General features: G+C 47.3%; 1 protein-coding gene across 7 annotated transcripts; it reads left to right on the top strand.

Moving 5' to 3' along the window:
• The first annotated feature begins 2,531 nt into the window (after nucleotides 1-2,531).
• LOC140454601 (homeobox protein otx5-like) lies at nucleotides 2,532-47,887 on the top strand. Of its 7 annotated transcripts, XM_072549472.1 has the most exons (6): nucleotides 2,532-3,130; nucleotides 8,481-8,604; nucleotides 8,953-9,041; nucleotides 16,591-16,773; nucleotides 33,661-33,812; nucleotides 42,279-47,887. In XM_072549472.1, the coding sequence occupies exons 4-6, from the start codon at nucleotides 16,677-16,679 to the stop codon at nucleotides 42,903-42,905; spliced, it is 876 nt and encodes a 291-aa protein (XP_072405573.1). In that variant the 5' UTR covers nucleotides 2,532-3,130; nucleotides 8,481-8,604; nucleotides 8,953-9,041; nucleotides 16,591-16,676; the 3' UTR covers nucleotides 42,906-47,887. The 7 variants fall into 7 exon arrangements, with proteins under 7 accessions (XP_072405573.1, XP_072405569.1, XP_072405574.1 ...); XM_072549468.1 differs by lacking the exon at nucleotides 8,481-8,604; XM_072549473.1 differs by lacking the exons at nucleotides 2,532-3,130; nucleotides 8,481-8,604 and adding an exon at nucleotides 4,260-4,324.
• Nucleotides 47,888-69,910: the final 22,023 nt, after the last annotated feature.

Below are 69,910 nucleotides of genomic sequence, written 5' to 3' on the forward strand. Positions count from 1 at the left end.
TTTGTGACAAAACCCCGGTTCTCAACAGTTTTGAGAGGCCCAGGATCTTAGCAGTTTCAAGAGGCCCCTGTTCTCAGAAGTTGGGCAAGGCCCTGGTCCTTGGCAGTTGGGCAGGGCCCGAGCCTCAGAAGTTGGGGAAGGCCTTGGTCCTTGGCAGTTGGGCAGGGCCTAGTCCTCAGTGTTGGGCAGACCCCAATCCTTGGCAGTGGATGAAACCAAGAGGCCATGGAATGAACAAAAGATGTTATCTGTTTTAACTTTGTTTCTTTTTTAATCTGTAATTTATGTAATTAAATGGCAATGGTAACATATATACATTTTACTGTATTTTCACAAATGCAAGTAACAATAAATTTCTATCTGTCCACCTAATGCCCTTTAGGGAAGGAAATCTGCCGTCTTTATCCGGTCTCACCTACTTGTGACTCAAGAACCACAGCAATATGGTTGACTCTTATCTGCCCTCTGAAATGGCCCAGCAATCCACTCATTTCAAGGGGGCAGTTAGGGATAGGCAATAAGTATTGGCCTTGCCCAGTGATGCCCACATCCCTTAAAGAATACAGAATGGAAAAAAAGAACTGTGTTGCACAAATGGAAGGCTGTGCTTTTGACATGGAAGCGCACTCCTGACGTGTGCCTTGTAGATAGTGAGCAGGCTTTGGGAAATCAGGAGGTGAGTTACTTGCTGTAGGATTTCCTGACTCAGACTTGGCCTTGTAGTCACAGAATTTGTACGGCTAATCCAGTTCAGTCATCCACAGGTGGGCTACTCAGCAATGATAATTCCAGCGAATGTCAAAGAGTAATAATGGTCATTGCCTGACATTTGTTTGGCGTGAATGTTACTCGTCACTTGTCAGCCCAAGCCTGGATATTGCCTAGGTGTTGCTGCATTTATACAAACACTGCTTCAGTATCTGAAGAGTCGCGAATGGTGCTGAACACTTTGCAATCAGCAGCAAACATCCCCATTTCTGACCTTATGATGGAGAAAAGGTCATTGATGAAGCAGCTGAAGATGGTTGGGTCAAGGGCACTACCCTGAGAAACTCCTGTCGACATGTGTTGGAGCTGAGCTGACTCACCTACAACAACCACAACCATCTTCCTTTGTGTCAGTGGCTCTAACGAGAGAAAGTTTTCCCTCTGCCACCCTCAATCGTCTCAATTCCACACTGAATAAAATGCAGCCTTGATGTTGAGGATTGTTAATCTGAACTCACCTATATGTGTATCCAACCAACTGTCTGCTTCACTCATCAAATCTCATTTCATTAATTTGGCCTTCATTTGTTGTTGGGATATCACTGAAGAATTCTGACTAATCAGGAAAAGGTTCTGTACTCAGAAGTGCTTTGGTACTTGTCACTATAAGAATGATTGGAAATGGCTATAGTCACTTTTCAATGTATTTGCACGTTCCAAAGATTATTCAACTTTAAAATGGAATAATCACAGTAATCTACTTTGCAACGTATGAAGACATACAGTGACTCAGTGGTTAGCATTGCTGCAAAGTGCCAGGGATCCAAGCTCAGTTCCACCCTTGGATGACTGTCTGTGTGGAGTTTGCGCATTCATACTGGACCTGTGTGGGTTTCCTCCGGGTGCACCAGTTTCCTCCCACAGTCCAAAGATGTGCAGGTCGGGTGGGAAATGCAGAACTATAGGGTAGGAAGTTGGGTCTGAATGGGCTACTGTTTGGAGGGTCACTGTAGACTTGATGGGCTGAATGACCTGCTTCCACACTGGAGATTCTAAATAACTTCCAGAAATGACCCAAGTATTTCTTAGGTTTTCACAGTTCCATCAAAGAAAATCTAATGTGAAGGATTTACAGCAGGATTATACACTATCAAAGTGTTGGTCAAGGCTAACTTTGGCAGCTCAAACATTCTTACTAGGGAGCAAAACCTGAGACTCCTGGAAATCAGCCTTTCAGCTTTGCAGTGGGAGAGTGGCCTGTGTAGTTTGGACACAGGCTGATCAATTCCTAAATCTACAGGCATCACATTCAAAGGATGCTGAAACGCTGTGCTGATCGATTTCAACCTCATTCTATTACTTCCAGCTTTTACAATAGCCACACTTGGCCCAAAGTCCTATTATTAACCTCACAATGTCCGTAATTAGCAAGTCCTCTAAAGCTATGATTGTTAATTACACAATATTGGTAATTTGAGAGTGTATATTCACCCAGGAAATTAGGGTTTCAGGGCAGTGGAGAGTTTACATTCTCTTTGGGATATTTGAGGGGGGCTAGAAGGGGATTTATACTCTCCCAGGGGTAAGGATGAGGATGGGCAGGGGAAGTATCGATTTGCTCTCCCTCTGTCTAGCTGCCTTGCCCTTGCTGCTGTGGCAGTGCTAACATTCCTGGCCTCTAATTCCCTGCTAATTGCCCACCGACAGTGAGGCTACCCCTGGGCTCTGCTCCCCGCCTCGTGTCTCTCTCTGCCTTTAATCCCGGCTTTCTCAATGTGGTTGGCTGCCAGCAGGAGCTCTGGCGGGATAAATCCCCTGGACATCTGCTGGGCCTGGACAATCCGTGGCTCTGTGTGTGTGTGTATGTGTGTCTGTGTCTTGTCTCCGCCTCTCTCTGGGACCCTGTCCTTGTGTGTGTGTGTCTGCCCCTTTCTCTGGGACCCTGTTCCTGTGTCTGTGTGTCTGCCCATCTCTCAGGGAGCCTGTTGTGTGTGTGTGTGTGTGTGTGTGTGTGTGTCTGCATGTCTGTCCCTCTCTCTGGAACCCTGTCCCTGTGAGTGTGTGTGTGCCTCTGTCTGTCTCTCCAGGACCCTGTCTCTGTGTGTGAAAGAGAGAGTCTGTATGTGTGTGTATGTGTGTGCGTGCGTGCACGCATGTGTGTGTGTCTGCCTGTCCCTCTCTCTGAGATCCTGTCCCTGTGAGTGTGTGTGTGTGTCCGTGTGAGTGTGTGTGTGTGTGTGTCTACCCCTCTATCTGGGAGCCTGTGAGTGTGTTTGACTCACTCAGGCTGGATTAAAGGAGTTTCGAATCCATATCAATAAGAATATCCCCTCTCTCGCTCATTTGTCCACAACCTCTTCCTCTGGTCCTTGTCCAGTGCCCAACTAAAACAGGATCAATCTCTGCAGATTTATACCTCAAGGTAAGATGCATTAGCTTCAGATAAACTATAATTAACTTTTAAAATTCCAGCTACAGGTTATTTATCAGTGATCCTAATGTAAGGGGTTTAGTGTCCCTGATCAAATGATTTGTAAAGACTTAAAGTCCCTAGATTTTAACACCACCTTGTGCTGCTTTGGTCTCCCTGTGGTTTTTGTTTTGGTTATTTTATTAAGAGGGAGAGAGAGAGGAGTTGTGGCGATTAAGACAGGGATTTTCATATTTTGAGCCCAGTAGCTTTGCTGGAGAGTGTTACATGCAATCCTCAGTAGCATCTCTACCAAGATGCTTTGAATTTATTTTTTCCACAGCTCCTTGCAGGCTGAAGTGCCAACAGCAAACAGTAGCCATGTATAGTCATAGAGACGTATAGCATTGAATCAGGCCGATCGGCCCATGATGTATATGCTGACCAAGTACACTAATTCCATTACAGTACTCTGCCCTGGCATTTTAAGGTGCTTTTTCGATGTTGTGAGGGTAGTGTCCCTATCTCAGGACTAAGGGATCCAGGCTCCAGAATGTCATAACATCTCTGCATGGTGATTGAAAAACAAAAGTCTACTTCTTTTTTGTCTTTTCTTTCACTTCTACGGACACTTTTGAGATTTTGGATTAATCATGAAACACAGAAAGAGGTTGGAGCATTGTACTCACACCCCTCACCGTGTTGTCCCTTATTTTAGCGACCCTCAGAAATTAGCATTAATCGACCCCGTCACTGTCCCGCAAGAGATTGAAGTGTCCATGTGCCAGTTTCTGTGAGGGTATCCCTGGCGGCTTAACTATTTAGCTTTCTAGCTCCTACATTCTGGTTTTGCGCCTGTTTTGTTTTTAACATAATTCATAAGCAGAAATGTTCAAAGGGTATGGAAGGTGGGCTGGTTTTATTTGCCAATCGGCCTGTAATTTTCCCTCCTGGGTCTTGCTCCCTGCCGTCCCCGAGGCGAATGCACGACTCCCGGATACCCGGAGACAAGTGTCCAGGGTGAACTGGGGGGGGGGGGTTACCGCAGGCTCCCTGAGCTCCGGGCCGGCTGGAGCGGGATAAGTGTTGGAGGACAGACCGGCCCGGAGCCAATCGGTAGGAGGGTGGCACTGCGACCTGCATTGTGCGGGATGCTGGAATTCCTGGTGTTCAGTCCAGTTCAGCATTGTCTAGCCCTTTAATCAGGTAACCTCACTTTAACGGTTGTTATGGGTTAGGATCATTCGTTTCATTTGTATCATTTCCGCAGAATTCGCAAACGCCATGGCGAATATATTTGATTAAAATAGTTATCTGTTTGTCTGTCTGTTTGTCTATCAGCCTGTCTCTCTATCTTTCTGCCTCTCTCTCAATCTGTCTGTCTGTCTGCCTGTCATTCTGTTTGTCCGTTTGTCTGTCTGTCTGTCTATTTGTCATGATTTGGAGATGCCGGTGTTGGACGGGGGTGGACCAAGTAAAAAATCACACAGCACCAGGTTATAGTCCAACAGGTTTAATTGGAAGCACTAGCTTTCGGAGCGCTTTGTCTATTTGTCTGTTGTCCATCTAACCATCTATCTATCTACCTATCTATCTGTTTATCTATGTCTGCCTCTTTATCTGTCTATCTCTTTATCTATCTATGTATCTATCTATCTGTCCATCTATGTATGTCTCCAACTTTTTCTTTCTTTTAATCGTTCTATCCATCTATATATCTGTCTGTCTCTCTGTGTGTGGAGTGGGACAGTACCATCTGAACTGTCACAGTGACATTGAGAGGAGACAGCTCTAAGTTGGAGATGTGAACATTTCTCAGACTGAAGCTTGGGCGGGGTGTGTGGGGGAGACCGAGTGGGTGTCCCCCTCGAATCAGTTGCGACCATTCCCAGGCAGATTGTCACCCCCCAGCCCGTTCTGTTTCCCTGTGAGCCATCACTGTCAACCAGGGAGAGATACATCCACCGTTTCCAATGCACATTTCGCTCTCCTCAAATCTCTGAAAGGAGGAGGTGAGAGGGGGGTCCTGTCGAAGGCTCTGTTGAGAAAAGTTCACGCTCAGGTTTAGTATCGAATATAACGGAATGTGATGGAACGGAAAGCGTTGAGAGAATTTGTATGAGAAAATCGTTTCTCCAACATTTTAACTGAATATTTTGTCCAGAGCAAAGTCTGCTGCTCCTTTTAAAGGTAATGATTCCTGGGTCCCTGTGGTACTTTTTTGGCAGCGGGATGATGAGCAGCTCCTTTAAATGTTTTTTTGTCGGGTTAAATACAAATCCGTCGTTAGTGGAATAACTAAGTCATCTAAGAATGAAATTAAACTGAAAAGTAAGCGCTACTTTAGCTTCCACGGCACTGTTTTGCTCAAAGGTGTGCGTTGGGAGGGATCTAACAGAAAGCAAAGGCAGATTTTCTTTGTAAGTTTAGAGTAAAATAATTTAGAATTGTTTTAAATCGGGGATGAGGGAACCGACAAGTGAATATAACGGGAACAAAAAGTGCTGGAGAAACTCAGCAGGTCTGGCAACGGAGGGGAACAGTCAATGTTCTAGGCCCAGTACGAGTCCTCTCAGAACCCAGTAACTGGACGTATTTTCTCGAGAAACGTTAGAGTAAAAATGTTGTGAAGTGCGATGGGGTTTTTTTTGTGTTAAATTTGATAAAACACAAGTTAGATCTGACACTCTCAAAATGCCTGCGCTAAGGTTCTCCCCTTCCCTAAAGAACAGATTTCCACATGCAGATGATTTACTACGGCCCAGCGCTCCAAAAAAAATCCCTGAGAGGTAACACCCCCCACTTCTCTCCCAATCTGGTCCAGGCTCACTGTGGGACTTCAGAAATGCTCCACACATTCAGTCCACATCTACCACACCGTCTCTTGCCCCGGTCCTCCTGAAAATCAACGGGACAGGCTAGTATAGCCAAGAGAAATGGGGGAGAGAAGGAGGAGGGGGCTTTGAACCCAGCGAGACATCCCCGGGGAAGGTTCTGGTGCTAAACCGAGCTGGGGGGGACTGGGGACGGATCTCCCCTTCTGGGACACCGGTCATCTCACATCGAAGGTGAGGCACAAGGGGCGGATCATGCCCCCCACCCCCGCCCAGAATCTCTCCCCCTCCCCTTCCAAACACACACACAAACACTCCCTCCGCCCCTGTCTCTGAGACAGGGGATCCGGGTTCAAGTCCAACTCCTGGCGTTGGCTGACTGGGGTGTGTTGGTCAGGGCCTCAGTAGATCAACCCACAAATACATACTCAGTCAAAACACGTCTGTGTTTTTCCTTAATACGTGGGACGTGCGTGTCACTGGCCCAGAGGGCAGTTATAAGTCAACCACATTGCTGTGGGTCTGGAGTCACAAGAAGGTCAGACCAGGTAAGGGTGGCCGATTTCCTTCTCTGAGTAGCATCAGATGGATTTTTAACAGCAATTGGTTTCAAGGTTATCGAGAATTGTTATCGAGTTCAAGTTCCACCATCTCTAGAGGCAGGATTCGACCCCGGATCCCCACTGGATTCATAAATCTGGTAATGCCATTCTGCTATCACCTCCCTTGCTAGATCCAGACAGACTGTTCCAGTCAAGTCGATGGGGCTGACATTTCTGTCCTCCTCAGGGGGTTTCCCAATTCCCTCTGGAAAACTCCGATTGAATCTGGCTCCAGCACATTCCGGGCCCTAACCACGTCTTGTCTGTTTGTCATCACAGTCCACTGCCTCCATTTGCCCCAGCCCTCCACCAATGGGCGGTTTCTGCCTTTCCAATGTCCCCAGACCCCGCCTGATATCGAAAACGGCTCAAATCTCCCCGTAATCATCCCTTCCACCACAGAGAACAACATCTCCCATTTATCCTGGAAACGTCTTTCTTTCAAATATGATCAGTTTGTTCATCTCTCCAACTCACTGTGTCTCATGGCCAGAATACTGTGTGTGTGTGTGTGTGGAAGAATTGATCCGCACAAGCTTCAGTTGAGAACACGGGACCCGTTAGCAATTGGGTTTAAAGCAAATGTTCTGCAGATAGATTAGATTCCCTACGGTGTGGAAACAGGCTCTTCGGCCCAACCAGTCCGCACTGACCCGCCGAGGAGTAAGCCACCCAGACCCATTTCCCTCTGACTAATGCACCTAACGCTATGGGGCAATTTAGCGTGGTTAATTCACCCTAACCTGCATTGTGGGAGGAAACCTACACAGACACGGGAGGAATGTGCAAATTCCACACAGTCACCCGAGGCTGGAATCGAGTCTGGGTCCCCGCCGCTGTGAGGCGGCAGTGCTAGCCACCCCCCTGAAATAAAAACAGAAAATGCAGCGGGACCTTAGCAGATCTGCCAGCATCTATGGAGAGAGAAGCAGAGTTAATATTCCATGTTAGAAACACAGAAAACTCCGGAGAATTGCTGTAGGTCTGGCAGGACTCGTGACAAGAGGAACAGAGTTCACATAGAACATAGAACAATACAGCGCAGTACAGGCCCTTTAGCCCTCGATGTTGCGCCGATCCAAGCCCACCTAACCTACACTAGCCCACTATCCTCCATATGCCTATCCAATGCCCATTTAAATGCCCATAAAGAGAGAGAGTCCACCACTGCTACTGGCAGGGCATTCCATGAACTCACGACTCGCTGAGTAAAGAATCTACCCCTAACATCTGTCCTATACCTACCACCCCTTAATTTAAAGCTATGCCCCCTCGTAATAGATGACTCCATACGTGGAAAAATGGCAAGTTGCAAATACAGAAAGTGCTGGAGGAACTCAGCAGGTCCGGCTGCTGTGGAGAGAGAAACAGAGTTAACAGTACAGGTTATGAACACAGAAAGTGCTTGAGGAATTCTGCAAATCTGGCTGCTGTGGAGAGAGAAACAGAGTTAACAGTACAGGGTATGAGCACAGAAAATGCTTGAGGAATCCTGCAGATCTGGCAGTGTTTGTAGAGACAGAGAGAAAACAAAACGGAGTTAATGTTTCCAATCCAACGACTCTACTTCAGAGGGAAAGTGAGGACTGCAGATGCTGGAGATCAGAGCTGAAAAAATGTGTTGCTGGAAAAGCACAGCAGGTCAGGCAGCATCCAAGGAGCAGGAGAATCGACGTTTCGGGCATGAGCCCTTCTTCAGGAATCCTAAAGAAGGGTTTATGCCCGAAACGTCGACTCTCCTGCTCCTTGGATGCTGCCTGACCTGCTGCGCTTTTCCAGCCACACATTTTTCGACGCTTCTTCCGAACCTGAGACTGAAGGTGAAAACATTTCTGAAGAAGAGTCATATTGGAATCGAAGCATTAACTCTCTCTCTCTCCACAGACCTGCTGAATTTCTACAGCAATTTTGTTTTCCTAATTTCAGATTTCCAGAATTAATCCCAGTTATTAACGGTCCCTGACACCTGTGGCGATCAGTTCTCTGGTTTGAATTGCACATGACCACCTCTCGGAGCCTCTTTGCAGTGGAAGCAAATGGATAGATTGAGGTGAGGGACGCCAGATACCTTCACACTGGGGTACGTAGTCTCGGGGTTAGAGGGGTCCACTGGATTAAATCTCTGCTGATCCTGGTGCTTGAGCAGGTAATGATTGGGTATGATGACTGCGTCAGAGCACATAGCAGTCAGATCCCACGCACTCTCCCCTCACTTCCCTTAAGCTTGTCTTTAACAAGGTTAAACCGTATTTCAGCTGCGATTAAACAGCCCTGTATTATCCCTTCACAATATCACGCTCGGTAATTCTAAGCAAACCAGTTACAAGAAAAACAAGTCTTGCCAAACGGGGTGTTTGCGGTGCCTAAAATCTCCTGTGTTATGTTTCTGTCCTTTCAGACCCGATCGCTAGAGACCGAGAGAGTCACTCTCAACGTTTACCTCCCCTCCCGAACGGACCAACTCCGCTTCCAACTCTCCAAAACCAGGTAAGTTTCAAATATCCCTCGCCTCCTGAGTCAAGTCGCTCGAAAGGTTTACTGGACCATGTTGAGAAAGGACTGAACGCGGGAAGGTGGGGAAGGAGGATGAAAGCGATTCTAAGCTTGCCCGAGATTCGATTTCAAAGCATTTTCACTGGCGAATTGCTCAGCATTGTGAGCAGTCTTGAGTTTGTGAAAGTTATGTTCACTGGCGCGACGCTCGTTCAGCCCCCTTCTGCTGGGAGTTGGTAAAGAGACGTGTAGGTTTTTTTTAAGAAAATAGACAGCTGAGTTTCTCCAGCAATTTCTGCTTTTGCTTGTGTGTGTGTGTATTTGACCAGGAAGATTGTGCTCCAGTAATTGATCCGAAATCAGTGACAAATCAATGATATGAACCGAATGGGTAAGTGGAATTGGCCGAATTTCCCTAAGTTTTTGCTTTCACAAACTTAATCGAATAACTTCCCAATTTGCATAAATTTAGACACTCTTATTGACTCTCTGTTACTGTCAGTACCCCCCACGTCCTTGTTTCTTTCCAAACAAAAACTCGCCAACATTTTGTTGCGATGCGTTGTTCCCAACGCCATTCTTAACTGTGCAAGTATTTTTAAATTTCAGTTCAACTCCACTTTCAAAAATAAATCAGACCCATTTCTGAATTTAAAATGGTTCAGGTTTATTTACAATGAACACTGTTGCACATTAGATCGCCACCCTTTACCTCAACCCTTCAAAAAGGCTGCTCTTGGTAGAGAAAAAATAAATCCATGGATCTGAAACCAGTCTATTTTCTGGGCTGCTTATTTAATTTGCCCCGTTCCTGAACGACGCAACTTTACAAACATTCCAGAATGGCTGTGAATTTGATATAAAACCCCCCAAAAGGCAAATTTATTGAAAAAAAAACAACCGACTAGTGACGGAGAATAATAACTGGAAACTGAAAATGCTCAGAATTCTAAAATGACAATTATTCGAAAACCTCATCGTGTTAAAATCCTGACAAATGTAACCAGTTAAAGTCTTAAAGCGACTGCGAAAAAAACATTCCAAGTGCGTTCGCTTCATTTATTTCGAGAGTAAATATAATTGGAATTTGTTAGAAGAAAAATTTTCTCAAGTCAAATTGAATTGACATTAGATACATAAATAAAACACAATTAAAATGAGGTTGGAAGTGTTCTGTGATGTATATATTGTATAGTCGCTCCGACTGTAAGCTTATTAGAATGTCATTAACTAAAAATAATGATCTGCCATTCACTAAAATACCTCGGACACAAATATATTTATTAAAATAAATTTGGATTAGTAATACATTTAATTTTTAAAGTTGGATTAAAAACAATTATATTTCAATAACGTTGAATTAATAATTAAATTAGTAAAATATTTGGATTGATAAATTCATTCAAATAAATTCGAGTTAATGACAAATGTATTCAAATAAAGTTGAATTAATTACAAATTTATTCAAATACATTTAGATTGATAACAAATAAATAACAATATTCTTCAAATATATTTGGATCATGCGTTGAAAAATACATACCTACATGTATCTGTAAAAATCAAATTGCCGTTGCATCTAATCTAATCGGAATTGTTTTATGTTTGGTGTGGGGATTGGTGTTTGTCGTTATATTTGTAACATGCTCCTCCTGACTCCAATGTCAGTCCCTATAGTGACAGGATGAAGTTGGGGCCCAGAGAAATGTTGTGAAGTTTTAACGCTGTAATCTCAGCGGCTCGGGGATATTATCTCAAAGGAGCACAGCGCACTGAAAACATGGTCCCTCGTCTCTTGTGTTTGACCAGACCCCTCTGACTGTGAACTCTTGATTTATTTACAAAACGCATTTTCCCCGATTTCCCAAATATTATCTCACCATAAGACCATAAGACACAGGAGCAGAAATTAGGCCATTCGGCCCATTGAGTCTGCTCCTCCATTCAATCATGGCTGATAAGTTTCTCGACCCCATTTTCCCACTTTCTCCCCGTACTCCTTGACGATGAGATCTATCTATCTACCCCCTGAGATCTATCTATCTCCGTCTTAAATATAGTCAATGACCCAGCCTCCACAGCCTCCTGTAACAGTGAATTCCAGAGATTCCCCACTCTCTGGCTGAAGAAGTTTCTCCCTTTACTCTAAGGCTGTGCCCTCGGGTCCGAGTCTCTCCGTCCAATGGGAATATCTTCCCAATGTCCAGGCCGTTCAGTATTCTGGAAGTTTCAATCAGAACAATCCCCTCCCCCCACCATCCTTGTAAACTCTGCCGTGTCCTCAAACACCCCTCAGGTGTTAACAGCAGCACTATCCGGGTTGAGTGTGAGGTGCTTTCTCTCTCTCTCTTTCACTCCCCCCAAGCCCCCCGTACATCCATACAAAGAGCTAATGTTAAAGATTGCCTTTACAAAGACTAAGGCAGCATTTATTTGATGGTGGTATATATGTGGTCGGCTGCAACTTCTTCCCTTGCATGTTGCTGCAGCTGCTTTACTCTGGAGCCCCCGGCTCCTGGGCTTTACTTTGAAAGGACAGAGTAATTGGAGAGGCGGGGATGTTTAAATCGACACCACCAACACCCCACCCCACCCCTGTCCAGCCCAGCAAACTGAAGAATCTCAAGTGCTGACAACTTCAGCGCTATATGGACGCATCGACTAGATACAATTGCCCAGGTGTGAAAGCCAATGTTTATTTTAGTTTGTTTATTAATTACACATTCTGCAGTGTCTCGTCCCTGAAAGTTAAAGCTGGGGGAGGGGGAGTTAATTTTTGCAGTTCCGACTGAGATGTGGTAATATTTTTCTGGGTTTAGCACTGCCAACTTTCAGGAGAATCACGCCAGTTGGAGATGGGGGGTGAGGGAGAGAAATAGAGATGGGGTGGGGGCAGAGAGAGATTGGGAGAGACGGGGAGTGAGGAGTGGGTAGATGTGGGAGGGAGAGGGGAAGAAAGAGGGTGAAGAGCGAGAGAAGGGGGGAGAGAGAGAACTAAGTGTGACGATCAAGTGAGAGGACAGAAATAATGGGCGAGAGAATTAGTGCGGGGGAGAGAGAGAGTGAGAAATAAGGGAGAGAAGGGGAGACGGGGAGTCACGGGAGAGAAAGGGAGACGGAGTAAGAGGTAAGCGGGAGAGAGAGGGGAGACAGGGGAGAGGACAGATAAAGATGTGGAGGAGGGTAAATGAGGAAGGGGAGACGGAGATGAGGATAAAGAGTGGGGGATGTGGAGTGAGAGAGGGTGAAGATGGGGAAGGGGAGAGAGAGGTGGGTAGAAGGGGAGATAAAGATGCGATGGGGAGGAGGGAGAGAGCGAGAGAGAGAAATTAAATACTGTCCTGTTCACTCTAAGAATAAATTTTGACAAAAAAAAACAAACGGCCAATAACGTTTCTTAATCTCGTTTTACGAAAAGGCCAATCCCCAAATGCTGACACCGTTTTTGTTTCCCAGCCTGCTTTTTTCGTTCTGTTTAAACGTCAATCCACTGTAAGCCCTCAGCACTCTGTTCTGTGGTTTACCTGAAAGTTTTGAATTGTCTTTTATCTGAAGGGGGCTGGGGGATAAATTCCATTTGTAGCAGCCCTCCCCCTCTAACATACACACAAACCCGGATCAGACAGGAAATTAACAGTCTGTCACTTAGGACGGCTGATTAGCCGCTGTAATGTAGAAAATGCGTTCAAATTCGACACGTCTCGCACATGGGGGGAGGCGCAATTTCCCTCTGGGCGGACTAGAGAGGTATTTATCCGCGAATGGACACCTCTTCCTTGAAGAGAGAGAGAGAGAGAGAGAGAGTCGGCGTGTTGCACCCTCTCGAAACCACGACTGGGTCACCTTCCCAGAATTAGAATATCATTAAGAAACGGTGGATTAATTTCTCGGGTGAGTACTGAGCTCTCTAGTCAGGTAGGAAGGCAGAATTTGCTGTCGATTGTGGTAATTGGTATTTTATCTGAAGACAGAGGTAATATTCTGTATCTTTCACGGGGGGGCATCAACAACTAATTTCAGCGAAACAAAATCGATCAATTTGTAGTCTAATTATTAATTTGTTGAGGAAACAAGTAAAGGGAGTTAAGTTTATCCCTCGGTCCTCGCCAGCTGTTGCATGTTCTGGAGCTAACTTGAAATGAAAACAAAAAAATGCCAGAAATCCCAGCGTGATCTCCAGCATTTGTTGTTTTCAGTACAGAGTCCAGCATCTAGTACTGTAATTTACTCCTTCAGTGTTAAAATGAACAGGCTGGTCTCTTTCTCTCTCTCTCTCTCTCACACACACACACACACACACACACAGATCACGTTAAGAGTATTGTGAGCAATTTTGGGCCCCAAACCTCAGGAAAGATGTATTGGTCCTAGAGTGTGTTCCAAGGAGCTTCATGATAATGGTCCCAGGAATGAAGTTAAAAATCACACAACCCCAGGTTATAGTCCAAAAGGTTTATTTGGAAGCACTAGCTTTCGGAGCGACGCTCCTTCATCAGGTGGTTAAACCTGGTGATGGAGGGGCGCTCCGAAAGCTAGTGCTTCCAAATAAACCTGTTGGACTATAACCTGTGATTTTAAAATCTGGACAGAATGGACGTTGGGAAGATGTTTCCAGTGTAGGAGATACCAAGACTCGAGGACACAGACTCAGAGCAAAGGGAAGACGTTTCAGAACTGAGATAAGGAGAAACGTCTTCAGCCAGAGAGTGGGGGGAATCTATGGAATTCACTGCTACAGAGGGCTGTGGAGGCCCGGTCTCTGAGTGTATTTAAAACAGAGATTGATAGATTCTTGATCGTCAAGGGGATTAAAGGTTACTGGGAGAAAGCGGGAAAATGGGTTTGAGAAACCTATCAGTCATGATTGAATGGCGGAACAGACTCGATGGGCCGCACGGCCTAATTTCTGCTCCTGTGTCTTACACAAACAAATCTGCAGTGTTGATGAGGATCCACACTGTCGGAATATACCTGCTCCCGCAGACCTCACGGAGCGGGGTAGATTCTGAACCAGAGTCGTCTCTCAATTAACATCTTCCTCACAGGCGAATATGTCCTGCTGGGTGGGCCAGTGCTTTTATTTTTTTGTAGCACCTTATTGTTGTTAAATGTGTCCGACCTTGCAACAAACGCTGACACAGAAAGAGCTGGACTCGAAACGTTAGTTCATTGAATCCCCACAACCACTGTGCCACCGATCCACGTGTCACCCCAAACCACCGAGCCACCTGACCTCCCGCACGTTTTGTCTTCATTGCAACAAACCTCCTCGCATTGTTAAAAATTAAAATGATGTTGTGTGATTTTTAACTTTGTACACCCCAGTCCAAGACCGGCCATCTCCAAATCACGACTACTTATCGACCTGCCCACATTGCTGTCGAAGGTATTCCCTGTCTTTGTGAAATACGAATGTTCCTTCTCTCTCCCATCCTTCAATTCGGGGAAATTTTAAAAAAGCGTCAGCTGCGATGATATTTAAAATAATCGCTGTCTCCCAAACCCTCTCAGGACGCGTTACACTGGGCTGGGCAATCCCTCCTGTCCTAGTATCTGATGGACCATTTGTCAGGCCAGACCTGCCCCAAAGTGGAACAGGACCAGCGTCTATATCCTTACAGAGTCACTCCCTAGGACACCCCAAAACCCCAGTTTTTTTAAGTTTGATGAAATCAGCGAGATTCAGAGGGAGTAACTGACACCTTAATTTTAAACGAGATCTCCAGCGTCCACAGAGTGCCGTGTTTGTCATTTGTTCTGTTTTAATCGTTCTGTTTTCAATGGGGAGATTGAAACTGCAGAGTTGAGAGTGTGTTGCTGGAAAAGCACAGCAGGTTCAGGAGCAGGAGAGTCGACGTTTCGGACATAAGCCCTTCATCAGGAATATCTCTCCAGACTGCAGCTGCAGGACCTGTTTACAAAATGGAAACAGAAAATAAAACAAAGAATCTCGGGATGCTGGAAACCAGAAACAAAATAAACAGAAATTGTTAGAGAAACTCAGCAGGTGTGTCTGTGGAGAGAGCAGAGTTAGTGTTTCCAATCCAGTGTTCTGAAGAAGGGTCGCTGGACTCGAAATGTTTTCTCTCTGCACAGATGCTGCCAGATCTTGGCAGCGAATTCTGAGGTGGTTTATTTTTAACTTAATGATTTTACTGAGAGTTAAGCGATGTTTCACATCCTCCGTCTGTTTATTTGGATGCTGCCTGAACCGCTGTGCTCCACTAATCCAGAATCTGGTTTCCAGCATCTGCAGTCATTGTTTTTACCTTATTGTTTTTACCTAGTTTATTAAAAAGACCGAGTCATATCCTTGTACTTTATTGCCTTGTATTATGTTTGTAAACAGCTACACAACCGTTACAGAATAACTATGTTGGTAGATTATGACATTATCGAGTATATTATCATTGGAACATGCGTACCCGATACAGACTGGGAAATGCCAATTGTAAAATAACAGATTACACAATGTTCCCAGTTCCAAGTGTTGATCCAGCCCAGTCCACTGCAAGTTGTGGGAGACCGAACTGGGGGGAGCTTCCCATGTTATTGCAAGGTGTTCACAAGTTCCCACACTGAATCAACAAACGATAAAGAGAAGGCGCGATGAGAGGAACGCTTTTGGAATTGTATTGATCAACATGTCTGGATCCACCTCAAACGCTGACTCATCAGTCTGTGATTGACTCAGCGACAGGAGTGGGCATTAGCTTTGGTTTGGGATTCTTTGATTTAATTATTCAATGCAAACAAGGCCAGTAGGGTTTCAAACATTTCCAAAAAAAAATGATTGTTTTCTTTTAATCTCGAGGCAATAGCCAGTCAGAGTTTATGTCCAGGTGCTAATCCGGAAGAAAATACAAAGTTGAGTTAGAATTCCCTTCTTCAAAATGCAGATTATTTCAACTTTTTTAAAAAGCAGCGGGAGATAGATTCGGACAGTCAAGGGGGCGAAAAGTTATTGTGGAAATGCAACAATATAGAGTCAAGGTTAAAGCAAGGTTATGGTTCTATTTGCGGTGGCACAGTGGTTAACACAGCTACTGTATCGTACTAGAGACCCGGGTTCGATTCCCGCCTCAGGCTAGCTGTCTGTGTGGAGTTTGTACGTTGTCTACATGGGTTTCCTCCCATAATCCAAAGATGTGCAGGTTAAGGTGAATTAGCCATGGTAAATTGCCCATAGTATTAGGTGAAGGGGTAAATGTAGAGGAGTGGGTCTGGGTGGGTTGCTCTTCAGTGTGGGCTTGTTTGGCTGAAGGGTCTGTTTTCACACTGTAAGTAATCTAATCAATCATGATCTGAATGCTCTATTCTCACATTCACAAAACAGGGAACCGTGGAGGCTGGAAATCTGAAACAATGGCAGAAAATGCTGTAGAATCTCAACATTTCTGTTGGAGAGTCAAAATGTTAACTCTGTTTTTCTCTCCGCAGGTGTTGAGTTTCTCCAGCAACTTCTGCTCTTCTTGCCTCCTTCTGTTGCTTTGTTGGTGACAATCCATTGGGTCATTCTCATCTCTCTTGTGCCTCTCTGCAGCCACTGTCCAGCTGGAGTGGGATAAATCGGAGGGACTCAGACACCAAGAGAAACCCAGAGGGTTTATCCTGGGTTAATTCACCAGCATGATGTCCTATATGAAGCAACCCCACTATGCAGTTAACGGACTGACACTCACTGCCCCTGGTATGGATCTCTTACACTCCGCAGTTGGCTATCAAAGTAAGTCTGCCTTTCCTACTTTCTTTTATCTCTCCAGATTTCGGGGGGAAAAAAAATTCAACTTCGTCAAATTATAAATGATTTCCAAATGTAAGAAGGAAAGGGATTTTAAAAACCAGCACAATTAAATTGAATTGTGACTAATTCCGGAGAGGGTGTTGGGTGAATTTTTAAAAATTTATTCACTAGCCAGATATGGGCATCATTGGCTGGGCCAGCACTTATTGCCCATTCCTATTTGCGCAAGGGTCAGTTAAGAGTAAAACTCACTGCTGTGTGTCTGGAGTCACATGTAGGCCAGACCAGGTAAGGATGGCAGTTACCTTTCCGAAAGGACATTTGTGAACCAGATGAGTTTTTCCAACAGGTAGTCATCATTAGACTCTTCACTCCAGGTTTTCACAGGATTCAAATTCCAACATCTGCCCTGGCAGGACTTGAACCTGGCTCCTCACAACATTACTTGGAGTCTGGGGATTAACAGCAGTAATACCACCGAGCTCTTCCCTCCCCTGAGCGTGCAACAAAAACCGAAATTATTGGAGATACCCAACAGGTCTGGCAACACCTGTGGAGGGAGAAACAGAGTTAATGATTGAAATTTAAAGTGATTCTCCTGCAGAATAGTTTCTGACTGGGAGGCATTAACTCGGTTTCTCTTTCCACAGATGCTGCCAGACCTGCTGAGTTTTGCCAGCAATTTCTGATTTTGATTTGGAGATGCCGGTGTTGGATTGGGGTGTACAAAGTTAAAAATCACCCAACACCAGGTTATAGTCCAACAGGTTTAATTGGACGCACACTAGCTTTCAAAACCACCTGATAAAGGAGCAGCACTCCCAAAGCCACTGTTTCCAATTACACCTGTAGGACTACAACCTGGTGTTGTGTGATTTCTAACCTTCTGATTTTGTTGAGACTCTCCCCAGTGTCTTGGCCAATATTTATTCCTCTGCCAATATCACAAAACAAAAGCAATTTATTTGGTCACTCCTATATTGCTACTTGTGGGGCTTGACTGCTGCATCCATTCCTGATTTAGAGGTGCCGGTGTTGGACTGGGGTGGACAAAGTTAAAAATCACACAACACCAGGTTATAGTCCAACAGGATTATTTGGAAGCACTAGTTTTCGGAGCGACGCTCCTTCATCACAATCATCTGATGAAGGAGCAGCGCTCCGAAAGCCAGTGCTTCCAAATAAACCTGTTGGACTACAACCTGGTGTTGTGTGATTTGTACATCTATTTCCGACATTACAAGAGTGACCACACTTCATATTCTCATTCTCCAGCATTCTCTGTTTTTTGTTTCAGATTTGCAGAATTCCGCAGAATTTTGCTTTTATTGGGGTGAATGTTCACTCTGGATATATTTGTAAGAGGGTGTGGGGTGGGATAAAGCTGTGCAGTCACTGAGTTCTCCTTTCAAAGACGTGGCCCAGACAAAATTAAGCTGATTGGCCTCTGGTCAACAATCTTTCTGTAAACCAGCTACGGATTTGTAATAAAAGGTCAAAATTGTTATTGTCTTGTCAAACCGTAGGGCCACTCTCTCATTAGAGTGAGACGGAAGGTGATGAGTTTAACCTGAGGGTCCCCAGACCTCAGGCGAAGGGAGTGTTTGAGAATAAGTCTTCTATGCTAACCTCAGCTGCTGCAAGAATTGTACTCACAAGTCTCTCTTGTATTAGCTTACCAATCCCACCCAACTTACAGTGCAATGTTAGTGGGACTTTATCCACTGCTGGGTCTCTTTGCTGAGCCAATGGGAGCATTTTGTAAGACAGTATGAGACCATTCAGCCCATTGTGCTGCTGCCAGCGATTTGAAAGATATATCTAATCAATCCCACTGATCCTGCTTTCTGCTACTGTCCCCATTGATCTGTGATTATCTCCTTCCTACAAATCTATTGGACTTCCCTTTGACATTTACCTTAGAATCCACTTACAAAGGAGCTCTGAGTCCATTCTGCCCCTCGAGCCTGTTCCACCTGTACTCAGTGGGATGATGTAAGACGTGTGATCTAACTGTGAATGGCATGGTGGCTCAGCGGTTAACATGACTGCCTCACAGTCCCAGGGGCCCGGGTTCAATTCCATCCTTGGGTAACTGTCTGTATGGAGTTTGCACGTTCTCTCTGTGTCTGTGCGGGTTTCCTCCCACAGTCTAAGCATGTGCAGGTTAGGCGGATTGGCCATGCTACACTGCCCATTGTGTCCAGAGAGTTGTGGGCTAGTCATGGAGAATGCAGAGATGTGAGTGTGGGTGGGATGCTCTTCAGAGGGTAGGATGGACCTGTTGGGTCGAATGGCCTGCTTCCACCCTGTAGGGATTCTATTTCCATGTACGCATGTTTCCCCCACATTCCCTAACACTTTCTATCTCAAAACCTATTGATCTCAATTTTCAACCGTCAGGAATATATCCTCTTTATTGATCCCTATTCCCGAGCATCTTTAAAACTTCAGTCTGGTTGTTGTTAGTCTAAATTCCAGGGGTTACAATCCCTGTTTGTGTAATCTCTCTGTAGCTAAACCCTTGAAGCCCAGGTATCCATTCTTCACTGCATTCCCTGCAAAGCCAATCCATCCTTCCTGGGATGTGGTCCCCAGGACAATAAGGCACAGGAGCAGAAGTAGGCCATTCAGCCCGTTGAGTCTGTTCCACCATTTAATGTGATCATGGCTCAGAACTGCTCACAATGCCTCCAGGTGAGGTTTAACGAGAGCTTTGTTTACCTCTAGCATGACGTCTACCTCCTCATATTCCAGTCCCTATCTATAAAGGCTGGAGTTCCTTTGGCATTTGTAGTTATTTTCTGTAATTGTGCCTGACATTTTAACAACCGCTGTACGTCCTTGGACTCTCCCTGGGCCCTCAGCTGTTTCTGAATTTTCACCAATTACAAAGCATCCAATTCAGGTCCATACTGAACGGCCTCACATTTGTCAAATGCCAAAGTTTTATCCCATTCACTTCATCTATAGTTCATTCATGGGGATGTGGTAGTGTTGAGGCAATGTCACTGGACGCAGAGGCCAGGTTACTGTCTGAGGTAATGGGTTCAAATTCCATTATAGCAGATTGTGAAATTTGAATTCAATCCAAATCTGAATTTCAAGCTATTGCAACCATCGTCAATTGTGTAAAAAAAAAAGCCATTTAGTTCTCGAATGCCCTTCAGGGAAGGAAATCTGCCATCCTTAGCCAGTCTGGCCTATCTGTGACTCCAGACCCACAGCAATGCAGTCGACTCTTAATCGGATTTGAGGTGAGTGATAAATGCTAGCCTGCCCACATCCTGTGAATTTAAAACAAAACCTCCACCTATCATTGGCACATTTGAATGCTTACTTTACTTATCTAAGTTATTAGTGAATATAAACAGATATAATCTGTTCTTGAATACACATTCTCCTGTCTATTTAAGCACCTTCCCCTTTATCATATCTCCTGCCTCTCGGCCAGTTTCTGAGCTAGATCAATCATTTGCCTTCACTTCATGGAAGTGAGATACTGAAATTGCATGATCGTCATATTGAATGGTGGAGTAGGTCCGAGGGGCCAAATGGCCGACTCCTGCTCCTATTTTCTCTGTTCCTATGTTTTTCAAGATAGGTTCTGGAAGTTTATAAAACTGATAGTAGAAAGAACCTTGACAATTTGCAATCCCATTGACCTTTTTCAGCCTGAGGTGGGATTTGATTGGCTGCTGCCCATGGGCACTTGGCTCAAGGAATTCAACGGATGAATGCATCCAATCATTTTTATAAGGCTGACAAAACGTGTGCCTTTATTTCATGGGGAGGGCCAGGCAAAGAGTTTTTGTCTCCCTTGATCAATTGTGACTTTGGGACAGGTGGAAACTCTGCTCCAGTTGTTCTGGCTAGACCCCAACGGCAGGAACAATATTCAGTTGAGGGACAGACCTCAGGAGTATCCTGCAGATTTGCAACAATGATACTGAGTCTGAAAGCGTTCAATTATGAGGACAGGTTCCACAGAAAAGCTTTGTGTCGAAGATTAGGGGAACATCTAATTGCGGTGATTAAGATGATTAAAAGATTTGACAGGGTGGATGGAGAGAAACTATGTCCTCTGTTGAGGAATTGTGGTATTGTTTTATACTTTAATGGAATGTAGGTTTCATTGAGTAAGGCCAGCATTTAGAGTCTTAGAGTTATTACAGCATGGAAACAGACCCTTCAGTCCATCTAGCCCATGCTGACCATGTTCCTAAACTAAACTAGCCCCACCTGCCTGCGTTTGTCCCATATCCTTCAAAGCCTTTTGTATTCATACATTTATCCAAATGTCTTTAGTGCCTCATCCCTAATTGCCCATTGAACAGAGTGTCTCCTTTGACTATTTCAGAGGGTAGTTAAGAGTCAACCATATTGAGGTTGGTGTGGAGTCCTATGTAGGCCAGACCAGGTCAGGATAACAGATTTCCTTCCCTAAAGGACTTTAGTGACCCAGACGGGTGGAGGCAGCTATTAACAAGAGTTTCACAGATATCAAAAATCAAGCTAGCTTTCAATTCCAGGATTAATTTATTAAATTTGAAATTTTGTCAGTTGCTGTGGAGGGATTTGAATGCATTTATCCAGGGCACCACCCCCTGCAAGTTCCCCTCCAAGCCATTCACCATCCCAACTTGGAAATATATCGCCTTCCCTTCAGTGTCACTGGGTCAAAATCCTGGAATTCCCTCCCAACAGCATTGTGGGTCCATACATCATGTGGACTGCAGTGGTTCAAAGAGGCAGCTCACCACCACCTTCTCAAGGGGCAATTAAGGATGGGCAATAAATGCTGACAGAGACATAGAGTCATAGAGGTGTACAGTGCAGAAACACACCCTTTGGTCCAACCCATCCATGCCGATCAGATATCCTAGATTAATCTAGTCCCATTTGCCAGCATTTGACCCATATCCCTCTTGACCCTTCCTATTCATATACCCATCCAGATGCCTTTTAAATACTTTAATTGTACCAGCCTCCACCACTTCCTCTGGCAGCTCATTCCCTACACACACCACCCCCTGTGTGAAAAAGTTGCCCTTTAGGTCACTTTTAAATCTTTCCCTCTCAGCGATGCCCACAAACAATGAATGAATAGCAAAAAAAACAAAATACCTGGGTTTCTAGCCCAGTGACATTGCCACTACACCATTGTCTCCCTGAAAGGGATAGGATGATCTTGTCATAGTCGTAATATTACAGCTAGGCCATCCTGGGGAGATTTCCAAAGGGGAGGCTACAATTAAAGCTGAGTCCAAGTTTCCTTTCATTGGAGACATTTCACAGAAGGCTGACTGGGATGATCCCGAGTGGGATGGAGGGAAGGTCTCATGAGCAAAGGGTAAACAGTTTGGAACTCTGGAGTTAAGGAGAATGGGAGGTGATCTCATTGAATCCTTTTGGATTCTCCAGGAGCTTGACAGGGTCAATGCTGAGAGGATGCTCCCCCTCATGGGAAGGTCTCGGACCAGGGGGCACAGTCTCTGAATAAAGGGGCACCGATTTCAGACTGAGATGGGGAGGAATTTCTTCCCTCAGAGGATTGTGAGTCTTTGGAACTCCTTGCCACAGGGGTCAGAGCCCTTGTGTATATTTAAGGCTGAGAGAGATTCGTGATCAGTCGGGAGATTCGAGGGTTATGGGGAAAGTCGATGTGAGGAATGTTGGATCAGCCATGATCCTATTGCATGGGGGAGCAAGCTCAAGGGGCTGAACAGCCTTCTCCTGCTTCTATCTCTTATGGTCTTATCGAGCTGTTGAGGTTTAGACTTAATAGAAAGTGCCTCCCCAAAAAGACTGATTGATCTTGGTTGGGTCAATGTACTATGGTGTGTAGAAATGAGGCAGCAAAAGGGATTTAAATGTCTAACTAGCCCTGTCTTGTTCGAGTGATGGGACAGGGCTGAATGGCCTCCTCCTGGCCCAATATCATGATTGTACGCGAGGGGCTTATGGAGGGCCTTGAGAGGCTCCATCTATTGGTGGATCTGTGCAGTTGCAGGCACGACTGTGTACGACGAGGCTTGGAATTAAAGAGCAACACCTGCATTTCTGTAGAGCCTTTCGTGGCTGCAGGATGTCACAAGTCACTGTACTGCCAAAGACATACTTTCTCACTGGATTTTCATGGATGTTTAGAAGAATGAAGAGGGATCTTAGAGAATCCTATAAATTTCTAGCAGATCTGGACAGGTATGAGGTGGCAGGAAGGGTGTTCCTGATGACTGGGGAGTACCAGAACCAGGGGGCCATAGTCTAAGGATACAGGAGTAGACCATGTAGGACTGAGATGAGGAGAAATGTCTTCACCCAAAGTGTGGAGAGCCTGTGAAATTCTCTGTCACAGAAAGCAGCTGAGGCCAAATCATTGTCTGAATTCAAGAGGAGTTAGATATAGTTTACTTACAGTGTGGATACAGGCCCTTTGGCCCAACAAGTCCACCCCGACCCTCCGAAGGGCAACACACCCAGACCCATTCCCCTACATCTATCACTACGGGTAATGTAGCATGGCCAATTCACCTAACATTTTTGGAATGTGGGAGGAAACCCACACAGACACGGGGAGACTGTGCAAACTCCACACAGACAGTTGCCTGAGGCAGGAATTGAACCCAGGTCTCTGGCGCTGTGAGGCAGCAGTGCTAACCACTGTGCCACCGCGTTCTCAGGGCTAAAGGGATCAAAGGGTATGGGGGAGAAAGGGGGAACACGGGACTGAGGTGGACGATCAACCATGATCAAACTTAAGGCTCGAAGGGCCGAATGGCCTACTCCTATTTTCTATGTCGACATTGTGAGGTATGTGAGCGCTGTTGTAATCTCAGGGATGGAAAAGCCCAGGTGTGTACAGCAAGATACCACAAGCAACAACAGGACCATGACCACTCAAGCTGGCCTCATGATGTTGGGTTGAGGGATAGATATTGGCCAGGACCCATTCTGGGACAAACACCCCCTGCTCGTTTTCCAAACCCTAGTCATTTAAGGTGTGACAGATGCATGAGTAAGTGGGGAGCAAAGGGATACAGATACTTAGGAATTGAGCGATAAGTTTAGACCGTGGATTTGGATCGGCACAGGCTTGGAGGGCTGAAGGGCCTGTTCCTGGCTGTAAAGTGTCTTTGTTCTTTGGTCAAGGCACTTTTTCTGACGCCCTAACTGACTGACTGATGCATTGTTATCACATACTGAAAAACAGTGAAAAGTATTGTATTCTGTGTTCTCCAGGCAGAGCACACGATACATTAGATTAGATTCCCTACAGTGTGGAAACAGGCCCTTTGGCCCAACAAGTCCACACCGACCCTCAGAAGAGTAACCCACCCAGACCCATTTCCTTCTGACCAATGCTAACAATATGGGCAATTTAGCCTGGTCAATTCACCTGACCTGTACATCTTTGGACTGTGGGAGAAAACTGGAGCATCCAGAGGAAATCCATGCAGACATGGGGAGAACGTGCAAACTCCATACAGACCTAGGCTGGGATCGAACCTGGGACCCTGGTGCTGTGAGGCAGCAGTGCTAACCATTGAGCCACTGTGCTACAAAGCCCATCATGATAGCAGAGCAGGGTGCAGAATACAGTGTTACAGTCACAGAGGAGGTACAGAGAGAGAGAGAGAGAGAGAGAGATCGGAATTCACATTAAAGAGGCCTGTTCAAAAGTCTGAGGGAAGAAGGTGTTCTTGAATCTATTCGTACATGTATGCAATCTTCTGCCTGATGGAAAGGAATATAACAGGGGTGGGAGGGGTCTGTGATGATGTTGGCTTCCTTCCCAAGGCACTGGGAAGCATAGATGGAGTCAGTGGATGGAAGGGTGGTTTGTGTGATGGACTGTGCTGTGTTCATGACTCTCTGTGGTTAAAGGCAGCCCTCCCCACCCTGCGGCACTCCCTCAGTGTTGTAGTTGAGTGTTGGACTTGGTTTATGTGCATAAATCCTGAATAAGGAGAGCTGGGGTCATGTGGAGAGTTGAGCTGATAATGGAGCCCCACCGTTCCGTAACCTGACACATAAAATCCCAATGAGATCACCAAGCTGAGCCATCTGTGTGATGGGGCTGCTATTCAGCGGCGGGTTCCCCTCAGGTTTCATGATGAAGCTTTAACAAATGACAGAGAAAAGAATTACTAATCTGCTACTGTCCAACTTAAACTATATCCCTTTAAACCCCCAAAAATACACACTTACACATACACACAAACAGGCACACACACACACAAAACAGACACTCACACACACACAAACAGACACACACTCTCACACACACATTCACACACACACACACACACAGACACTCACACACACAAACAGGCACACACACACGGACTTTCATACAAACACACTTACACACACAAACAGGCACACACACATGCACTTTCACACAAACACACTTACACACAAACAGGCACACACACACACAAAACAGACACTCACACACACACACAAACAGACACACACACATACAGACACATTTGCACACAAACACAAACAGACACACACACACACACACACACTCACGCACACACACATACAGACACACTTACACACACAAACAGACACACACACACACACACACACACACACACACTCGTTCACAAATAAAATAGACAAAAAAATTGATTGTTCCACATAAATATTATAGATGGAAAAACCATAGACAGGGAGCACAATTCTGAAGATTGAGCATGGGTTAAATTGTCTCAGCTCCTTCATCTTTCAGCAATGATTGCATGTTGTTGTCTATCAAACAATAATCATTCCTCACTTTGAGAGTTAATCCGGATCACATGGGTCGTTTCTTGTTGGCATTCGTTGTTTTAACATCCGGAGGAAGGGATGTGTTCCATTCATACCCTCTGGTTGTCCTTTTTAGCATTTGTAGCAAACTGCAGCCCCTCCAATCCAAAGGCTGTTGCCAAACAGGCTTTCCCTTAACCCAGGGGCTCTTGGTGCCTCTCTATAACAAAGTATACCCTGCATTGCTTTGAAAAGCAACGCTGTCTTGCACATAGCTAAAAAGGGTGCAGCACTTAATTTTTCCAAGTTGAAATATTCACCTGGCATTCCAACACCAAAGCAGTCCAAACTACATGGTCCCTTATTCTAGATAAGTCAAAATGGTTGGTTATATTTTTTGTCTTTAAAGCTGAATAATATGTATAGAGTGAGCCTTGAATCAAGGGGCAACTTTGCCACCTCTCAGTTGGAAACATAGGGCCATGGGCCCCCTCAAGACAATCCTGGGGCAAATGGGAACCAGAAATCCCATCTCTGGCTTGACATCCATTGAGGCTGTAGGGAGTAGGTTTGCTCGCTGAGCTGGAAGGTTCATTTTCAGACGCTTCGTCACCATACTAGGCAAATGAACCTTCCAGCTCAGTGAGCAAACCTACATCCAGAACCTCAACCTGAGCTACAAATCTTCTCAAAGGCAATCATTGTCATTGATTTTTATTTCTCCTGGGTGATGACATGTATATTTACACAATAAGGATCACAGAATCCCTACAGTGTGGAAGGAGGCCATTCACTCCATTTAGTCCACACCAACCCTTTGAAGAGCATCCCATCCCCTACCCAATCCCTGTAATCCTGCTAACCCACACATCCCTGAACACTATGGGGTAATTTAGCATGGCCAGCCCAGACTAACCTGCACGTCTTTGGACTGTGAGAGGAAACCCATGCAGACACGGGGAGAAGGTGCAAACTCCACGCAGTGAGTTGCCCGAGGCTGGGATCAAACCTGGGAGCCTGGTGCCGTGAGGCAGCAGTGCTAACCACTGAGCCACCGTGCCACCCTATGAACATCCATAACCAAACAGGTAAAGCTCCTCCGATGACTCACTCCTTTTGCCAAAACGATTTTTGAGAAAAGAAACAGTTGCATTCCCATATCACCTCGACTTCTAGTCCCATCGCCACAATGCCTTGCAGTTAGTGACCCTCTCTGGGTGGAAGTGACCTGCTGCAGTACAGGAAATTCAGCAGCCAGTTTGCACACAGCAAGCTCCCAGGTGTAATAATTCCAGCTAATCTGTTTATTTCAGAATAAGGAGGGTGATATTGCCAGTGGACTAGCAATCCAGATAAATCTCTCCCCCTTCTGCCCCCACCCAGCCTGATATTCAGGAGCATACGAACTAAGAGCAGGAGGTAGGCCATTTGACCCATCAAACCTGCTCCCCCATTCAATAAGATCGTGGCTGATCTTTTCATAGACTCAGCTCCACTTACTCAACCTCTCACCGTAACCCTTCGTTCCTTTCCTATTCAAACATCTCTTTAGTTAAAAATCTCACAACACCAGCTTATAGTCCAACAGGTTTATTTGAAAGCACTAGCTTTCGGAGGCCTGCTCCTTCATCTTTAACTTTGTACACCCCAGTCCAACACTGGCATCTCCAAATCACAAATCTCTCTTATCTTTGCCTTAAAAACATTAAATGAGGTAGCCTCAGCTGCTTCACTGGCTGGGGAATTCCACAGATTCACAACCCCTTGTGTGAGAAATTTCCTCTTCAACTCAGTCTGAAACCCTCTCCCCCTTTTTTTGAGGCTATGTCCCCTCGTTCCAGTTTCACCCACCAGTGGATCAGCCTCCCTGCTTCGATCGTATCTATTCCCTTCATTATTTTATATATTTCCAAATAATTTCTCGTCATTCTTTTAAACTCCAATGTATATACTCCCAGTCTCTCCTCATCAGCCAAACTTCTCAACTCTGGAATCAACCTGGTGACCTGCACCCCCTCCAGTAAGGAGGCCAAAACTGCACACAGTACTCCAGGTGTGGCCTCTACAGCTATAGCAGAATCTTCAAATCCCATCATCCCAATTTAAATCTAGATTACTTACAGTGTGGAAACAGGCCCTTCGGCCCAACAAGTCCACACCGCCCCGCCGAAGCGCAAACCAACCATACCCCTACATCTACCCCTAACCTAACACTACGGGCAATTTAGCATGGCCAATTCACCTGACCTGCACATCTTTGGACTGTGGGAGGAAACCGGAGCACCCGGAGGAAACCCACGCAGACACGGGGAGAACGTGCAAACTCCACACAGTCAGTCGCCTGAGGCGGGAATTGAACCCGGGTCTCTGGCGCTATGAGGCAGCAGTGCTAACCACTGTGCCACCGTGCCGCCCACTAATGAAACAAAATGGCAGGAATAAATAACTAATCCGCTCGCTATGTGTACTGACAGTGTAAACATTAGCAATTGTTCTGAAAGCCCACCTGGATCACTAATGGTCTTTTCGGAAAGGAAATCTTTACCCGGTCCTGCCTGCATGTGACTCCAGAGCCTGGAGATGAACCACCCTCCGATAGGACCCAGCAGACCTCTCTACTCAACTAGTGACACTGACATCCCAGGCGTGAAGAGACAAAAATGGCCAGTAGCACTGACCCCCTGATTGCAGCTGAGCCCCACAACTCCCTCATTGGCTTTCTGCTCCAACTGACACTTTCCATTCCTGTGTAAAGCCATGAGCTTGTTTATTTCAAACAGATTAGCCATTGGGAGGGTTGTAAATAAAATAATAGGGGATTATTATAGAAAGCCAGCTATCTCCAGCATCACAGTAATCCTTCTATTTGACCATTTTTATGTTACTTTGCCTTAATTCCAAACCCTGAACCTTCAGCCAATTCCATTCCAACCAATTCTCCCTAATGTTTCATTTTAATATTCACTATTGTTTTAAAAAGTGCTTTCACTGATGCATTTTCACAAATATATCAGCTTTTACATCGTTCGGACAGAATGTTTCACTCACTCCTGTTTGTGGGAGATTCAGTTTCATTCCCATTCACATGCTGTTCACCACGCGCACACACACAGTCTCGCACTCACAAACACACACACACATACAGACACATACACACACACTCACTGACCAACACACACACATTCACAAACACACTCTCAAACACACATACTCTCACAACCACACAGTCTCACAATCACATGCACTCACACAAATATAACACACATACAATCTCACACTCACTCTCTCACACTCACTCTCTCACACACACACACTCTCACAAACATACACCTGCACATACACACACTTGCTGACATTTTCACACAAACACTCTTCGTTCACGCTTGTAGATATTGTCACTCGCACCTCACTCACTAAAACACTGAGAGACTTACACATCCTGTCATTTTTCCTTCAAATGCCACTGATTCAGAAGAGAAATTGGAATCTTTGTCACTAAAGCAGGCCAGTTGGCTGAAAAACTATCCAGCCTAACCCCAGTTATTCAGTTTCCAAGCCTATAGCTGGCAGCACTTCGAGGCTTCATATGAAATATTTTAAAATGCAGTAAATGTTTCTGCTGCTACCATTGTTTCAGGGATTGAGTTCAGGCTGCCCAAACTTTCCTTGTGGTGTAAATTCCTGAAATCCTGGCAAGCTTCTCTGTACCCTCTCTATTGCAATCCCCCTTGTTTCTGTAATACGATGACCAGAACTGGACAGAGTACTCTAGCTGCGACCTAACTGGTGTTTGACATTGACTCTATTGAATTTATACAGTCCACAACCAGTTGTTCATTTTAACTTCTGCTTGTAAACATCACTCATAAAGTCACTCGCTTCAATTATCTCGGTAGAAGCTTAAATGATTCACACTTACACACACAAGAGAACGTTTTTCACACTGAGTCGGAAACAATGTTATTATGAACTAAGCTTTTAATCATTTAACATCAACAACTAGACAAAGGAAGCAAATTATCCATTCATTATCTGTAATTTATTCTGAATATCAGTTAAGCAATCTCGATGCAGCTTTGCCCAATTATACGTTTTAAAATAAAGCAGCGATTCATGTATGTGCTTAGTCAAATGAACATATACTGTTTTTAAAAAACATGCATTTGTATCACTCTTTCACAACTGCTGGTATCCCAAACAACTCGACAGCCAATGAATATGTTCTGAAGTGTTGTAGAGTAGGAAATGCTGCACACAGGGATAATTCGTGAAAGGAAGGAGACAGAGAATCCGGATTATTGGCAGGAATTCTAATTTGCAGGATGAGACAAGATCCTGCAAGGATCTGTGATAGGGCCTCAGTTAGTCATCGTATTCATTAACAGATTAGAACGAGAAACCAGATTTATCAGAGAGTTGACAGTATCAACTGTGTTGTGGCAGTGATTAAAAAAATTACAAAGAGGTATCGACAAAGGAAGTGGCTAAACCTTGAGCAAACAGATTTCAACATGAGAATTCGGTTTGATTGACATGTGTACTTAAGTGCAGGGTACACTGAAAAGTTTACAATATAAAGTTTACAGCATCATCTGAGATACAAGGTACTGAGGTACAAAATCTTAGGTAAAGAGTAGAGAAATAAAGAAATAAGTTAAAAGTTCACCGTTACAGGTCTTGTTGGGATAAAGTAGTGCATACAAAATTACATTAAATGTTCCAGATTAAAATCCTTCTTTAGCCAGGGGCCTGCAGTCACTTCACCCTGGGCATTCCCCATGAGGTATTGATCTCTCTCTCCTCCCGCACTGACTTCGGTCTCTCTCTCCCCACACTGGACTCCATCTCTCTCTCCCCTGCATTGGGATTGATCTCTCTCTCTCCCTGCACTGGGCTCATTTGTTCTCTCCTCCCACAGTGACCTCGCTCTCTCTCTCTCCCCCTGCACTGATCTCGATCTCTCTCTCTGCTCCCACACTGGACTCGATATCTCTCTCCCCACACTGGGCGCGATCTTTCTCTCTCCCCACACTGGACTCGATCTCTCTCTCTCCCCGCATTGACCTCGATCTCTCTCTCTCTCTCTCCCCACACTAGGCTCGATCTCTGTCTCCCTGCACTGACTTCGATCTCTCTCTCCCTCCTCACCGACCTCGATCTCTCTCTCCTCCCATACTGGACTCGATCTCTCTCTCTCTCCCCGCACTGGGCTCGATCTCTCTCTCCCTCTGTACTGGACTCGATCTCTCTCTCCCCCTGCACTGGACTCGATCTCTCTCTCTCCACACACTGGGCTCGATCTCTCTCTCCCCGCACTGGACTCGATCTCTCTCTCCCCCCACACTGGGCTCGATCTCTCTCTCCACACACTGGGCTCGATCTCTCTCTCCCTCCACACTGATCTCGATCTCTCTCTCCCTCCGCACTGATCTCGATCTCTTTCTCTCCTCCCATACTGCGCTCGATCTCTCTCTCCCTCCGCACTGGACTCGATCTCTCTCTCTCCACACACTGGGCTCGATCTCTCTCTCTCCCTCCGCACTGACCTCGATCTCTCTCTCCCCGCACTGACCTCGATCTCTCTCTCCCTCCGCACTGGGCTCTATCTCTCTCTCCCTTCGCACTGGACTCGATCTCTCTCTCCCCACACACTGGGCTCGATCTCTCTCTGTCCCCGCACTGACCTCAATCTCTCTCTCCCCCCGCACTGGGCTCGATCTCTCTCTGTCCCCGCACTGGGCTCGATCTCTCTCTCTCTCCCCGCATTGGGATTGATCTCTCTCTCTCTCCCCACACTGGGCTCAATCTCTCTTCTCCTCATTGGTCTCTCTCTCTCGTTCCCTGTGCCTCTGAACTGCTGTCTCATGGAGAAGGGTGAGATGACTATGTTCCTCTTTAGCATGGTGGTTAGTATTTTACCTGTCATAGGAGAGACCAGCGTTCAGTCCCTGGACAGGAAAGATAATGATTTTAATGGTTGGAATATTGTGAACAGTCTGGTCACCTTATCCTGGCTTTGGGGAAGGCCCACTCAGTGTGGAGGGACTGTCTTATGAAGATAGTTTGAGTGGGTTGGGCCTGCACTCTTTGGAGTTGAGAAGACTACGAGGAGACCCTATTGAAATGTTCAAGATTCTGAGAGGATTTAACAAAGTGGGGATGTGGGCAGATTATTTCCCCTTGTGGGAGAGAGGCTAGGACCAGAGGGCATCACCTCAGAATAAGGGGTCGCATATTGAAGATAGAGAGAGAGATGAGGAGGAATTTCTCATCAAATTTCACTCTGAGAGGAGTGAATCTCTGTTATTCTTGACCACATGGGGCATTAAAGGGATGTAAGGCTGAGATTGAGAGACTTTTGAAAACGTGCAACATCCCGAGAGGACCTGACCGTGTGGATGTGAAAATGATGGCAAGTGGCAAGTGGGGAGTATTCCCTCACACTCCCGACTTGTGCCTTGGGGAGTCAGGAGGTGAATTACTTGTTGGTGGTTTCCAAGTGGGGTGGCACGGTGGCTCAGTGGTTAGCACTGCTGCCTCACAGTACCAGGGACCTGTAAAGGGATGTGCAGGTTAGGGTGGATTGGCCGTGCTAAATTGCCCCATAGTGTTCAGGGATGTGCAGGTTAGGGTGGATTGGCTGTGCTAAATTGCCCCATAGTGTTAGGGGATGTGCAGGTTAGGGTGGATTGGCCATGCTAAATTGCCCCATAGTGTCCAGGGATGTGCAGGTTAGGGTGGATTGGCCATGCTAAATTGCCCCATAGTGTCCAGGGATGTGCAGGTTAGGGTGGATTGGCCGTGCTAAATTGCCCCATAGTGTCCAGGGATGTGCAGGTTAGGGTGGATTGGCCGTGCTAAATTGCCCCATAGTGTTCAGGGATGTGCAGGTTAGGGTGGATTGGCCGTGCTAAATTGCCCCATAGTGTCCAGGGATGTGCAGGTTAGGGTGGATTGGCCATGCTAAATTGTCCCATAGTGCCCAGGGATGTGCAGGTTAGGGTGGATTGGCCGTGCTAAATTGGCCCATAGTGTTCAGGGATGTGCAGGTTAGGGTGGATTGGCCGTGCTAAATTGCCCCATAGTGTTCAGGGATGTGCAGGTTAGGGTGGATTGTCCATGTTAAATTGCCCCATAGTGTTCAGAGATGTGCAGGTTAGGGTGGATTGTCCATGTTAAATTGCCCCATAGTGTTCAGAGATGTGCAGGTTAGGGTGGATTGGCCGTGGGAAATTGCCCCATAGTGTTCAGGGATGTGCAGGTTAGGGTGGATTGGCCGTGCTAAATTGCCCCATAGTGTTCAGGGATGTGCAGGTTAGGGTGGATTGGCTGTGCTAAATTGGCCATAGTGTTCAGGGATGTGCAGCTTAGGGTGGATTGGCCATGCTAAATTGTCCCATAGTGCCTAGGGATGTACAGGTTAGGGTGGATTGGCCGTGGGAAATTGGCCCATAGTGTCCAGGGATGTGCAGGTTAGGGTGGATTGGCCGTGGGAAATTGGCCCATAGTGTCCAGGGATGTGCAGGTTAGGGTGGATTGGCCGTGGGAAATTGGCCCATAGTGTCCAGGGATGTGCAGATTAGGGTGGTTAGGATTACAGAGAGAGGATAGGGAGCTGGGTCTGGATGGGATCCTGTTTGGAGGGCTGGTACAGACTCAGTGGGCCGAATGGGCCTCTTTCTACATTATAGGGATTCTAAGTGGAACATGGGAGGGAGTGTAAATGATGCCGGTGTTGTTTGGTTTAGGTAGATTTCACATCCACACCTTCCTGGTGAGGGGGATCTCTGTGCCTTCCTGAATCAATCTTGCCAGTCACAAGGGCCAGGACCTCCCATGACCTGCCTGACACCTGCAGGACATCTGTGAGGTGATTCCACCGCTGTCCTCAGAGTCACCTGCCACAACTGAATTCCAGGCAGAGGAAGGGGGACAGACTGTGTTGTGAATTGGCTCAATCTTTACTAGATCTTTACAAAATGATAAACACTCGTTTGGAATTGGGATGGAAAGATCTCGGATTGTTTTCAGTCAGCATGTGTTCGGATCGCGTTCACTTCAGCGATCTCTTGAAAACCGATGTAATAGTGTTGGTTCATTTGACCGCAGCCACTCCGAGGAAGCAGCGCAGGGAGAGAACGACCTTCACAAGAGCGCAGCTCGATATTTTAGAAGCTCTCTTTGCCAAGACCCGCTACCCTGACATCTTCATGCGGGAAGAGGTAGCGCTGAAGATCAATCTACCCGAATCCAGGGTTCAGGTAAAATCAGCACAAGATCATTTTTAAGCCAAATTCAGAGTCTGGACTGTCAACTCTTCCAGGATTGTTCTGGAGGTTTCTGAGAAGGAAGGTTCATTTCAATCAACCTCCAGTACTTAAAAAATAAAATTGTAATTTAGTTTTTGAAGACTTTTATGTATTTGCTGTAAAAATGTCAGAGAGAGGTGATTGGGTAAAGGCAGTTTAATTGAGAGTGGCCTTGGAAGGGAGAGGGTTAAACCTTCAATTAAGTTTTTAAAAAGTCATGCACGGGACGTGGTCTTCTCTGCCTAGGCCAGTGTTTATTATCCATCCCCAATTGCCCAGAGGGCAATTACGAGTCAACCATACTGTTGTGGGTCTGGAGTCACATGTAGGCCAGACCAGGTAAGGATGGCAGATTCTTTCCCTAAAGGGCATTAGTGAACCAGATTTTTTTTTTCCCTGACAATTGACAATGGATTCTTAATTCCAGATTTTTATTGAATGCAAACTCCACCGTGGCAGGATTCAGACCTGGGTCCTCAGAGCATTAGCTGGGTCTTTGGATTACCAGTCCAGCAATAGTATCACTAGGCCATTGCCTCCAGGGATATGTCCAATGGGTTTAAGCAGTCCTGTTGCCTTTAATTCCATTATGGGACATGGGTATGGCTAGCTGGGCCAGCATTTGTTGTTTATCCCTAATTGCCTCTTGAGGGGGTGAGCCGCCATCTTGAACTGCTGCAACCCATATGGTGTGGGGACCCCCAATGCCCTGAGGGAGGAAATTCCAGGATTCTGACCCAGTGACACTCAAGCGACAGCGATGTATTTCCAAGTCAGGGATGGCGAATGGCTTGGAGTGGGACTAGCAGGGGCTGGTGTTCCCATGTACCTGCCACCCTCTGGAGTGTAAAGTTTGGAAAGTGCTATCAAAGGAGCCTTCGTGAGCTCTTACACACAGCCATGAGGGATTGCAAAGCTTGGCAGAAAATGAAGCATGCTGGAGAAACTCAGCTGGTCTTGTAGCATTGAGAAACAGAGTTAACACCTCAAGTCCAATATGACTTTTCTTCCGAATCCTTGTTGAGCCCAGAATGATCTGAAGAACTGTCACTGGCTCAAAACGTTCACTTAGGTTGTCTCTCTGCAGATGCTGCCTGACCTGCTGAGTTCCGCCAGCAATTTCTGCATTTGTTTCAGATTTCCAGCATCCACGGTATTTTCCTTTAGTGAGCTGCAAAAGCACAGCAGGTCAGGCAGCATCCGAGGAGCAGGAAAATCGACGTTTCAGGCAAAAGCCCTTCATCAGGAAATCATGAAGGGCTTTTGCCCGCAGCGTCGATTCTCCTGCTCCTCGGATGTTGCCTGACCTGCTGTGCTTTTCCAGCACCACTCTAATCTTGACTCTGATCTCCAGCATCTGCAGGCCTCACTTTCACCTACTTTAGTGAGCTGGCAGCCCTGTTTATTTAGCGGTAATTGAGGCCTGCCTTAAGCCCCGAAGCAAGGACATGAACCTACTTTAGCGGTGGAAATAATACACACAGCACAGTCCAACAGGTGAATCCCGTGCCTTTGGAAACAATCGATTGCTTGATTCAATGCCAAGGGGAGAGTGTTGCAAAATGTCAGGTCAAAATATTGTACATTTTTCAGAACTTTCACATGTTTGATGCCCGTTTCTTCATTCAGAGAAAAGCCCAAACTGAATCGCTGCCTATTATTATAAATTACTTAAATGAAGGACAAAGGGAGCTTCCCTCAGTAATGGAGCTGACAGTTAACTATCGGCTAAGGCTAATGAGTAATTATACGGTGGGTTGTCCTATAGCTGTTTGTCGGAGCTTGCTGCGTGTCGATTGGCTGCCACATCTCCCATACAGGAGAAACTGAGGACTGCAGAAGCTGGCTATTAGAATCAAAAAGTGTGGGGCTGGAAAAGCACAGCCAGTCAGGCAGCATCTGAGGAGCAGGAGAGTCAACGTATCGGGCATTAACTTCCTGATGCTCGATTCTGCTGCTTCTCGGATGCTGCCGTCAGTGCTTTTCCAGCACCACACTCTTCGATGTCTCGTATGTAACCCCTCACATTATTTTGGATTGACATCATTTGTTGTGATCATGGCCGCCATCTCGTGAAGAGCAAGATCCCACTAAGAATAGTGAGGCTAATCGCTGCTTTGGCAAAGTGAGGACAGGGGATACTTGCAGGAAAGCCTTCCGTCCCTCAAATTGGGGTTTCTGCTTAACGCCTCTGTCTGTTATAGTCCGATACTGAGGCCTGGGACTGCTGGGGTGTCACACGTTGGATGGATATCTCCAAAGCCAAACTGATACATTGTGCCAATACATGGGTGGCACTGTAGCTCAGTGGTTAGCACTTCTGCCTTACAGCACCAGGGACCCAGGTTCAATTCCCGCCTCGGGCAACTGTCTATGTGGAGTTTGCACATTCTCCCCGTGTCTGTGTGGGTTTCCTCCTACAGTCCAAAGATGTACAGGTTAGTTGAATTGGCCGAGCTAAATTGCCCGTAGTGTTAGGTGAAGGGGTAAATGTAGGGGAGTGGGTCTGGGTGGGTTGCTCTTTAGAGGGTCGGTGTGGACTTGTTGGGCCAAAGGGCGTGTTTCCACACTGTAGGGAATCTAATCGAATTTAATTATACGTGAGCATCCCGAGCCGAGCTCCCTTAGTCTATAGGTCTTGTCCCATTTGAGCTGGTTCTTTAACCCGTGGTGGTGGTGAGGTCGGTGTGTCGAAATCCAGATTGAGAAGGAGTCTCTGCCCTGACAGGCCTCTCCCAGTCAACCGCTTCCCATAATAAACGTTCAGAGCAATGACATCTGTGCAGACTGCTGCTTACAGGTTGCCGCTGGGTTAGGAGGGGAAGATGTTTTAAAGAGTAAAACATGAATGATTTGCAGAGATAATGTTATTTCTTCAGCTGATTCGACTCCAGGGCATAGTACCTGCCTCAATGACTATGCTGAACTCTCTGAGCTCCTTCAATTATCCCCTCTTATAAAACCTGATTTCCTTGACTCTGCCAAACTGCCTAAACTGCAACTTCTGGAATTCCTTCTCTCAATCTCTCTTGCATGTCGAGTCATTGAGATGTACAGCGCTGAAACAGACCCTTCAGTCCAACTCGTCCATGCCGACCAGATATCCTGAACTAATCTAGTCCCATGTGCCAGCACCCGGCCCATATCCCTCTAAACCCTTGCTGTTCATATATCCATCCAGATGCCTTTTAAATGTTGTAATTGTACCAGACTCCAACATTTCCTCTGGCAGCTCATTCCATACACGCACCACCCTCTGAGTGAAAATGTTGCCCCTTAGGTCACTTTTAAATCTTTCCCCTCTCACCCTAAACCTGTGCCCCCTAGACTTGGACAGCTTATCCTGGGAAAAATACCTTGTTTATACCCTATCCCTGACCCTCGTGATTTTATAAACTTCTATAAGGTCACCCAGCATGTTTTGCTTTCTGTCGGTATTCAAGCTTTGTACTCTCTCATGGCTGTGTGTTTGTCACAGCTTCCCAAGGATCTTTTGACAGTACTTTCCAAACTTTACCATCTGGAAGGACAAGGGTAGCAGATACATGGGAACGCTACCCCCTGGAAGCTCCCCTCCGAGCCCCTCCCCATCCTGACTTGGAAATGTATCGCCATTCCTTCAGTGTCTCTGGGTCAGAATCCTGGAATTCCCTCCCTAGCAGCACGTTCCCTGCTCTGCCCTCATCAATCCTCTTTGTCACTTCTTCAGAAAACTCAATCAAATTAGTGAGACATGATGCCCCATGCACAAAGCTATGTTGACTATCCCTACTCAGTCCTTGTCTTTCCAAATATATGTCATAGAGTCATAGAGATGTACAGCATGGAAACAGACCCATCGGTCCAACCCGTCCATGTTGACCAGATATCCCAACCCAATCTAGTCCCACCTGCCAGCACCCGGCCCATATCCCTCCAAACCCTTCCTATTCATATACCCATCCAAATTCCTCTTAAATGTTGCAATTGTACCAGCCTCCACCACATCCTCTGGCAGCTCATTCCATACACGTACCACCCTCTGATTGAAAACATTGCCCCTTTTATATCTTTACCCTCTCATCCTAAACCTATGCCCTCTAGTTCTGGACTCCCCCACCCCAGGGAAAAGACTTTGTCTATATATCCTGTCCATGCCCCTCATGATTTTATAAACCTCTATAAGGTCACCCCTCAGCCTCCGACACTCCAGGGAAAACAGCCCCAGCCTGTTCAGTCTCTCTCTATAGCTCAAACCCTCCAACCCTGGCAACATTCTTGTAAATCATTTCTGAACCCTTTCAAGTTTCACAACATCTTTCTGATAGGAAGGAGACCAGAATTGCACACATTATTCCAATATGTCAATCTTTACATCTGGAAAATCAAATTCCATTACTAAGCATCACTGTTCAAATGTCGCTGGATGTGGCAGATTGTGGTTTGATTGTGTTCCCTTGAAGCATCGTGGGATATTTAGCTAGATTGAGGTGCCTCATGAATAAAACTGTCTGTTGGTGTTTCATTCTGATTGCGATAGTTTCGATCACATCCTCAGACAGCTGACACCAATGTGAACCTGCTGCTTTCTAGACATTTTTGGGTTCGAGGGCATAGGATACAGTCTGAGCAATTGAGGACTGGGATGAAGAGGAGTGTCCTCACTCACAGCTGAGAGGGTGGTGGGAGTACCTTTGGAATTCTCTCCACCAGAGGGCAGTGGAGGTTCACTTACAGTGAGTGTGTGCGAGCCAGAGGTTGCTCGGTTTCTCCATGTTAAGGATATTGAGGGATGAATGGTGGACAGGCTGAGGGGCTGAATGGCCACCTTCAGCCAATTATTGAAATTTGCAATAAACCAGGAGGCCATTTGTTCAATTGCACTGCAACATCAGCCTATCTCTGTTAGGCAAGTGTTTCAATTATAAGCAGGAGGAGGCCATTCAGCCCATTCAGTCTGGTCTATCACTTGATAGGATCAAGATTGATCCGACTGTGGCCTTGACTCCATGTTTCATCCCCCCTGTAGCCCCCTCAACAACCAATAGCTACCTTACCCTATCTCCCCTCAATCCCATAGTAGATAATGAAGCTTCTTTTTAAGAGTATAATCTCTGAATACCTCCACCCAGGATGGAGCCTGAAACCATTATATCCCACTTCTGTCTGCATTGGCTCACTTGTGATGGGTTCTTAGCCTGAGTGCAGCACAGACATGAAGGGCCAATATCTACAAGGCTGTCTGTGTGGAGTTAACACATTCTCCCTGGTTTCCTCCCACAGTCCGATGATGTGCGGGTCAGGGTGGATTGGCCGAGCTAAATTACCCATAGTGCCAAGGGATGTGCAGGCTGGGTGGGTTAGCCCTAGGGAATGCAAGTTTCAGGGATTTGGTGAGTCTGGCTGAGATGGTATTTGGAAGGTTGGTGTGGACTCGATGGGCCAAATGGCCTCCTTCTGCATTGTAGGGATTCGCTGCACTACAAAATGTCACCAAGGTTCCTCAGACAGTGTCTTCCAGGCTTATAACCACTTCCATCCAGAAGGACAAGGGCAGCAGATACATAGGAACACCACCCCCTGCAACTTCCCCTCCACTCACCATTCTAACTTGGAAATATATCGCTATTCCTTCAGTGCCGCTGGGTCAGAATCCTAGAATTCCCTCCCTAAGGACATTGTGGGTCAACCCACAGCACATGGACTGCAGTGATTCAAGAAGGCAGCTCAGCCCCACCTTCTCAGGGGGCAACTAGGGACGGGGCAATAAGTATTGGATCCAACCAGCAACACCCATATCCTACGATTGAATTAAGAAACCCTAAGTTCTCTGGGATATGGTGCTTTTGTAAAAACTCCCTCTGTTGGTCTGTTGGGGAAATGTCCCCGGGCTCTCAATTGAAATCTCACCCAATGCTAAACTTCTTTCATAGCGTATCTACAATGTGGGGTAATGTCGTCATTGGAATGAGGTTGGTCAGGTGGGTCTCATTGTGATCCCTGATTGGGGCTGTTAACTAGGGTCAATCAGGGAGTCCCGGCTGACAGATAGAAACAGGAGATTCAGAAAGTCACCTCACTCTGAGGACTAGATGTGAGCTGGCTGGTCAGAGTCCGTGTAGTGTGTACATGTAAATAACGGGTGACTTGGTGACAGGATATCTGCCCCTGTGGAGTTATTTCATGGTGATATCTGCCCTTGTGGAGCTATTTCATGGTGATATCTGCCCCTCTGTGGAGCTATTTCATGGTGATATCTGCCCCTCTGTGGAGTTATTTCATGGTGATATCTGCCCCTCTGTGGAGTTATTTCATGGTGATATCTGCCCCTCTGTGGAGCTATTTCATGGTGATATCTGCCCCTCTGTGGAGTTATTTCATGGTGATATCTGCCCCTCTGTGGAGTTATTTCATGGTGATATCTGCCCCTGTGGAGTTATTTCATGGTGATATCTGCCCCCTGTGGAGTTATTTCATGGTGATATCTGCCCCTGTGGAGTTATTTCATGGTGATATCTGCCTCCTGTGGAGTTATTTCATGGTGATATCTGCCCCTCTGTGGAGTTATTTCATGGTGATATCTGCCCCTGTGGAGTTATTTCATGGTGATATCTGCCCCTCTGTGGAGTTATTTCATGGTGATATCTGCCCCTCTCTGGAGTTATTTCATGGTGATATCTGCCCCTCTGTGGAGTTATTTCATGGTGATATCTTCCTCTCTGTGAGCTAAGGAAAGCCTGTCTTCTTCATTTGGTTCTTCTGTGGACTCCATTCCCCTCCAGCTCTCAGCCTCTGGCTTGTCACGTGGGTCAGAGTTTGCTTGTCCTTGCTTGGAGAGACCAGCAGCGGGAGACACCTTAGTCACCTCCAGTGAAGCTCCAGGGAGTTGATGGAAACTTGTTAAATGATTGGATTTTCCAGTTTTAGCTCAGCTTTGTGGCTGGATAATGGAAGTGTGTCTTTTTGCAGAATCACAGAAGTATGGCGCCACAAAAGGAGGCCATTCAGCCCATCGAATCAGCACCATCACCCTGGTGGCATTCTCCTGTCACTTACCCCCCAGACTCTTGGACATTGTTCCTTTTTAAATAACTATCCAATGATTGTCTCAGTAGAACCTCCAATGTGGGGGGGGGGGGGGGGTGCATATGGAGGTGGGAATAACGTGCATGTCAAGCCAAAGATCTCCATTTCCCTAGCGCCCTTTATCACCCCCGCACCTCGCAGCCAATGGAGTCTTTTTACAGACCGGGTTGTGTTGGAAGAAACGCAGCAGCCGATTTATGGACAGGAAGCTCCCACAAACTGCAGTGTGGAGATAACCAGACCACCTATTGCAATGGAGGCAATAATCTAAGGTGAATTGAAAACGTCCAGCTATTTCCCTGTTCAACGATGTTAGTGCGTGCGCACCTCTAGAGCAAAGGGAGGGTTCAGAGGGAGGAACACTACCATTGTGCCACAAGTACTTTTGTGTGATGTGGATTGTGGGTGGGCGGGTTGAACCCATGACCATTGACACCACGCTCTAACCATTTGAGTCAACACCCTCCCACAATACGATGGGCACCAATTGTTTTCTGTTGAACAGTCTGGATCCAAGACTGGCAGATGGATTAAAGACTCAGATTATGCTCTGATCCATATTGAATTGTGAACCATTCTTGAGGGGCTGAATGGCCTCCTTTTTTTATTTGCTTGTCGCTGGCTGGGCCCACATTTATTGCCCGTCTCTAGCTGCCCCTTGAGAAGGTGGGGGTGAGCTGCCGCCTTGAACCGCTGCAGTCCACGTGCTGTGGGTTGACCCACAATGCCCTGAGGGAGGGAATTCCAGGATTCTGACCCAGTGACACTGAAGGAACAGCGATATATTTCCAAGTCAGGATGGGGAGCGGTTTGGAGGGGAAGTTGCAGGGGGTGGTGTTCCCATGTATGTTCTGCCCCTGGTCCTTCTAGATGGAAGTGGTCGTGGATTTGGAAGGTGCTGTCTGAGGATCTTTGGTGAGATGCTGCAGTGCGTCTTGTAGATGGTCCACACTACAGTTACTGAGTGTCAGGGGTGGAGGGAGTGGGTGTTTGTGGATGTGGTGCCAATCAAGCGGGGGGGTGCGTTGTCCTGGATGGTGGGAGAAAGTGGGCACTGCAGATGCTGGAGATCAGAGTCAAGATTAGAGTGGTGCTGGAAAAGCACAGCAGGTCAGGCAGCATCCGAGGAGCAGGAGAATCGACATTTCGGGCAAAGGCAGGAATCCCGATGAAGGGTTTTATGCCTGAAATGTCGATTTTCCTGCTCCTTGGATGCTGCCTGACCTGCTGTGCTTTTCCAGCACCTCTCTAATCTTGATGCCTTACTCCTAACCTCTGACCTGCCCTTGTAGCCACCGTGTGGATGTGTCGAACTGACCGTATTAACTCCCGGCTCTTCCTGTTGCTCCCAAGGTTTGGTTTAAGAACCGTCGGGCGAAATGCCGGCAGCAGCAGCAGCAGAGCAGCGGCCAGGCGAAAACACGGCCGGCTAAAAAGAAGACCTCTCCAAGCCGGGACACCAGCTCCGAGACCAATGCCAATGGCCACTACAGTCCGAACCCGCCAGGGACGGTGGGCACTGCCAGCTCTATCTCCAACGCCAGCGTCTCCATCTGGAGCCCGGCCTCGATTTCTCCCATCCCGGATCCGCTCTCCTCCTCCTCCACCGCCTCCTGCATGCAGCGCTCCGCTGCCTACCCCATGACCTACAGCCAGGCCCAGGGATACAACCAGAGCTACGCCGGCTCCTCGCCGTACTTCAGTGGCTTGGACTGCGGACCGTACCTGTCCCCCATGCACCCCCAGCTGTCCGCCCCGGGGTCTGCCCTCAGCCCCCTGGGCGCCCCGGCCATGGGAGGACCCCTGAGCCAATCCCCGGCCTCCCTCTCGGCTCAGGGCTACGGCTCGGCCAGCCTGGGCTTCAACACCGTCGAGTGCCTGGATTACAAGGACCAGACCTCCTCCTGGAAGCTGAACTTCGGCGCCAGTGACTGCTTGGATTACAAGGACCAGACCTCCTGGAAGTTCCAGGTCTTGTAGGGCCAGTGGGCGAGAGGCTTGGGCGAGACCCAACGGCCGTTTCGAGACGGCCAGGGGAGGGGAGGAGGGGAGACTCACCAGGCATCAGCAAACACAATCACCGACCGGGTTTGGCAAGGGGACGTTGGTGGAGGTGGGAGGGGGGGGTTACTGTCACCTATTTCACCATCAGCAACATCCAATCGCACGGCTGGGGAGGGCAGAAGGAAGGATTTCTACATTAAAAACCAAACGTGGGGGAAGGGGGGGTGGAGTGGATGTGAATTCACCAAATGGAAGGGCTTTGCAAAAACTTCAACCAGGAGAGAAATGTTCTCCTTCAGTGACATTTCTTCCCATCCCTCCCTCCTCCCCGATCTTGATAAACTCTTATTTGTGACCCTGGGGTGGGACGGGGGGTGGCGTGGGGATTAACGAACTGGGGAGGGAAGGTGCAGTGAGAGTGTCTTTGTTTTTGCATTTCTTTTACATTATTGTTGGGAAGGTGTGCATTCGAACATCCAATCACCTGGGACAGCACATCCCTTAACCCTTTGATCCCCACCTTTGAAAATACTGCGGGCTGTTCTGTCAGGTAGTGGGTTTTGGGAATCTCTATAAAGAGATGATCCAATTCCAGAGACAGTGGACACATCTGACCACATTACCCCAAGACCACCACACACACACTCTCTCTCTCTCTCTCTTTTTGTGTTTTCTTCTTTAAACTTTCTTTTTGGGAATTTAAATGAGGAAACCGCCACATTTCGAACCTGGTTCCCATGGAATAGCCCTTTGCTTTTCAGTTGACAGAATGGAGTGACTGTGTTCAGCCTGTCTCTGTAGAACAGAGCCAAGGGCTCCTCACCCTCTCTGCTTTGCAGGAGGAGGACTGGGAGTCTGTCTTCAACCTAGAACCACTTTCTGTCACACAGTTTGGAGGTATTTACCCTCGAGAGGGTTATAACGGTGATACACATCATAGAGAGGGAGGGATAATTCTTTCATGGCAAACCTACCTCATTGTCCATGGTCCAGAGGGTGTGTATGTCTAAGTGTTTGTCTGGGTGTGGGTGTCTGGGTGTGTGGTTCTGGGTTTGTGTGTGTGCCTGTGTGAGTGTGTGTCTGTGTGTGTGCATGTGTGTGAGTGTGTGTCTGAGTATCTGTGTGTGTGTCTGTATCTGAGTGTGTGTATATGAGTGTGTGTGTCAGAATGGCTGAGTGTGTATGTCTGAGTGCATTTGTGTGTGTGAGTGTAAGAATAAGTATGTGTGAATGAGTGTGTGTGTGTATGAATGTGAGAGTGTCTGTGCGTGTGAGTGTGTGTGTATGTATGTGAGTGTGTGAAAATGTGTGAGTGTTTGAGTATGTGTGTCTGAGTGGTGCGCATGTGTGTATATGAATGTGTGTGTGTGTGTATTTGTGTGTATGTGTGTTGCTGGATTACACTTTGCTGTCAATTGCTTGGCTGTTTTGGAGCTGGGACTTTGGGCCCCCGCCCAGAGATTATATCAATAACAACAGAACAGCCGAGAGAGCAATAGGGGCCTTGGGTCTGGCTGGACAGCTACCTCGAATGGTCTGATCGAAATCAGGAACTGCTGAGATCAAAAACATACCTCTTGAACAAATTAATTCTAGAAATATGAGGGTTGTGGGAGGGTCAGCATTTATTACCCATCCCTAATTGCCCCCTTGAGAAGGTGGGGGTGAGCTGCCTTCTTGAACCGCTGCAGTCCACGTGCTGTGGGTTGACCCACAATGCCCTGAGGGAGGGAATTCAGCCACACTGAAGGAATGGTGCTATATTTCCAAGTCAGGATGGTGAGTGGAGGGGTAGTTGCAGGGGGTGGGGTTCCCATGTATCTGCTGCCCTTGTCCTTCCAGATGGAAGTGGGTTTGGAGGGTGCTGTCTGAGCATCTTTGGTGAATATCTGCAGTGCATCTTGTAGATGGTACACACTGCTGCTACTGAGCGTCAGTGTTGGAGGGAGTGAGTGAATGTTCATTGATGTGGAGCCATCTTGCTCCCCTTAGCCTTCCAGACAGTGGAGGTCTCTGCTTTACAAGATACTGCCAAGGAATACACTGCAGTGGGTTGAAATCTTTGAAATGGCAAATCTCCGTTTCCTCGTCACTAGTCACAGTATAAAATGTGACCTCCCACTGAATGCATGACCTACTGAACACGGAGCTGTCCTTGTTGTGTTTACTGACCGTCAGGGGTATAGCGCAGGAGGGTGGGGTTAGAGGGGGTTAGTATTGAGAGCTCTGGTCTCTGGCTGGGGCCCAGCTCCTTCAGCAGGGCTGAACCGTAAGAACAGACCCTGAGATGGACCCTTGCCTTGGCTTTGTACAGCGGCCAGCTCACCCCAATGGCTCCTTGTTAACTCCTGAACCATACGGTCTCAATTGTAACAATGCCCACTCAATGGGAGTCCTTCGAGCCCTGTATCAAGCTCAGAAGCAGTGTGTTTATCTGATTCCGGCATAGTCTCTCACAAGCTATAAGAGGCTGATCGACATGGAAAGTCAACACTGAGAGCATTGCCATTGAGGTGAGCTCGATGAATAGGCAACCAGAGATTCCACCAATGGATGAGGGTATCGTCCTTGCCTACAGTGTGCCACTGACTGTAGGCAGTATCCTTGACCTCTAGGCTGCAGAAGAGGGGGGATTGGTCAGGCGCCCACTCCCCTCCTGCGGGGGGCACTCAGAGGGTAAGAATGAGATTCAGACCTGAACCTGTGTGAAGTCTACCTCAGGGCAGTTGGTATCTGTTGCCCTGTAGCCTGAGGCAGGTATGGACCTACGCCACAAGTGAAGCTGAGAATGAAGAATGGGAGCAACTCTCCGAAACCCTTCTGTTGGCATGTTGTCCACAATGGCTGCCTGGGCACTGGTGCCTGGGAGCTTTCTCTGCCAGTCTCTTCAATCTCCATCATGTCCTCGCCACTGAAAACTGATGTTTCTCCTCTCTGGGATCGGGAGCAGGCAACCCCCAACATCCCGCCATCGAGACCCAGACTAGGAGAATGGGTGGAACTCCATATGAGTGACCATCAGCAGATCATGAAACCCTAGCTCTGAGGATGACCCATTACCCTCTCCCCTGACATTAGGTGAAGTCAAAACTCAGTATAGCCCAAGGGGAGAGATTGCCTTTTGGAAAGGCTGGGGGGAGCTGGGTTAAATGATCTAATGACAATCCTTTGGAAAGCCTTTGATTGTGTTCAGTTTTAGCGTGGGTTTGCTACAGGAGGTTACTCATTGATCTGGCACATGGCTAGAAATATTTGCACAGGAACAGATTCCCATCCCCCTTCTGCCTCCTCCAGGCGCTTGTGACTTCTCTGACCTGCTTGATACCCTTGTCTCAGTCAAATCACTTCTTGTGATTCGCGGGACTGCACCGTGTGTGTTTTCAAACAGGTTAGTGACCACCGTGTGGAAACGGGGGAGGGTTTCAGGGAGGGAATTCCAGGGATTGGGATTCAGTGGCTGAAGGCACGGCCAGTGGCTGAGAGATGGGCATCAGGCGTACAGGCCAGAGGCTGGAATTGGGGCAAGTCCAGAGATCCTGGGGGCTGAAGGAAATGTCAAAGTTGGGCCGGGAAACAGGCCATTCATCCCTTCAAGCCTGCTGCACCATTCATGGCTGATCATCTGACTTTATAGCCTGTTACAGAGATAAGGGAGAGGGATTGAGAAAGCGCAAAACAAAGACGAAGGTTTTAAAATCTAGCTGTTGCTGGACCAGGACTAGATGTAAGTCAGTGGTAACCGGGGTATTAGGGACAATAGGGATAACGCCAGGGAGCTGTGTGTCTGCTCGTTTCTGGTTGTGGTCATTGTTACATTTTAAAAATGGAAAGAGGTTTGTACCCAGGGGGCTCACGGGCAGTGAGGGATGGTTTCACAGAGTCGAGAGCGTGGTGCTGGAAAGACACAGCAGGTCAGGCAGCATCTGAGGAACAGGGAAATCAATGTTTCAGGCAAAAGCCCTTCCATCAGCTGCTTGACCTGCTGTGTCTTCCCAGCACCGCGCTCTCGACTCTGATCTCCAGCATCTGAAGCCCTCACTCTCTCCTAGATGGTTTCACAGAGTGTTGATGAGCCATTTCTGAAGTAAGGACTGGTCTGTTTCTCTAAATGTCTCCGTTTTCAGAAATGAATAAAAGTCTTTGCATGAAAGGAACTCTGGTCAGTTCTGTGGACACTGTTCATCTCGTTGAATATTCAATTCGGTGTCACAGTCCTACCATCTTGGATTTTACGTCCCAGTGTATCTTTTTTTGCTGTCGGTTGGCGGGGCGAATATTTAGCTCGGCTACCTACCACTCCTTGTCTCTCACCAAACTCTCACTGGGGAAAGAGCCCAGTATACCTGGATGGGGAGGGCGCTGGGCCATAGAAGTTGGCATCTTTACATTCTGCCCCACTTTTGGTTTGTGGCTCCCAAAGTGAAAATGCCAGGCCCCAGACGTCTCCTGGCAATGATTCTGATTCAACAATCGAGTGATGTTAGACCGCTCAAGCTGGGCACTGCCTGCTGTGTGTTAATGAATCCTACAAACCAACCCCTCCTCGCTACCTCTGCAAACCCGTCACACCGCCACTGAAGAGCTGACCTATACATTTGTAAAATAAAAAGTAAGATTATTAATAAATAGAACAGCAATAACTTAAACTAAATTAATAGACAATCATCTTGTTTTTAAAAAGCTTGTATGTTGGGGATTAATATAAATCATCTTTGTTGGTTTTTAATGATTTGTATTTAGTTTTACGATAAAGCAGAAAAAGTCACTTTTCTCAGTAGTAAAGTTTAGTAAACTTGTGAAGCAGAACAAAATAAGCATTGCACAAATATTTTTCAATAATGTATTTATTTGTTTAGTCTTGGCAACAGAATTCTCAGAATCAATGTGATGACTTCCTTAATTAATTATGATTGAAGTAATGTTGGAGAAATTTTATTGGAAAATAAAGGATAATTACTGAGTGCTATGTGGAGAGTCTGGTTTCATTGGAGGTGAGGGATGCTGATTGTTGGGAGCTCCGTCTGTTGCCTCTTCCTCCGGTCTCCCACAGTTACACATCACCCCCTTCTCCTGAAGAAACTCAGGCCGGCCATGACTCAGTGGGAGCACTTCTGCCCCGTTTGGGGGTCTGGGGTCCCACTATGTGCCTCCCACTGTCGACTGATACTGCACCATTGCTGAGCTGGCCTCTCCATGCCTTGGCTCATCACCTGCAGAAGACCTCGTCTGTGCTGCTGTTCCCTTGACACTCATCCTGCTACCTGTGGTCTGTTGCCTCTGCAAATCTCCTATTGTCTGAATCCCTGCTGCCCCTGACGTGCATCAAGTCCTGTTTCTCTATTAACCTGCCCCCTCCCAGACTCACTGGCTCCTCAACAAACGATGCCTCAATTTTAACATTTTCACCCTCATTTCAAATCCCTCCATGCCCCCAACCCTACAAACCCTCTGGGACATCAACACTCCTCCAACTCCAGTCTCACAAACATCTTCCATTGGTAAGTGGGCCTACAGCGCTGGAATCCCCTCTGCCTTTCTCCGACTCCCATCTTGACCAATCTTTTGGTCACCCATCCCACCACCTTCCTGACTCAGCACCCCCCCTCCCCACCCCACCCCTCCCCCCACACCACCCACCGATTTTCAATGGGTTAGCAAAGGAGCTATGTTTACATCCCACCTTAAAGTAAGACCCTTCCTAGGTGTCTCTGGAGACCGTGAGATGTCCCTAAGACATTGGAGAAGATCAAAGGGGGGACTTCTCCATTGGACAGAGACTTGTCTATCAACTAAGATCATCAAATTGGAGACAGACACAGAGAATGCTGGAGAAACTCAACAGGTCTGGCAACCTCTGTAGAGAGAGGGAGCAGATTAATGTTTTGGGTATGGTATGACTCTCCTTCAGAACTGGGTTTTGAGTGTACTGTGTACTGAAGACTTACACCAGACTTGAAACGTTCACCCAGTTTCTCTCTCTGCTGATGCAGCCAGCCCTGCTGAGTTTCTCCTGCATTTTCTCTCTCTCTTTCTGTGATTATTTCTGATTTCCAGCACCCACTCTTCTTTACCATCAACAAAGCAGGACATTCCCATCTGCAGGATCTTGCTGTGCACAAATTGGAGCAGAAATGTTAAGAAACTGATCAGTGAGGGCAGTAATGGTGACCAGGACATGTGGAGTCCTCCTCCCACCCTGAAACCAAGCCCTAACTCCCTGTTACCTCGGGTTTGTCCAACCCTGAGACACGAACCAGAACAGACCCAACATCACTCTGACCAATCCTGAGGTAATTCCTGGTGCCGGGTTTTCAAGGTTTCCATTGTCTCACCTTACAGACTCATACAGCATGGAAACAGACCCTTCAGTCCAACCCGTCCATGCCGACCAGATATCCCAACCCAATCTAGTCCCATCTGCCAGCACCCGGCCCATATCCCTCCAAACCCTTCCTATTCATATACCCATCCAGATGCCTCTTAAATATTATAATTGTACCAGCCTCCACCACATCCTCTGTCAGCTCATTTCATACACGTACCACCCTCTATGTGAAAAAGTTGCCCCTTAGATCCCTTTTATATCTTTCCCCTCTCACCCTAAACCTATGCCCTCTAGTTCTGGACTCCCACACCCCAGAGAAAAGACCTTATCTATTTACCCTCTCCATGCCCCTCATGATTTTATAAACCTCTATAAGGTCACCCTTCAACCTCCGACGCTCCAGGGAAAATAGCCCCAGCCTGTTCAGCCTCTCCCTGTAGCTCAAATCCTCCAACCCTAGCAACATCCTTGTAAATCTTTTCTGAACCCTTTCAAGTTTCACAACATCTTTCCGATAGGAAGGAGACCAGAATTGCATGCAATATTCCAACAGTGGCCTAACTAATGTCCTGTACAGCCGCAACATGACCTCCCAACGCCTGTACTCAATACTCTGACCAATAAAGGAAAGCCTACCAAATGCCTTCTTCACTATCCTATCTACCTGTGACTCCACTTTTAAAGACCTATGAACCTGCACTCCAAGGTCTCTTTGCTCAGCAATATTCCCTAGGACCTTCCCATTAAGTGTATAAGTCTTGCCCTGATTTGCCTTTCCAAACAGCAACACCTCAATTATCTAAATTAGACTCCATCGGCCACTCCCCAGCCCATCGGCCCATCTAATTTCGATCCTGTCGTACTCTGAGGTAACCTTCTTCACTGTCCACTGTCAACTGCAAACTTAATAACAAACCTCTTATATTCACATCCAATTAATTTATATAAATGACAAAAAGTAGTGGACCCAGCACCGATCCTTGTAACACACCACCAGCCTGAAAAACGACCCTCCACCACCCTCTGTCTCCCAGCTTCAAACCAATTCCGTACCTGATCATCGAGCTCCCCCAGGATCCCAGGTGATCTGACCTCACTGACCAGTTTCCCATGCGAAACTTTCCGCAATAGCTCTGTGTTCAAACTTGGCAAGTCAATGCTTGCACTCGGAACAATTCATAAACAACAAATCCTCGAGGCAAGTTGTCCTCAGTAGCCTTTTCCCGGAGGTGTGCATGGGCAGAGTGCAGAGGCATTGAGGGACAAGCAGCTGGCATTCCCATTGCTGGGTGCTAGACCAAGGCATCACCCTGGACCTCAGATGAAGACAGGATTGAGAGTTGCACACCAACAAGGAACAGGGGTAGGCCATTTGGCCTCTGGACCCTACTTCCCCCGTTCATCATGATCACCCACTTCGCTTAACAAGCAACTTCTGCTTTGGAGGTCCCACAGTTTTTAAACAGTGACTCTACACCCCCACCAACCCCCGTAGTGATTGGAACCAGGTTGACCGCATTGACTATGAGGTCATTGATGGGGATCGTTAATCTGGATCAATCAGGAATGCTGTGGCTGACTGATATAACCATATAGTGAAGTGTTCCATATCTTTGGCTGTGGAGGGGGTCGTTAGGGCCGACTGCCTGCCCCTCTTCCGGGGTTACGTTAGAGCCCGGGTATCCTTGGAGAAGGAGCACGCAGTATCCACCGACACCCTGGAGTCGTTCAGGGAGAGGTGGACGCCGCAGGGAGTGGAGTGCATCATTTCTCCCTCCAACTCTATTTTGATTTAGTCCCTACCCTCCCCTTCACTGTTTTGCTCACACAGCATTGCCCTGTGGTTTGAAGGGCAGTGCTTGTCACTGGCCACGCGGGTATTTTTCATATCTTCCTGGTGGTGGAAATTGAATAAAGATTTGTGCACTTTGTGTCTTTCACTGTGTCGCACATCTACACACACGCACACACACCATGGGTGCTGGGGAATAAAAATAAGCACTACCGCACTTAGGCGGTAGTGTGGGGGTTAAATTAAAAAAAAAGAGCTGGTTGGGGGTGTGTGTGGATGGTTGAGTTGTTTGTGATCATGGGTAATTTTGTAGTGAGGGGAAAAAAAAAAAAAAAAGAACAGGACTGTCATAAAAAAAAAGAAAAATATAACCATATAGTGAAGTGTTCCATATCTTTGGCTGTGGAGGGGGTCGTTAGGGCCGACTGCCTGCCCCTCTTCCGGGGTTACGTTAGAGCCCGGGTATCCTTGGAGAAGGAGCACGCGGTGTCCACCAACACCCTGGAGTTGTTCAGGGGGAGGTGGGCGCCGCAGGGAGTGGAGTGCATTATTTCCCCCTCCAACTCTATTCATGCACCTTGTGTCTCTCACTGCGTCTCACACCTACACACACACACCATGGTGGGGGGGGGGGAGAAACAAAATAAAAATGAATAAATAAACAGGAGTGCCAGGGGTTCTGCTCACTCTGAGAGCTGCCTCTGAGGGAGCTGAACCAGTGTGGAGTGAAAGACTCTGCTCTTTAAAGAAGACAGGAGATGAGACTGATTTTTGTTGGTGTCCTCACATTAAAGAGGAGTTTATTTTGAAAGCAGAAGGAAAAACAAATAACCATATAGTGAAGTGTTCCACATTTTTAGTCATTGAGGGGGTCGTTAGGGCCGAATGCCTACCTCTCTTTCGCTGTTATGTCAGACCCCAGGTCTCCCTGGACAAGGGGCACACGGTGCCCACCAACACCCTGGAGTTGTTCAGGGAGAGGTGGGCACCGCAGGGAGTGGAGTGTATTATTTCCCCCTCCGACTTCCCCCTGCGAGAAAATGTATCTTTCCAGATGGGCTGTTCCTGTGGGGAGGCCTGTCCCTTTGTCAGTGGACTAGGCCTCTATAAAGACTGAACACCTGTGTGGGTGCTGGGAGGTGAGCACTTGCTGTGTCCTGGAGTTTGGGAGTGGACTCTACCTTCAGGAGTGGACCAATCCCCTGTGAGTTAGCTGCACCGTCACAATGTACTGTGTTCCTGTGATGGGCCTAGCTCTCTGTGGGTATACCAGGCCTCAATGGAGACTGAACACCTGTGTGTGTGCTGGGAGGTGAGCATTCCTTGTATCCTGGAGTTTGGGATTGGACTCTATCTTTGGCAGGGGACCAAACCCCTGTGAGAGAACTGCTTCTTTACAATGTACTGTGTTTGTGTGGGTGGGCCTGGTCCTCTATGGATGGGCCAAACCTCTATGGAGACTGAATGCTTGTGTGTGTGTTGTGGAGTATGCATTTGCTGCCTTCAGGAGTGGACTCTGCCCTCAGTTGTGGACTCTGTTTTTGGCAATGGACTCTGCAGTTTGGAGTGGACTCTATTTCTGACAATGCACTTTGTCTACTGGAGTGGACTTTGTTCCTGGGAATGGACTCTATATTTTGAAGAGAACTGTTTATGGTAATGAACTCTGTACCAGAAGGAACTCTGGTACTCTTGTTAATTGACTGTCTTGTTGCTTGTTGGGTTTATCACCCGCACTCTCTTGTGTGTTCCTGGGTCTGGCAGGCCCTATTGTGAGCTGGGAGGCTCATAAGTCATCCTGAAAGCTGTCACCTTGAGAGCTGGAGGGTGGGTAAACCATCCTGTAAACCTGAAGTTGGGTAGGCCGCCCCGAAAGCCAGAGGGTGGTTGGCCACCCTGATGCCGGTCACCCTGGGAGCCGAAGATGGGTCGGCCATTCTGAGTGCTATCCCGAGAAGGGGTATTCGGAATGGGCTGTCCCATAGGTGGTCAGAAGGTTTGTGGGCTGCCCTGCGCGCCGTCGTCCCAGGGAAGGGTACAGACTGTCCGAGAGGTGGCCGAAAGGTGTGTTGGGGCAGTTCACAAGCCGGATGGCGCATTGGGGTGGGCAAGAGGCAGATGGCATGTAGGGGCAGAGTGAGAGCCAGGAGAGGCAGGGGGCAAAGCGAGAGCTGGAAGGGGCATTGGGGGGAATGAGAGCAGGAAGGGGCATTGGGGGGAATGGGAGCCGGAAGGGGCATTGGGGTGGGCTGAGAGCTGGAAGGGGCGTAGGGGTGGGCTGTCTTAGAGTGGCTGGAAGGTGGAAGGGATGGGGGCTTGCTGGGTTTCTATGATACGTGCACTGTTTTATTGTTCAGTTTACCGGACTGTCTGTATGTGATTGTGTTTACTGTTTCCTTCTGGACTGATGAAAGGTGGGATTTCCCCGTGAACTGGTTTTATGGTGGGGTTTGGGGTATGGCTTTGCTGCCCCTTTCCCCTGTAAATTGCTGTTTCTTGTATTCAGCTGTAAATGTTAACTCTTTCGCTTTGTAATTTGTACTGGTTAATAAAATATAAAATAAAAATTCATATCCATACAGTGATTTTGGCCGTGGAGGGGGTCGTTAGGGCCGACTGCCTGCCCCTTTTCCGCGGTTACGTTAGAGCCTGGGTGTCTCTGGAGAAGGGGCACACGGTGCCCACCAACACCCTGGAGTTGTTCAGGGAGAGGTGGGCGCCGCAGGGAGTGGAGTGCATTATTTCCCCCTCCAACTCTATTTTGATTTAATCCCTGTCCTCCCCTTCACTGTTTGATCACACAGTATTGCCCTTTGATGTGAAGGGCTTGTCACTGGCCACTCGGGTGTTTCCTTTCTGCCTGGTGGTGAGGGGGGGGGGGGGCAGAATGTGAAAAAAGTGTTCTGCATTTGTTGTTCTTCACTGCGTCCTCCACCTGCACACACATGATATGGTGCTGGGGAATGAACAAACACGTGTGGGGGTTGAAGCCAAAAAGATGTATAGCCAGGAAATGAGCACCTCCTCAGTTCAGCTTCTGACTCTGAGCTGGCTGGCCAGAGGCAGTGTACTGTACACAGGTAAATAAAGGGGGACTTGGTCTCAGTGCAGTCATTTCAAAGTGCGAGTGAGATTGTGGGGAATTGAGGAAGCACTGGGGGGGCGCAAGCAAGGGGGTAAATGCATTTAAACCCTCAACAATGGTGAGAGTCCCTTGTTTTTTAAAATAAATCTATTTTCCAACCTCCTCTTAATCCATCCCCAGTGACATTTGAAATACATTAGCACGGTAATCTGGTGCTGTCAAGCCACATTTTACCAGATGTGGGACACTCCGTAATCCTTAATGCACAGAGTCTAAAAATATCACAAAGCCCGAGATCTTTAAGGGAACAGGGACATTTGTAACACACACCGGGTGAATCGATGGAGAGAATTGGATGATGGGACAGGACACAGGGGCTGCCCACTGTTAGAGTTGTGGGCTCTCGATGAGATATGAGCCCATCTTCCTGCTCAGGTGATAGGAAACAATCACACGGTCACTGTTCCAAATAACAGGGAGGCTAGGAGTCATTTCACCATTCATCCACACTGCCCTATACTGTGTACAGTGTAAATCCTCAGGGACAGCGCTATATACAGTGTAACTACAGTGAAACAGCACTGTGTACAGTGTAACTGCAGAGAGAGACAGCACTGTGTACAGTGTAACTACAAAGAGACAGCACTGTGTACAGTGTAATTACACAGAGAGACAGCACTGTGTACTGTGTTATTGCAGAGAGAGACAGCACTGTGTACAGTGTAGCTACAGAGAGAGACAGCACTGTGTACAGTGTAGCTACAAATAGTCATCTCTGTGTACAGTGTAACTACAGAGAGTGACAGCACTGTGTACAGTGTAGCTACCAAGAGACATCTCTGTGTACAGTGTAGCTACAGAGAGAGACAGCACCGTGTATAGTGTAGCTACAGAGAGAAACAGCACTGTGTACTATGTAACTACAGAGAGTGACAGCACTGTGTACAGTGTAGTTACAGAGAGACAGCACTGTGTACAGCGTAGTTACAGAGAGACAGCACTGTGTACTGTGTAACTGCAGAGAGTGACAGCACTGTGTACTGTGTAGCTACAGAGAGAGACAGCACTGTGTACTGTGTAACTACAGAGAGAGACAGCACTGTGTACAGCGTAGTTACAGAGAGACAGCAATGTATACTGTGTAACTACAGAGAGAGACAGCACTGTGTACAATGTAGCGACAGAGAGAGACAGCACTGTGTACAGTGAGACAGCACTGTGTACAGTGTAACTACAGAGAGTGACAGCACTGTGTACAGTGTAACTACAAAGAGAGACAGCACTCTGTACAGTGTAACTACAGAGAGAGACAGCACTGTGTACAGTGTAACTATAGAGAGAGACAGCACTGTGTACAGTGTAGTTACAGAGAGACAGCACTGTGTACTGTGTAATTACAGAGAGTGACAGCACTGTGTACAGTGTAACTACAAAGAGAGACAGCACTGTGTACGGTGTAACTACAGAGAGAGACAGCACTGTGTACAGTGTAACTACAGAGAGAGACATTACTGCTTACTTTGTAACTACAGACAGAGACAGCACTGTGTACAGTGTAACTACAGAGAAAGACAGCACTGTGTACTGTGTAGCTACACAGAGAGACAGCACTGTGTACAGTGTAATTGCACAGAGAGACAGCACTGTGTACTGTGTTATTGCAGACAAAGACAGCACTGTGTATAGTGTAGCTACAGAGAGAGACAGCACTGTGTACAGTGTAAATACTAAGAATGACAGCACTGTATACAGTGTAACTACAGAGAGAGACAGCACTGTGTACAGTGTAAATACTAAGAATGACAGCACTGTATACAGTGTAACTACAGAGAGAGACAGCACTGTGTACAGTGTAACTACAGAGAGAGACATTACTGCTTACTTTGTAACTACAGACAGAGACAGCACTGTGTACAGTGTAACTACAGAGAAAGACAGCACTGTGTACTGTGTAGCTACACAGAGAGACAGCACTGTGTACAGTGTAAATACTAAGAATGACAGCACTGTATACAGTGTAACTACAGAGAGAGACAGCACTGTGTACAGTGTAACTACAGAGAGAGACATTACTGCTTACTTTGTAACTACAGACAGAGACAGCACTGTGTACAGTGTAACTACAGAGAAAGACAGCACTGTGTACTGTGTAGCTACACAGAGAGACAGCACTGTGTACAGTGTAATTGCACAGAGAGACAGCACTGTGTACTGTGTTATTGCAGACAAAGACAGCACTGTGTATAGTGTAGCTACAGAGAGAGACAGCACTGTGTATAGTGTAGCTACAGAGAGAGACAGCACTGTGTACAGTGTAGCTACAGAGAGAGACAGCACTGTGTGGAGTGTAGCTACAGAGAGAGACAGCAATGTGTACAGTGTAGCTACAGAGAGAGACAGCACTGTGTACAGTGTAACTACAGTGAGAGACATGACTGTGTACAGTGTAGTGACAGAGAAAGAGACAGCACTGTGTACAGTGTAGCTACAGTGAGAGACATGACTGTGTACAGTGTAGTGACAGAGAAAGAGACAGCACTGTGTACAGTGTAACTACAGTGAGAGACATGACTGTGTACAGTGTAGTGACAGAGAAAGAGACAGCACTGTTTACAGTGTAGCTACAAAGACACATATCTGTGTATAGTGTACCTACAGAGAGAGACAGCACAATGTACAGTGTAGCTACAGAGAGAGACAGCACTGTGTACAGTGTAACTACAGAGAGAGACATCACTGTGTACAGTGTAACTACAGAGAGAGACATTACTGCTTACTTTGTAACTACAGAGACAGCACTGTGTACAGTGTAACTACAGGGAGAGACATTACTGCTTACTTTGTAACTACAGAGACAGCACTGTGTACAGTGTAACTACAGAGAGAGACATCACTGTGTACAGTGTAGCGACAGACAGAGACAGCACTGTGTACAGTGTAACTACAGAGAGAGACATCACTGTGTACAGTGTAGCGACAGAGAGAGACAGCACTGTGTACTGTGTAACTACAGAGAGAGGCAGCAATGTGTACAGTGTAGCTACAGAGAGAGACAGCACTGTGTACTGTGTAACTACAGAGAGAGGCAGCAATGTGTACAGTGTAGCTACAGAGAGAGACAGCACTGTGTACTGTGTAACTACAGAGAGAGGCAGCAATGTGTACAGTGTAGCTACAGAGAGAGACATCGCTGTGTACAGTGTAGCAACAGAGAGAGACAGCACTGTGTACTGTGTAACTACAGAGAGGGACAGCACTGTGTACAGTGTAATTACACAGAGAGACAGCAGTGTGTACAGTGTAGCTACAGAGCGAGACAGCACTATGTACAGTGTCATTACAGAGAGAGACAGCAATGTGTACAGTGTAACTACAGAGACAGCATTCTGTACAGTGTAACTACAGAGAGAGACAGCAATGTATACAGTGTCACTACAGAGAGAGCACTGTGTACAGTATAACTAGAGAGAGAGAGACAGCATTCTGTACAGTGTAACTACAGAGAGAGACAGCAATGTGTACAGTGTAGCTACAAAGAGACATCTCTGTGTACTGTGTAACTACAGAGAGAGACAGCACTGCGTGCAGTATAGCTACGGTGAGACAACTCTATGTACAGTGTAGCTACAGAGAGAGACAGCACTGTGTGCAGTGTAACTACAGAGAAAGACAGCACTGAGTGCAGTGTAACTTCAGAGAGAGACAGCAATGTGTACTGTGTTATTACAGAGTGAGACAGCACTGCGTACAATGTAATTACAGAAAGAGACAGCACTGTGCACAGTGTACATACAAAGAAAGACAGCACTGTGTACAGTTTAGCTACAGAGAGAGACATCACTGTGTACAATGTAACTACAGATAGAGACAGCACTGTGTACAGTGTAGCGACAGAGAGAGACAGCACTGTGTACAGTGTAACTACAGAGAGAGAGACAGCAGTGTGTACTGTGTAACTACAGAGAGAGACAGCACTATGTACAGTGTCATTACAGAGAGAGACAGCACTGTGTAATGAGTAACTACAGAGAGAGACAGCACTGAGTACAGTGTAACTACAGAGAGAGCACTGTGTACAGTGTAACTATAGAGAGAGACAGCATTCTGTACAGTGTAACTACAGAGAGAGCACTGTGTACAGTGTAACTATAGAGAGAGACAGCATTCTGTACAGTGTAACTACAGAGACAGACAGCAATGTGTAATGAGTAACTACAGAGAGAGACAGCACTGTGTCCAGTGCAGCTACAGAGAGACACTGCACTGTGTACAGTGTGACTACAGAGAGAGACAGCACTGTGTACTGTGCAACTACAGAGACAGCACTGTGTACAGTGTAGTGACGGAGAAAGACAGCACTGTGTACAGAGTAACTACAGAGAGAGCACTGTGTACAGTGTTACTATAGAGAGAGAGACAGCATTCTGTACAGTGTAACTACAGAGAGAGACAGCATTCTGTACAGTGTAACTACAGAGAGAGACAGCACTGTGTACTGTGCAACTACAGAGACAGCACTGTGTACAGTGTAGTGACAGAGAAAGACAGCACTGTGTACAGTGTAACTACAGAGAGAGCACTGTGTACAGTGTTAGTATAGAGAGAGATAGCATTCTGTACAGTGTAAGTACAGAGAGAGACAGCATTCTGTACAGTGTAATTACAGAGAGAGCACTGTGTACAGTGTAACTATAGAGAGAGAGACAGCACTGTGTACAGTCTAGCTACAAAGAGACATCTCTGTGTACAGTGTAGCTACAGAGAGAGACAGCACTTTGTGCAGTGTAACTACAGAGAGAGATAGCACTGTGTACAGTGTAGCGACAGAGAGAGACAGCACTGTGTACTGTGTAACTACAGAGAGACAGCACTGTGTACAGTGTAGCTACAGAGAGAGACAGCACTGTGTACTGTGTAACTACAGAGAGAGACAGCAATGTGTACAGTGTAACTACAGAGAGAGCACTGTGTACAGTGTAACTATAGAGAGAGAGACAGCACTGTGTACAGCGTAACTACAGAGAGAGACAGCACTGTGTAATGAGTAACTACAGAGAGAGACAGCACTGTACACAGTGTAACTACAGAGAGAGACAGCACTGTGTACTGTCTAATTACTGAGAGAGACAGCACTGAGTACAGTGTAACTACAGAGAGACAGTACAGTGTAACTACAGAGAGAGATAGCAATGTGTACAGTGTAACTACAGAGAGAGCACTGTGTACAGTGTAACTATATGAAGAGAGACAGCATTCTGTACAGTGTAACTACAGAGAGAGACAGCACTGTGTACAGCGTAACTACAGAGAGAGACAGCACTGTGTACAGCGTAACTACAGAGAGAGACAGCACTTTGTAATGAGTAACTACAGAGAGAGACAGCACTGTACACAGTGTATCTACAGAGAGAGAGAGCACTGTGTCCAGTGCAGCTACAGAGAGACAACACTGTGTACAGTGTCATTACAGAGAGAGACAGCAATGTGTACAGTGTAACTATAGAGAGAGACAGCACTGTGTACTGTCTAATTATTGAGGGAGACAGCACTGAGTCCAGTCTAACTACAGAGAGAGAGCACTGTGTACAGTGTAACTATAGAGAGAGACAGCATTCTGTACAGTGTAACTACAGAGAGAGCACTGTGTACAGTGTAACTATAGAGAGAGAGAGAGAGCATTCTGTACAGTTAACTACAGAGAGAGACAGCAATGTGTACAGTGTAGCTACAAAGAGACATCTCTGTATACTGTGTAACTACAGAGAGAGACAGCACTGCGTGCAGTATAGCTACAGTGAGACAAATCTGTGTACAGTGTAGCTACAGAGAGAGACAGCACTGTGTGCAGTGTAACTACAGAGAGAGTCAGCACTGTGTACAGTGTAGCAACAGAGAGAGACAGCACTGTGTGCAGTGTAACTTCAGAGAGAGACAGCAATGTGTACTGTGTTATTTCAGAGTGAGACAGCACTGCGTACAATGTAATTACAGAAAGAGACAGCACTTTGTACAGTGTAAATACAAAGAAAGACAGTACTGTGTACAGTGCAACTAAAATAGACAGTACTGTGTACAGTGTAACTACAGAGAGAGACAGCACTGTGTACAGTGTAGCGACAGAGAGAGACAGCACTATGTACAGTGTCATTACAGAGAGAGACAGCACTGTGTTCTGTGTAATACTGAGAGAGACAGCACTGTCTACTGTGTAACTACAGAGAGACAGCACTGTGTACAGTGTAGCTACAGAGGGAGACAGCACTGTGTACAGTGTAGCTACAGAGGGAGACAGCACTCTGTACAGTGTAACTACAGAGAGAGGCAGTACTATGTCTAGCTTAGGTACTGAGAGACAGCACTGTGTACTTCGTAACTACAGAGAGAGACAGCACTGTGTACCATGTAATTACAGAGAGAGACAGCACTGTGTACAGTGTAACTACAGAGAGAGACAGCACTGTGTACTGTGTAACTAAAAAGAGAGACATCACTGTGTACAGTGTAGCTACAGAGAGAGACAGCACTGTGTACGGTGTCATTATAGATAGAGACAGCTCTGCGTACAGTGTAATTACAGAGAGACAGCACTGTACACAGTGTAATTAGAGAGACAGCACTGTGTACAGTGTAACTACAGAGAGAGCACTGTGTACAGTGTAACTATAGAAAGAGACAGCACTGTGTACAGTGCAACTACAGAGAGAGACAGCACTGTGTACGGTGTCATTATAGATAGAGACAGCTCTGCGTACAGTGTAATTACAGAGAGACAGCACTGTACACAGTGTAATTAGAGAGACAGCACTGTGTACAGTGTAACTACAGAGAGAGCACTGTGTACAGTGTAACTATAGAAAGAGACAGCACTGTGTACAGTGCAACTACAGAGAGAGCACTGTGTACAGTGTAACTACAGAGAGAGCACTGTGTACAGTGTAGCTACAGAGAGAGACAGCACTGTGTACAGTGTAGCTACAGAGAGAGACAGCACTGCGTGCAGTTTAGCTACAGAGAGAGACAGCACTATGTACAGTGTAGCTACAGAGAGAGAGAGACAGCACTCTGTACAGTGTTGCTACAGGGAAACAATGCATTATCTGGGCCGACATGACACAATTTTTTAAAGTTCACTTGAGAATGTAACTTCTGAAAAGTTTTGGGAACTGAAATGAATATGTCCATTCTAAAAGATGATAGACTTACCAAACAATCCAGGTCTTTTTCAATATGTCATTTCAGTTTCATCACATTGTAAACTTTTGCTATAAATTCTATCTCTTACAATCTTATCTCCACAACCACCTGATTAAGGAACAGTGCTCTGAAAGCTAGTGCTTCCAAATAAACCTGTTGGACTATAACCTGGTGTTGTGTGATTTTTAACTTTGTACACCTAAGTCCAACACGAGCACATGTAAATCATAATGACAGAGAGACAGCGCAGTGTACTGTGTAACTACAGAGGCAGCACTGTGTACAGTGTACCTACAGAGGGACAGCACTGTGTACAGATTAATTACAGAGAGACAGCACTGTGTACAGTGTAACTACAGAGAGACAGCACTGTGTACAGTGTAGTTACAGAGAGACAGCACTGTGTACAGAGTAACTACAGAAAGAGACAGCACTGTGTACAGTGTAATTACAGAGAGACAGCACTGTGTACTGTGTAACTACAGAGAGAGACAGCACTGTGTACAGTTAATTACAGTGATACAGCAGTGTAACTACAGAATGACAGCACTGTGTACAGAGTATCCCCAGAGAGAGAGTACTGTGTTCTGTGTAGTTACAGAGAGACAGCACTGTGTACAGAGTAACTACAGGCAACACTGTGTATAGTGTAACAACAGACAGAGACAGCACTGTATGCAGTGTAGCCCCAGTGAGTCAGCACTGTGTACACTGTAGCCCGAGAGAGACAGTGCTGTGTACAGTGTCGGTCCACACACTTACCCTTTTCTTCCTACAGCTCGAATGCACTGAAGCTTAATTGAACTTCATAGGGACTGTAATATCGTCTCTCCATCTGTCATCTGGATAAAAAGGATTAGGTTCTAATCGGTGATGTCTAGTTCACTGGCTGTTATTAAACAGAAAGAGCTGACCAGTCAGGCAGATTAATTCCTTTGGCCTGTTTGTATTTTGAGTTATGTTCAATCCGAGAGGTACAAGGGGCGGAATTGGGAGCAAACCAGCTCACTGCCATGGATTCAAAACAACTGCTGTACTTTCTCAGTCACCTTGGGCTTTAGCTCCACCTCCCTCTCCCACTCCCCTCCCACTCCCTCTCCCACACCCTCTCCCCCTCCCCCTCCCCTCCCACACCCTCTCCCCCTCCCCTCCCACACCCTCTCCCCCTCCCCTCCCACACCCTCTCACCTTCCCTCCCACTCCCTCTCCCCTCCCCCTCCCCTCCCACACCCTCTCCCCCTCCCCTCCCACACCCTCTCACCTTCCCTCCCACTCCCTCTCCCCTCCCCCTCCCCTCACACACCCTCTCCCCCACCCTCCCGCACCCTCTCCCCCTCCCCTGCACATCCTCTCCCCCTCCCACTTCCTCTCCCCCTCCCCCCCACACCCTCTCCCCCTCCCCTCCCCTCCCACTCCCCTCCCCCTCCCCTCCCACACCCTCTGCCCCTCCCCCCACACCCTCTCCCCCTCCCCTCCCACTCCATCCCCTCCTGTCCCACAACCCCGCCCCCTCCCCTCCCACAAATTCACCCCCTCCCCTCCCACTCCCTCTCCCCTCCCCCTCCCTCTCCCCCTCTCCTCCCACACCCTCTCCCCCTCTCCTCCCACACCCTCTCCCCCTCCCGTCCCGCACACTCTCCCCCTCCCCCCAACACCCTCTCCCCTCCCCCTCCCCTCACTCATCCTCTCCCCCTCCCCTCACACACCCTCTCCCCTCCCCTCCAACTCCCGCTCCCCCTTCCCTCCCACTCCCTCTCCCTCCCCTCCCACAGCCTCTCCCCCTCCCCTCCCACACCCTTTCCCTTCCCCTCCCACTCCCTCTCCCCTCCCCCTCCCCTCCCACATCCTCTCCCCCTCCCCTCCCACACCCTCTCACCTTCCCTCCCACTCCCTCTCCCCTCCCCCTCCCCTCACACGCCCTCTCCTCACCTCTCCCACTCCCTCTCCTCACCTCTCCCACTCCCTCTCCTCCCCTCCCACACCCTCTCCCCCTCCCACACCCTCTCCCCCTCACACAACCTCTCTCCCTCCCCTCACACAACCTCTCTCCCTCCCCTCCCATTCCCTCTCCCCCTCACCTCCCACACCCTCTCCCCCTCCCCTCCCACACCCTCTCCCCCTCCCACACCCTCTCCCCCTCACACAACCTCTCTCCCTCCCCTCACACAACCTCTCTCCCTCCCCTCCCATTCCCTCTCCCCCTCACCTCCCACACCCTCTCCCCCTCACCTCCCACACCCTCTCCCCCTCCCCTCCCACACCCTCTCCCCCTCCCCCCAACACCCTCTCCACTCCCCTCCCACACCCTCTCCCTCGCTCCTCCCACTCCCTCTCCCCCTCCCCTCCCACACCCTCTCCCTCGCTCCTCCCACTCCCTCTCTCCCTCCCCTCCCACACCCTCTCCCTCGCTCCTCCCACTCCCTCTCTCCCTCCCCTCGCACACCCTCTCCCCCTCACACACCCTCTCCCCATACCTCCCCTCCCACTCCCTCTCCCTCACCCCTCCCCCCACACCCTCTCCCCTCCCCTCCCACTCACTCTCCCCTCCCCTCGCACACCCTCTCCCCCTCCCTCCCACAATGTCTCCCCCTCCCCTCCCCCTCCCTCTCCCTCTCCCCTCCCACACCCTCTCCCCCTCCCCTCCCACACCCTCTCCCCCTCCCCTCCCCCACCCTCTCCCCCTCCGCTCCCCCACCCTCTCCCCCTCCCCTCCCACACTCTCCTCCCACCACTCACTCTCCCCAAACCTCTTGTCCCATTGCTTTGCCCCACCCTTCTAAAGGCTGGGGTGTGGGGTGGGGTTCTAGTCGTGGGTATAGGGGAGGGAGTTCTGCACTGTCAGAGGGTAGTTCAGAGTCAACTACCTTGCTGTGGGTCTGGAGTCACGTGTCGGCCAGACCAGGTCAGGACGGCAGATATCCTTCCCTGAAGGAGATGAGTGAACCAGCTGGGTTTCTCTGACGACGGTTTCATCTTCGTCCCAGACCCTTTGTGTATTGAATTCAAACTCCACCCATCTGGCATTAGCTGGGTCTCTGAATTAACGATGTGGTGATAATGCCACCAGGCCCTCGCTCTGCCCACCTTCCCTCTCTCTCGGGGGAGGGGGTAGCTGAGGTGGGGGGAGGGGATTAACAATCCCTCAATTTTGAGAAAAGGGGCAGGGGTTGGGATTCCACTCTGGGGCCTTGGGATAATGCCTATTGCATCACAAAAAACAGATTTGCACGATCTTTAATCAGTCCCTGGGATCTTGCTGTGCGCAAATTGGCTGCTGCATTTCTCACTCTGTGGCAGTGATCAATTTCTCCTTCGGTGGGATGTGGGTACCAATTCACCTGGCATTGATTGATAATCTAACCCCGTGTCAGGGCACAGTTTAACCCCCATTGTGAGTCATAGAGTCATACAGCATGGAAACAGACCCTTCAGCCCAATAGTCCGAGCTGAGCATAATCTCAAACTAAACTGGTCCCTCCTGCCTGCTCCTGGCCCATATCCTTCCAAACCTTTCCTATTCCTGTACTTACTGGATTAGTGGTGCTGGAAGAGCACAGCATTTCAGGCAGCATCCAACGAGCAGCGAAATCGACGTTTCGGGCAAAAGCATTCCTGATGAAGGGCTTTTGCCTGAAACGTCGATTTCGCTGCTCGTTGGATGCTGCATGAACTGCTGTGCTCTTCCGGCACCACTAATCCAGTATTTGCTTTCCAGCATCTGCAGTCATTGTTTTTACCTCGTTGATTTATTCCTGTACTTATCCAAGTGTGTTTATCCAAATGTTTACCTATTTATTTACTTATCTATGCTATTCAACTCCGTGATCTGCCTGTATTGTTCATAAGACAAAGCCTTTCACTGTGCCTCAGTACACATGACAATAAATTCAATTGAATTTTAAACCTTGTAACTGTTCCCACATCCACCACTTCCTCAGGAAGTTCATTCCACACACAAACTATTCTGTCTAAAATAAAATTGTTTCTCGTGCCTTTTTAAAATCTTTCTCCTCTCACCTTAAAAATATACCATGAAGTCTTGAAATACTCCGTCCTAGGGAAAAGACTTTATTCACCCTTCGTGATTTTATAAACTTCTATAAGGTCACCCCTCAGCCTCCTGTGTTCCGGTGAAAAAAGTCCTGGTTTCTACCTAAAACTCAAGCTCTTCATTCCCAACAACATCCTGGTAAAGCTCTTCTGAACCCTCTTCAGCTTAATAATATCCTTCCTATAACAGGGAGACAGAACTGGATCCAGTACTCCAGCCGAGGCCTCACCAAAGTCCTGTACAACCCCAACATGATGTCATTTGTAAATATATTTGTAAACGCGCCTGGGCTATTGCAGAGCGGTCGAAGCCGCTGGGTTCAGGTTGTAGACTCCGAAGCAGGGAGGGTTCAAGTCCGGCCGCTGCATAATGTTCCTGTTACTGTGCTGCGTGTTAAAGCACTGCTGTATTAAAATTCCAACACCACACCTGGTTTTGGGGGCGGCTCAGTGGTTAGCACTGCTGCCTCACAGCACCAGGGCCCCAGGCTCGATTCCAGCCTCTGGCAACTGTCTGTGTGGAGTTTACACATTCTCCTCGTGTCTGCGTGGGTTTCCTCCGGGTGCTCCAATTTCTTCCCACAGTCCAAAGATGTGCAGGTCACGGTGAACTGGCCATGTTAAATTGCCCCATAGTATTAGTCAGAGGGAAATGGATCTAGGTGGGTTACTCTTCGGAGGGTCGGTGTGGACAGGTTGGCCCGAAGGGCCTGTTTCTACACTGTAGGGAATCTAATCTAATGTAATCATATTGCCATTCCATCAGTGTCACTGGGTCAGAATTTTGGACCACCCTCCCTCAGGACATTGTGGATGCCTCCACAGCACATGGACTGTGGTGATTCCAGAAGGTAGCGTACCCCCTTCTGAAGGGGCAACTAGGGATGGGCAATAAATACTGGACCCAGCCAATGATGCCCACATTCCCCATGAATGCAACTTTAAAAAAATGTCGCTGTAGGTCTGGAGTCACATGTAGGTGACCAGGTAAGGGTGGTAGGTTTCCTTCCCTGAAGGATTAGTGAGCCAGATGGGGTTTTACAGAAATGGGTGTGACTTCCTTGGTCATTGTCACACTGATAAACTTGCAAATCTGGATTTTTTAAATGAATTGAATTGGAATTTCTCTAGCTGTTGTAATGGGAGTTGAACCCAGAGCATCTAGCCTGGGACCTTCTGGCTTAATAATTCAGGGATTTTTGGTTTGAGTTATTCTTAACTTGAAAGGGTTCAGAAAAGATTTACAAGGATGTTGCCAAGGTTGGAGGATTTGAGCTACAGGGAGAGGCTGAACAGGCTGGGGCTGTTTTCCCTGGAGCATCAGAGGCTGAGGGGTGACCTTATAGAGGTTTATAAAATCATGAGGGGCATGGATAGGATAAATAGACAAAGTATTTTCCCTGCGGTGGGGGAGTCCAGAACTAGAGGGCATAGGTTTAGGGTGAGAGGGGAAAGATATAAAAGAGACCTAAGGGGCAGCTTTTTTGAGCAGAGGGTGGTACGTGTATGGAATGAGCTGCCAGAGGAAGTGGTGGAGGCTGGTACAATTGCAACATTTAAAAGGCAGCTGGATGGTACATAAAACGGAAGGGCTTGGAGAGAACTGGGCCAAGCGCTGGCAAATGGGACTAGATTGGGTTGGAACATCTGGTCAGCATGGACGAGTTGGACTGAAGGGTCTGTTTTCGTGCTGTACATCTCTATGACTCTATGACTCTAGGGACAGCGAAAAATTTTGTTTTGCATGCAGTACAGGGAGATCATACTATACAAAGATCATGGGGTGATAGAACAGAGCCAGGAATACAATGTTATTGTACATAGAATGTACACAAAAAGCAATGACTTGGATGTGCCGGTGTTGGACTGGGTTGGACAAAGTTAAAAATCACACAAAACCAGATTTTGGTCCAACAGGATTATTTGAAAGCACTAGCTTTTGGAAAACAGTTCCTTCATTGGGTGGTTGTGATGAAGGAGCAGCGCTCTTGAAGATAGCGCATCCAAATAATCCTGTTGGACTGTAACCTGGTTTTGTGTGATTTTTAACTTTGTCCATAAAAAGCAAGATCAACATTAGTTTTGAAAGTAGAGAGCTCCATTCAACGATCTAATAACAGCAGGGAAGGAGCTGTTCTTGAATCTGTTGGTACGTGTGTTTAAGCTTCTGTATCTTCTGCCTGATGGGAGAAGGTGGGAGAGTAAGCCCGGAGGTGGAGGAATAAGTGTTTATTCACTCATGGAATGTGGGTGTCACGACTTGGGCCCAAGTTTATTGCCCATTCCTAGTTGCCCCTTGAGAAGGTGGGGGGTGAGCTGCCATCTTGAACTGCTGCAGAGCATGTGCTGTGGGATGACCCACAATGCCCTGGGGGGGGGGGGGGGTACTTCCAGGATTCTGACCCAGCGACACTGAAGGAACGGCGATATATTTCCACAGTCAGGATGGTGAGTGGAGGGGAACTTGCAGGGGGTGGGGTTCCCATGTATCTACTACCCTTGTCCTTCCAGATGGAAGTGGCTGTAGGTTTGGATGGTGTTGTCTGAGGATCTTTTGGGTGAATTTCTGCAGAGCAGATGGTACACACTGCTGTGACTGAGTGAAGGAACGGATGTTTGTGGGTGTGGTGTCTATCAAATGGGGGCTGCTCTTGAAGTGAGGGCAGGAAACCAGACAGAACCCCACCCCCAACCCTCAGACAATGGTAATCATGGGATTCTTTGTGTCCACCCAACAGGCAGGTCTGCAGGTGTCATGGTGGTGCAATGGTTTGGAATCCAGAGACACAGGGGGCATGGGTTCACATCCCATCCCCACAGATATTGGAATTCAATGTATAGACATAGTTTAAAGATAAAGGGGGTGCGGGCTACTGGTTGTGGTGGGTCCAGAGTGGGGAATTTCGCCCCCTCGCCCCCTCGGCAAGGAAGGGTGGAAGCACAGTTGTTGGTGAGCAAAGATGGACTTCCTTTCAGCTTTACCTTTCTATTCTTAAACTATTCAAAATGGCATCGGATTGTGGCAACAGTTGTTCACTTTATCTTACTGTAATATTCACCTGCAAAATGTGAATGAGAATAGATCATTCAATTCAATTCATTAGATAGGCTCTTGATTAGTGATGGGATCAAGGGTTACGAGGAGAAGGCAGGAGAATGGGATTGAGAAGCATACCATGATCGAATGGCAGAACAGATTCAATGGGCCAAATGGCCTAATTCCTTTACCTTCTCGTCTTATTGTCTAAGCACGCACTACGGCAAGAAAATTCTTCCAACCTTGACATTGTTGCCATTTGATTTATTTCCCACCAGAGGGCAGAGTTGTCCATTATTTTCTCAGCAAAACCTAAGATTCTGTGTGGAGGCCCCTTTAATTCCACCCGCAGGCTGTGTTGCCATGGTTACTGGTGTTGTATGGAGATTAAGTACTTTAATTTCTCAAGTAAAGATGATGACAACAACAACTACCATCCTACTTTACTGAAACAGGGAGAAATGTTTTCATTTGCCTTCATTGCTGAGACCTTTAAGTGTAGGGGTTGGGACGTTCTGTTGAAGTTGTAGAGGATATTGGTGAGGCTAGTGTACTGTGTCCAGTTCTGGTCACCCTGTTATAGGGAGGATATTATTAAGCTGGACAGGGCTCAGAAAAGACTTACCAGTATGTTGCTGGGAATGGCGGGTTTGCGATATAGCCCGTGGGCAGCACAGTGGCACAGTGGTTAGCACTGCTGCCTCACAGCACTAGAGACCCAGGTTCAATTCCTGCCTCAGGTAACTGACTGTGTGGAGTTTGCACATTCTCCCTGTGTCTGCATGGGTGTGCTCTGGTTTCCTCTCACAGTCCAAAAGATGTGCAGGTCAGGTGAATTGGCCATGCTAAATTGCCTGTAGGGGTATGGGTGGGTTGCAGGTCGGTGTGGACTTGTTGGGCCGAAGGGCCTGTTTCCCCACTGTAAGTAATCTAATCTAAAAAAATAAACTGGAACTTTTTTCACTGGGAGTGTAGGAGTTTGAATGGTGACCTTATTGATGTTTATATATTCGTGAGGGGCGTGGATATGGCAAATGGCAAGGGTCTTTTCTCTGGGGTATGGGTATTCAAGACTATGGGGCATATTTTTGAGAAGAAAGATTTAAAAAGGACATGAGGGGCATGTGTGAAATGTACTGCTGGAGGAAGTGGATGAAGCATTTACATTTAAAAGACATTTGAATTGGAAATGTTTGGAAGGATATGGGCCAGGAGCAGGCAGGTGGGAATAATAGTTTGGGAATTTGATCGGCATGGACTGGTTGGACCGAAGGGTCTGTTTCCGTGCTGTACAACTCAATGGCCCAGAGAGTGGTGAGTCTGTGGAATTCTCAACCACAGAGACCAAAACATTAAATATTTTAACTGAGTTAGATACAGCTCTTGGGGTTCAAGGGATCAAGGGGTAGGGGGGAGAAAGTTGGAACAGGGGACTGGGTTGGATGATCAGCCCTGGTCATATCGAATGGGGGAGCAGTCTTGAAGGGCCGAGTGGCCT

This window comes from Chiloscyllium punctatum, chromosome 29, assembly GCF_047496795.1.
Source record: "Chiloscyllium punctatum isolate Juve2018m chromosome 29, sChiPun1.3, whole genome shotgun sequence".
Taxonomy (NCBI): domain Eukaryota; kingdom Metazoa; phylum Chordata; class Chondrichthyes; order Orectolobiformes; family Hemiscylliidae; genus Chiloscyllium; species Chiloscyllium punctatum.

What these genes read in the sequence shown, in the direction of transcription:
- LOC140454601 (XM_072549472.1), top strand. Translation starts at nt 16,677, where the DNA reads ATGATGTCCTATATGAAGCAACCCCACTATGCAGTTAACGGACTGACA. An exon ending in CTCCGCAGTTGGCTATCAAA is followed by an intron (nt 16,774 to 33,660) that starts GTAAGTCTGCCT and finishes ATTTGACCGCAG; the next exon opens with CCACTCCGAGGAAGCAGCGC. An exon ending in TACCCGAATCCAGGGTTCAG is followed by an intron (nt 33,813 to 42,278) that starts GTAAAATCAGCA and finishes GTTGCTCCCAAG; the next exon opens with GTTTGGTTTAAGAACCGTCG.